The sequence below is a fragment of the Clytia hemisphaerica genome, unplaced genomic scaffold (genome assembly GCF_902728285.1).
Source record: "Clytia hemisphaerica strain Z4C2 unplaced genomic scaffold, Clytia hemisphaerica genome assembly, whole genome shotgun sequence".
NCBI classification, from domain to species: Eukaryota; Metazoa; Cnidaria; class Hydrozoa; order Leptothecata; family Clytiidae; genus Clytia; species Clytia hemisphaerica.
Window position 1 is genome coordinate 1 of NW_027104274.1, and position 56651 is coordinate 56651.

At 35.9% G+C, this 56651-nt stretch overlaps 6 protein-coding genes and 2 long non-coding RNA genes across 8 annotated transcripts; 3 read left to right on the top strand and 5 right to left on the bottom strand.

Moving 5' to 3' along the window:
• The first annotated feature begins 8391 nt into the window (after positions 1 to 8391).
• On the top strand, positions 8392 to 9748 carry LOC136816808 (uncharacterized). Its single transcript, XM_067073135.1, has 2 exons — positions 8392 to 8710; positions 9301 to 9748. Exons 1-2 carry the CDS (start codon positions 8476 to 8478, stop codon positions 9507 to 9509), a joined length of 444 nt encoding a protein of 147 aa, XP_066929236.1. The 5' UTR covers positions 8392 to 8475; the 3' UTR covers positions 9510 to 9748.
• Positions 9749 to 16523: 6775 nt separating this feature from the next.
• Positions 16524 to 17117, top strand: LOC136816809 (uncharacterized). The gene is made up of 2 exons (XR_010847984.1): positions 16524 to 16665; positions 16891 to 17117. It is a non-coding gene; the product is annotated as an uncharacterized lncRNA (long non-coding RNA).
• Positions 17118 to 18799: 1682 nt separating this feature from the next.
• LOC136816721 (probable H/ACA ribonucleoprotein complex subunit 4) lies at positions 18800 to 23477 on the top strand. Its single transcript, XM_067073040.1, has 6 exons — positions 18800 to 18974; positions 20646 to 20729; positions 21304 to 21366; positions 21617 to 21665; positions 22032 to 22169; positions 22702 to 23477. Exons 1-6 carry the CDS (start codon positions 18849 to 18851, stop codon positions 22971 to 22973), a joined length of 732 nt encoding a protein of 243 aa, XP_066929141.1. The 5' UTR covers positions 18800 to 18848; the 3' UTR covers positions 22974 to 23477.
• A 4561-nt stretch (positions 23478 to 28038) lies between these two features.
• On the bottom strand, positions 28039 to 33998 carry LOC136816723 (uncharacterized). The gene is made up of 4 exons (XM_067073042.1): positions 33647 to 33998; positions 32098 to 33017; positions 30435 to 30593; positions 28039 to 29991 (listed from the first exon to the last, which is right to left on the bottom strand). The coding sequence occupies exons 1-4, from the start codon at positions 33913 to 33915 to the stop codon at positions 28628 to 28630; spliced, it is 2712 nt and encodes a 903-aa protein (XP_066929143.1). The 5' UTR covers positions 33916 to 33998; the 3' UTR covers positions 28039 to 28627.
• A 256-nt stretch (positions 33999 to 34254) lies between these two features.
• LOC136816722 (cryptochrome-1-like) lies at positions 34255 to 37487 on the bottom strand. Its single transcript, XM_067073041.1, has 4 exons — positions 36479 to 37487; positions 35982 to 36179; positions 35485 to 35747; positions 34255 to 35168 (listed from the first exon to the last, which is right to left on the bottom strand). Exons 1-4 carry the CDS (start codon positions 37413 to 37415, stop codon positions 34965 to 34967), a joined length of 1602 nt encoding a protein of 533 aa, XP_066929142.1. The 5' UTR covers positions 37416 to 37487; the 3' UTR covers positions 34255 to 34964.
• Positions 37488 to 43543: 6056 nt separating this feature from the next.
• LOC136816724 (uncharacterized) lies at positions 43544 to 45400 on the bottom strand. Its single transcript, XR_010847976.1, has 3 exons — positions 45283 to 45400; positions 44133 to 44258; positions 43544 to 43689 (listed from the first exon to the last, which is right to left on the bottom strand). It is a non-coding gene; the product is annotated as an uncharacterized lncRNA (long non-coding RNA).
• Positions 45401 to 45914: 514 nt separating this feature from the next.
• Positions 45915 to 47407, bottom strand: LOC136816810 (alpha-(1,3)-fucosyltransferase C-like). Its single transcript, XM_067073136.1, has one exon. The coding sequence runs from the start codon at positions 47380 to 47382 to the stop codon at positions 46210 to 46212; it is 1173 nt and encodes a 390-aa protein (XP_066929237.1). The 5' UTR covers positions 47383 to 47407; the 3' UTR covers positions 45915 to 46209.
• A 650-nt stretch (positions 47408 to 48057) lies between these two features.
• LOC136816725 (MICOS complex subunit Mic19-like) lies at positions 48058 to 56065 on the bottom strand. The gene is made up of 9 exons (XM_067073043.1): positions 55953 to 56065; positions 55425 to 55485; positions 54922 to 54995; positions 51911 to 52066; positions 51261 to 51486; positions 49915 to 50174; positions 49505 to 49575; positions 48745 to 48880; positions 48058 to 48262 (listed from the first exon to the last, which is right to left on the bottom strand). Exons 1-9 carry the CDS (start codon positions 56016 to 56018, stop codon positions 48227 to 48229), a joined length of 1086 nt encoding a protein of 361 aa, XP_066929144.1. The 5' UTR covers positions 56019 to 56065; the 3' UTR covers positions 48058 to 48226.
• Positions 56066 to 56651: the final 586 nt, after the last annotated feature.

Below are 56651 nucleotides of genomic sequence, written 5' to 3' on the forward strand. Positions count from 1 at the left end.
TCAAAAAGTTAAAAACATCCGAAGGCTTGAAAGTTTTTTTTGGATGTTCTTATAAAGAAAACGTGTAGATTAAAAGAAGACTATTTCGAAGGGACCGACAGGTAAATGAACAAGAATGAAAGATTTGAGTGCTGGTTGCAAACACACATTTTTTTATCTGAACCGAATTTATCATACACGCTTACCTAATTATTAGAGTGGGCAAAAAGTGGACAGAAGTTAGCGGTAAAAAATATTTCCTTGGAAGAACTCGAAATGAGTCATTGCATCAACTTGAGGACATTGCATTGACTTCAGACGGGCACCTTTCTGCCACTTAGCATTAAAATAGACGCTGATAGACGTCTAAACTAGAGTTAGAAGAGCGATAAAAGAGCGGTCTGAAGTATAAGCACCATTAACCAGGGGGGCCCTAGTTCGAATACACCCCCTTCTCACAGACCCACTGGGAACCCTTCCTACGGCAAAAGTTAACCAAAATATCGTCCCCGGTGGGAATATTAATCCAATTTTTGTCCCCACTGAGAGTAACCGAGTAAACCAATCTTCACTGCAAACTATTATGCTATTTGTCTCATCCCCACTGAATTTTCTGACTTGAAATGGAATTCAAATTCCCGGTCATAAAAAATATGAGATTGAGAATACCAATCCCCATCGAATTTTTATCCGTTATTATTACCACCACTGGCTGTAAAAAAATCCTACCGGGTCTGTGAGAAGTGGGTGTTCGAATCAAGCAAAGCCGACCGTCCTAGATTATTGAGCTCCCACGTAAAATATCGATCTATTAATAATAGTTGGAGTGAGTTTGAACATTACCATTTTACATCATTATGCAATAATTCAGAAAAAAATACCAAGCCAATCACGAGAAATTTCCAGTTTCCCTAAAAATGACAAAAGGGAATTTCCCCAATAAATCCAATTTAAGGAAGGAAGCACAAACAGTCCAAAAAATCCCACTTCGAAAAAACTAATGGACCGATCCCGAGAATGTAGTAAACCCCGAGAATGTAGGTTTCTCATTTTTAAGCATTGTAGCCTTAACGATAGTTCAACTTCATGAAAAGTTGTTTCAGGGCATACTGTTACATATTACTTATTATTTATAGACATGAAATTTTAACTTGAATTAATTTTTTCCAACGAAAATCTGAATCGGATTTGATTGGATACTACCCGAATTGAGACATTTCTTAAATAAATCCTCTATAAATCGAAATCTATTGGAATTAAGTTATGATGATAGGGTATTTTCTTATTCCTAATGAACTAAGGAAATGGGGAAAATAGTCCATTCCAATATTTATTGTTCTAAGTTAGATATTTTGACGAAAATGTTTGACCTACCTTTTGGGGTTAGTTGACCTACAATTTGGGGGCCTTCATAACCCGACATGAAAAGTCTGTCAAATTATATAAAACTTGTTTCTTGTACTTTCATTACATGAAAGTACTACCTGAGAGATGATTAATGTTGACATTTTGAGCTTTTACGACGTGTCCCAGACCCGCTGGGACCCAAGCCCAATCAGAAGATTTGCCTAAGTTTGGAACAATAGAATTTCTATCCCAGTTGGGACTTCAGTAGAAATTTTTGTCTCCACTGTGGAAAAAAGTTCCACTGGGGCTGTGAGAAGGGGTTGTTGTTACATTATTTACATATTTTAACACAAAATTTTTCACCTACAAAATAAAAACAATTTTCATGTCTCTTCTTTTCGTCCTTTCTTTTACTTTTCCTCATTTGTAGCACGATAAAATTAATATCTTTGTTAAACTTTTGTCAGGGTATATTTATAATTCATAAATTTCCCTTAGAGAACAGTAATTTCCGACGAATACTAAAATTCCGCTCTCAACAACCAAATCTTTTCACCTACATTCTGGGGGTTAAAAAGCGAAAAAATTCAATTTTCAGAATAACGAAGTGCTCTTTAGAATATTGTTTTGGCACAAAATATTTCTAAAATTTGCTGTTATAATTAATCCAATTGAAAAAATATTAACATTTTACTATTACTACACTTAAAGCCATAAAACCAAACCTACATTCCGGGGGCTATAACGAAAATGGGAGTCAACTTCAAGGACCAAAACAATTAGCCCATCTATCAAAAGTAATGAAACCAACCCCTGGGAAAGGATTTTGGGAGTTAATGCAAATCTACATCTTTCAGGTCTGATTCAAAATTCATCTACATTCTCGGGGTCAGGTGCTGTAAATGAAGTGGTCAGATGTTATAGCCGACTCGGTGTATACACGTCACTCGGATTTGAATGGTTAGATAGACCCTTGAATGTTTAAAAGAATTTCTAATGACTTTTACAGTAACCAAAGACTCTAGCCTTAACTCTTGTCCGCTATACTGTTGGCGAAGGAGACAACACACCCTTCTCATAACGTTAAGTATCACAATCCAGTAATATCACAATGATAAAATTTTTTTGTTCAAAAAGTTGAAACATTATTTTGTCTTTTGACATGATAAAGAGAATTCCCAAAAGTCATTGCAGGTAAAACAAAATTTCTTTCTCGATGTTTCTAAGCCATTCAAAATATGAGCAAAGAAAGCTGTCGCAGTAGCGGCCTGGCTTAAATTTCTTGGTGGTGCAAACTATGAAATTGGCGCCGCTGGTATTTTTGTCCTTATTTGCGCCCTCCATCATTAAGTGTAAATATTAAACTATCTTAACTTTTTCTCTTTATCAGTACACAAAATTCCAAACATTAAACATGACTACTTTCTCTTGGACTGGAGACAATTGGATTATCTTTGTAACGCGAGATGTTCTAACTTTACTCTCCATTAAAGATCAATGGCTGAAAGAGGCCCCAAAAATTCAGAAGTTGGGAGGAAGGTTTCTTTATATTTTTGGCGCCGCGGGCAAAAAATTTTGATGTAAGAAAGGTCAAACAGCCTAAAAGATCTTCTAAAACGGAGAAAGTTAGTCAGTATATAAGACCACAAAAACCACAGCGAAAATTAACAAGTTTTGATCATTTTGGCAATTTTGGGGGTAAGCATTCTCTTTAACCCTTGGTGGATACACAACACTTCTCTTACTTCCGATTCAATATAGATAGAAGTTTTGAAAAAATTCAAGAGAAAGGATGTAAAAGGGTAAAATAGAGCGCGGCAGGCGAAAAAAATTAACATTGTACTCATAAAAGGCGGTATAAACGTGCCGAAGGGGGCCAAATTGCCCAATTAAACATGAACAAAATTTTGGCACCCCCTTGAAAAGCTCTTTTGGCGCCCCTCTCAGATCTTTCTGGGTGGTGCACTGCACACCCTGCCAGGCCGCCACTGCCTGCTAGGTCTCTCCTGGCGACCAAATCCATCGCATTCATAAAAATCAGAAAAAATTGGATTTAGAAAACGGGTTTTTGTCGCCAGGTTTCCGGGCTATCTTTAAAGATGATTTTCAGTCATTTTTAATAGTTTGGGCAGGTTTGGGGTCTTCCAGAAAAACTTTGAATATGGGGATGGAGGATATAACATTTTTGGAAATTTACCCCCCCCACCGGACATTGTGAATTTTGATCCCCTCCCCAAGTGTGCCCCCAAAACAAGGCAGATTTTTCACTACCCTCGGATAAAATATCCAATATATCCTATATCCCATGTACAAAAATTTTCTGGAAGAGCCCTTTAGAGTAATTTTAAAGAAGTTTAAAGTTAGAGGTAAGGATAATTTTCCGATAACCAACTGGCTCTTGAGGAATTTTTCCCATATTTTGTGCTTGGAAATAAACAGCCATCTCAAGACCGTAAAAACATTTGCGAGTAAAGCAAGCTTACACTTCCTAGAATCAAGGGATGTTTCGTTTCTTTTTTTTCTAAATAAAAAGATATTCCGAGAGTTCAATTTAAAATTCCAATAGATATTGCGTTAGTCACGTAATTTGAAATGCATTTGTCAATTTACTTTTCATGGAAATGCGAAATTATGGTTTAGACCAAAAGAAAATTATAAGACAATTTTGTTTTACCTTCGAAACCAATTTATATATGAGTATGATGCCAAGTTTACATTGCATAACTTAGAGGAAGGGTAATGCGAATTTTCCTCTTTTTTTAGATCATTTAGATTACGACTTCCTACTTTAAAGCCCTAACTACTTTCAGCTGAAATAAATTTCGTTTTACATTATGTATATTACTACACGAACGCGAACTTAGTTTTGTAAAATCATTTCTAAGTGTACAAGATCGAAGGGTTTTAGAACTTTCTTGGAAGTCTTTGGATGTTTTAGATTTTTGACATGTTCTTTCTTAGAAATTTCCAGAATCCTTTGGATTTTCTTTTGACAAGTGTACAATATTTCTCGAAAGGTTAGCCCCTGGTGAATTGAACAGTTTATTTTATGCCCACTCAAATGAACGAAATCAATCCTACATATACGTCCATATGCTCCGGAAGCAGCTCAATCCCAAACGAAACGAGAACTGAAGATTTCCACTTTGTTTATTCGAATGAAGAGAATCCTCTAAATGTGCAAAACCGAGGATATTCAAACATATGTTGCAAGACAACAAGAAATTAATTTTCAGGTCCGGCGGAAGCGGGGAGGCTGGGGAGACTTCAGTCACTTTTAAGCGATTGAGATTTTTTTCAAATTCCTAGCAAATTTTATCTCATTTTGAGCCTCCATTCTTACGGTTGTTCGACCGGGCCTGTCATCTTGCCAGACAATCCAACAAGTTCCTTACGAAACGACTCCTCTTTAACGCTAACAAAAGAAAGAAAGTTGGCAGACCAAACGAAACACTTGCAGACAAAGTCATGAAGTAAACTCAACAGACGAAAGATCAGTTCTACACAAATGCACCACAAAGGAAACGTAAAGGTCACGATCGATCTGCGATGACCGGTCGCCGGCTGTCGTCAAGAAGATGATTGGGTTAAAGACATTTCTATGAATTTTTGAAGAGGAACTGTGGCTATCCCTTTTATAGCATCAACCCCCTGGAGTTAAGGCACCCCAAATAAAGCCGCAAATAAAGCCCCAAAAAGGTGGGGGGCTGACCTCCTATATTAGGTCAGTGCTGGGATTTTGAAGGGAGACTACTGGGGGCTAGCAAGAGCCATACTTTTGATCTGATTTTTATTTAGCAATCTCGATTTCTGAAGCATGGTAAAAGTATAAAAAGTCGCTTTTAAGTTGGTCTAAGTGCGCATAAGTGCATCTAACTACTTTTATTTTCTAGTTGGTACATTCACTTAAAACGCTGAGGCTCAAATATACGCGATAAACGGCTTAATCTTTTACAAGGTACATGTCATCAAAGAATCTTGATATTTCAATATAATCATAAAAAACACTTCATGTAAATACTACTCCATTCCTTTTGAAAGGCAGTGCCGTATGAAGCATTTTCATATTGGGGAGGCCCGAGGGGGGGAATTTTGAAAATTTGAGCTCTAGATTGCTTGAAAATGCACTCAATTGTGACAAATATGACAAATTAAAAAAGAAAAAATTTGCATTTTGCTAAATAACCATTTTTGAAAAAATTATTGGGGGGCATAGCCCCCCCCCTTGCCCCCCCCCAGTTGCTACGGCACTGGAAAGGTGAGGGTGATTTTCTATTGTGTTTAACTGCACCCAACTCCCTCTTTTTGACTCGAATTTGTTGTATTGAGTACATAAATGACTTTTAAGTCTTTAAGTCACGAGTGCACCTAATTGTAAACGTCAAGAATTCAGGTTAAGGATTAATCCAAGTCAAGATATTTTTACACCAGGATTTCTTTAGGATTTTTTTTTGGAGATTTGTAGATTCACAAAAAGGTAGAAATCATCCTTCCCTTGAACAGGGGCTGCTTTTGAATCCTACTCTCAGGTGCCTAATAAACGTGGGGGTTGGAATTTTTTTCAGAATTTTAATAAACGTGGGGGTCTTAATAAGCGTGGGGGTTGGAAATTTGATAATTTTTCGAAATTACCCCTAATTATTGGAAGCAAAAAGATGCACATATTTTGAGTATTTTACAACAATAAGACTAAATGTTTTAATAAAGTAAAAAATGGAAATACAACAAAAGAACAATAATTACTGTAACAAGCCCTCGTAAAATAAGTACAATACTGTATTACATGAATCTAGCAGTCTATCTAAAAAATACTTGATAAGAAATTTCTGAATTTTAATAAACGTGGGGTTTGAAAATTTTCGAAAAATTTATAAGCGTGGGCATAGCGTCAGCCCCCCCTGCTGGTTGGGGGGGGGGCAACGCCCTAAATTTTTCCCAAAAAAGGAGGGGGCTGGAAGTACACTACTTTTTTGGGGGGACCTATGTACTTGGGAGGAGCTAAAATCTCATCACTTAACGTGGGGGCTAAAATAATTCAGCTTAATAGTTGGCTTCAATTACTCAAATTGAAGCTCATGGATCTGAAAAATTTTCGCCTGCGGCCTAATATTTTTATAGAAAGTGTGCAAAATATTTTATCTTAAACTTAGAACTGAACACAATTTACATTGGAAAACCCTTTTTTACTAGATCAATTTTTAGAAATTGTCTAGGGTCAAAAGTCCTGGGGGCTAACAAAAAATTCATAAATCTTTGGGGGGGACTTAAAACTCAGGGTGGACCTAATTTTTGCCTGGGACCTAAACCCAGGCTGACGCTATGGTGGGGGCACGTTTATTAGGCACCTGAGAGTATAAAATAAATTTCAGAGGGCTTTTTTTGCCTTGGGGCTGCACCTGAGCTGATGCTATGCTTTTAGAATAGAGTTGTTTATACTCTCGGGTATGGACCTAATTGGGGTTGGAATAAAAATATCCTGGGTGAAAAATTTTTGAAAAGGAGGCTAATACAGAAGAATTAGGACAAAAGAAGAAAATAAGCGGGTGGGGCGGCTATTAGGTATCCGAGAGTAATCACTGTACTACAGTAAAATGAGTGTTATATGTTATATTGTATAACAGACCATTATTTTTCAAAATTTTCTTTCCCACTATATGTGAACTAGTCGTCTAGCATGATCCTTACGGCATATATGACGGTCGTTTATTCAGATCTGTCAAAAAAATTGGATAAAACTTTTAATTATCAGTCTTATCTCTGCGTAGGCTTTACTAAGCTCATTTGATAGCAATTAATTGGCAAATAATGATGACAAATAATTGATAATTCGATGATAGTAAGTCGGTTTGCGAGGAAGTGATACATCAGTGAAAGTAGAGAGTTTACCACGATTCTAGACTAATACCTTGTCTTAAGGTCTTTGGGATTCGGACACAGTCACTTGCGTCCAATAAGCGTTTATAGAAAAATACCTACATAATAACCTTCTCAATCATTCCTAGACTAGTTTCTTTTCTAAGCAGTGATTGATTCCCAAAAGCCACGTCGACTTTATCCTTAAAGTAGCTAGAGGAGCTAATTCAGACGAAAACCATAACTCTAGAACACTCTGATTTAAATCATTCACATTACCAATCGGCATAATGTTAGTGAGAACCAGTGATAGTCTAATGAAGATAAGATGGTTAACGGAAGAGTTTATCGAGTGACCTTAGAGGAGACTTACAGTACTAAAAGGCCCCCCCCACCCCAGTCACCTTTCAAATCGCGCAAAAAAGTTTTTAGGCAAAAATGCACTTGCACAGAACTCCGAACAATCTGGTTCAAAACAAACCTAAGCAATGGGCAATCAAAAGACACTTTTACTGATTTTAGTATTATCAAAACGGCAAAAAAAATTACAAATCACGTTATCACGAGATAAAGTTCTCTTTCTATCACGCTCTCGTTGATCACGTTGGTTCCTCCGATCATGAAATCACACACTTTAAAATCTTAAATCACAAAACCACGAACAAAAAACGCCAATCACGCCATCACAAAAACCGCTGGAGGCCTCTACTAAGGTCCAAGGGGGTTGAGATAATTTCTAAAAAAAATCATAAACAGGAGGGAGCGTTTATTAGACACATGAGTGAACAAATTTTCAAATTTAGGGCTGAGTTTTACACATTACTTTTAAATTCTAAGGATTTTTAGTCTTTTCATAGATGTTTTTGATTAAAAATAAAAATTATATTTCCGATTAAATAACCAGACAACACAATCCAATAAATAAACTCGTGCGTTTTGCGCTTCGCTTCCTTTTTTAAGTCTTTAAAATTTTTGAAAATCTGTTAAACACATTATAATTGAATTTTCGAAATACCTTTCACTACCCCCTGAATTACTCAAAAATAAAAGAGCTAAACGGGAAGCGTAAAATCACATAGACTGTGAGAGAATTCTAATTATCTCAAATTAATTATTCGGTATTCCTTGCAACGCACGGGTGTTTGCGACGAAAAAGTTTTTTAAAATGACGTAATGCTAAAGGTATAAATAGTGCAAGTATGAAGCTTGAAAATCATCCGAACAATCATTTGGAAGAAGAAAGTAGAAGAAATCGAAGCAAGAAACAACCTGACTGAAGGTATTCATTGGAAGACAATGAAGATCAATCATATCATCCTCATCGCTTTGGCTTTCATTGCAACAACTTCGGCATGTCGTTATCCTAAATGGCCTGAAGAGTTCCGATGGCATTCGGCTGGAGCAATTGATGGCATGACTTGTACTCATATTCATGAGAGTGCAGATCGAACGGGCACTTGGCATGATAATTATTTCTGTGCCGTTTCAGCTCCTGGTATTCAGGGTGTTGGTATGAGATGGTCATCTGCCGGTAAGGATTGTTTAAATTTCCTGAGCTTTCAGAGCTATATCTCGACCGTACGTCGTCATACTCTCCGGTCGGTAGAGATACCTTCTGGAAAATATGACCGGCTGAAAACGCCGTACGGCCCGGCAATCGTCCGGTCAGATTGTAGAAGGACGAGGCAGCGTCCACTATAAAAAGGTCACTTTTTCTACCTTTTTATGGCTATTTTTGGCCAGGAAGGGCAGTGTCCAATTACTGGACGCTTAAAAAGGCATGAATGGCGAGATAGTGTCTGATAGATACCGTCATTTCGTTACCACGCAATGAAGAAGAATGATTAAAACACGGAACTGTTTAGTCTTCTCGTGGATGATTTAAGTGAAAAAAATAAAACAAAAATGTATTTAAAATTATTCTTTTTTATGACATAGAGATGAGGCACGCTTCTATGCTGACAAAGCAAAATAAAGAATAGAATTTCTCAAAGTTTGTGCTCGCGTGGCGCAGAAGAGCAAAAGAATTATTTTGCTTGTTTAAGAATGCTTTGTAGGTCAAAGGAATAAGGAGATACGTCCTTTATAAAAGTCTCACCAAAATGTCTTTCACTTTTTCAGGGCCTATTGCAGGGATGAGATGTACATACATCGTGGAACGTGCTGAACCTCTTCACACAACATGGCTTGACAACTATTTGTGTGTGCCAAATAATTCTCCATTTCACTTCTCCTGGTCATCCGCTGGACCAATCAAAGGGAAGAAATGTATCAGATGGTACGAATCTGCTGACCCACACACATGGCACGACAATTATCTCTGCATGTAAACAACAAGGAAAGGGAATGTGAATGTAACGGTTATTTGTATTTTAATATTTTTACGTCTTTATACGTAGTGTAAGCATAGCCATATGCCATCTTTGTCATGTATTTAAACTACTACTCTTATTTTCATTTTTTTATAATATCTTTAGTCCTCTCTTATTTTCCAAATAAATTTTATTTTCACTTTGTATGATGTCTAATCATCATCTGAATAGAGAAAATAAATTTCTTCGGGTGAAAAGTTACTGGTTTGAGCCTTCATTTACTACTTTTCCTGTTTAGTTCAATACAAAAAGGTTTTTACCCTTTTTAGTCTACTCAGGACCCACATTTCCAAAAATAACGATTTTTTGTAGCTGAAACAGACGGAAAAGTTGAATTTTGTGCAAGTTTCTACTTTGATGACTACGTAACGGCTCTAATAAAGTATCTTTTGAACTGATCAAACTCTCAAAAAAGAATTTCCCAGAGTTTTCGAGGTTCTACATACAACTACATTAAACACGAGATATATCGAGAGATATACATAGATGAAAAATTTAAATGCCTTGGATAGATAAAAGGGTACCTTTCTCCCTGGTCTCTTGACATTCCTTTTCAAAATTGAGAAAAACCATAAACAAAAATCGATAAAAATCGAATCGAAAATCAATAAATCAAAAAACAAAAAATAACCAGGCAGCTATCAGCTGATTCATAAACTAGTAACGAAACTGCACTCCACGCCTATCTAAAAAAAAACTCTTGCATAATCAAACAGACAGAAATGATTTGGACAGTCTAACAAAAACCGAAAAAAAACCTGGGTTTATAGATATAACTGGTAACCTCAAAATTATAAGGAATACTAATAGAGCAATAAAACTAAATAAACACAAAGAGATTGTGGTTTATATAAAACTGATTATAAGACTAGACGACAGACATGATTATCGAATTTATCAAAGGAGGAGAGCTAAATCTAACTCAGCATTTCTAGAACAAACAATTTTTCCATTTCTCCTGGGTGTGTTTTCAAGCTAAATCACTTGAAACAGCTTGAAAATGGATTAGAAATTTCAGAAGTTTTAAAATACCCTAAAATATCATTACAAACAAAAAATTAGTATAAATGGATTTTAACTATGTAAGCCAGACTGGAAAAAGATATAAAGGGGCCGTATAAAAAAGACTTTTGCAGCACCTTTTAGTGGCAATTATCTTTCTATCTCGACCAGATTTAGTGAAGAAAATGTTTTTTTCAAGATTTTTTTATCAAGACCTTGACAACCACTTTTAATTCCCATAACCCACCCTATACAGTCCAAAAACTTCAAGATCTCCTCCCAGCACACTCAAGCATACTCTCTGGAGACCATTTGACATATTAAAATTCAATTATGTTTAGAGAGCGATAAATTCTTGTTGCCACTATCATACTGTCACTAGCAAAAAGTGGAAAACGAATAACTCAGGCGGTAGGAGATGCGAGTGTTTTGTAATTAGGGAATTGTTGAATCATTAGACAAAAGAAAGCCCTGTATACCCTTGAAACCCTTGATTTGACTATTGCTTTTACCCCGACACGAGTAAACGGCTTGCTACGAGAAAATCAAAGAGGGGAAAATCTCGTCATTCTGTCTGAATTGCACTGATACAAAAGCTTCAAAGATTTCCGCCACACCAGCTGGAGCCGGCTCAATCTGAATCTAATCCAACTTTAATGGGCAATGCTATAAAAGAAAGGGCTGTTTTATCAGACAGTAAACGTTCTTATAAGACAGGTCAAGGTTTTCAGCAGAAGTTCTAGCTTATTTTCGATACCGAACATCATCAAAAGAATACGTACCATGACGCGCCGAGCCGAAGTGGTCATAAGTCAAATACTAAACGTACCCAAAAATTATATGCTTTAATCCGCCTTACAGTTTGAACGTAAAAACAAGAAATTTCCGAGTATCATCGACAAAGATTTCCCATAGACCACTACACAAACAATAGGAATAATAAAATGAGCTATAGCTGTATGTTGAATGTTGCAACAATAACTTTTTCCCACAATAAAAGCATCCTGTCTGAGAAAGCCCCTGTTGATGTCAAAACCTGTAACTTTCACAAGAACTCTTGTCAACTTGACGGTAAATGTTTAGAAGAGCAAGTGATCTAACAGTGTACACAGTAACATCCCAGGAAGAAGGAGTCAATTACATTAGCCTAACAGAAAACAGAAAATTCATTGAAAAACAAGCTGGTATCAGCATAACTATACTTCCGTCACAAAGACAAAACATAGTGAGGTCTGTTAACACATAAAAACGTAAGAATACTTCAGATGGTGATAAAAGCATGAAATTTGGCACAGATGATCCTTAGAGGGTCTAAAACTTTATTTTAAAAAGTAACACCACATTTTGCCACCTGGCTATCTACAGATGAATGACGTCATCAGGTGGCTGGGCAAAAAAATTTTTTTTGAAAATATTCAAAATCTAATTGTTCCAGCGGAAAGAGTATGAAATGCTGATGAAAATTGAGGTATAAAACATGCCTTGAAAATCTTCCTATCAAAAGTTATAGAGGCTGAAAATTTTGTGATGACGTCATCACAAGCCTTTCCAGGCAAAACTTTTAAAAACCTTGTAATTTTGGAACAAATTGACCAAATTTGATGTTTTATGCATGAATTCATATCAAAGTTCATTGCTTTTTCTGATTCTCTCAACCTTCATAACTTTTGATAGGAAGATTTTCAAGCCATGTTTTATACCTCGATTTTCATCAGCATTTTATGCTCTTTCTGCTGGAACTTTCTGCATCAGATTTCGAATATTTTCAAAAAAATAATTTTTTGCTTAGCCACCTGATGATGTCATCTGGCAGGTGGCCGATGGCAAAATTTGATGTTACTATTTAAAATTAAGTTTTAGACCCTCTAAGGATCATCTGTGCCAAATTTCATGCTTTTATCACTATCTGAAGTATTTTTGTGCAAACAGACCTCACTAAACAAACTTTCAAAACATGTGTGGAGCCTCCAAAACAAAAAAATACCTTTTACCATCCGTTGAATGATAATTAATTGGGTCCACCTATACAACAGAGGTGGCAAAGTTTGCAATATGTCTAAAGGAAAAACTACTAAAAATTTACCACAGTGAAATAAATAGAAGCTCAAGAAAATTCGAAAAATTCGAGCAAAATATCAAGAAATAAAGAACTAAAATTGGGGCAATTGTAAGTTAGTTCTTTATTTCTTGATATTCCTTTACTGAAAGTTTTAGTAAAAACCTATTGTAGGATACGATATAATTTTGAATCCAAAAATTAGTGGCAACAAGAGTTACATAGAGCGCGGTCACACCAAAATATAAGTTTAGCTAATGCTAAAAAGGAATCACCATTTTTGCTTATTTTAAGCGGCGCGTCGGAAAACTTCAATCAGCATTTCTAATAAGTCTAAAAATTTGTGTGGATAAAAATTCATTCATTCGAAATAAAATCTTTCCATTTAATTGTTTTTCTCTTGTGTGTGAATGTAAATGGCGTGTGCAAAAAAAGATGTGCACATCTTTTCAAAATTTTCAATATTTGAAAAGTAAACACAAATCGCCATTTTCAATAGACCTATTTATTTAAACATTAAGGAATTCTTCTTAAACTACGATAAGACTTGCTATCGAGCAAGTCTTATTTTTCGCTTATTAAAACAGGTGATTCCTCGAATTTAGGATTTTTTCTTCCATTTTTTCGAGTGGTCACATTAAAAAATAGATAAAAATATTTGTTGTTATGACAACAGCTATATAAGCGGAGGTAAATCATTTGGTGTGACCGCGCTCATAATGACTCCAAAAACATTACACAAACATAGCGACCAATGAAGATAGAATTATGCCCTAAGAAATTGATTCAAAATGGTATCATGTCCTACAAAAGGTCTATTTGACCTGACTTTGACCTTCTTTTAAGCTTCTACATCCATTTTGGTGGTAATGAGTTATCCAGATTTTTAAACAAGAGTTTGATGCAAGTAGTCTATCCTGTATTAGAATATTCTTCATTTAACCTGGGAAAGCTACTAGCTGTATGATTAAATCAAAACCTTTCAAAACTCAAGAATACTCCTTAGGAGGTGGCACTACCATTTTGGTTGATTTGGTTGATTTACTAGCTCTATTTTCTGCCAATTTCTATGGTTAAGCTCAAGATAAAGCAGAGGTACCAACTCTCATGCATTAGCTTGAGACTCAGGCGATGGGAATTTGATGTTCTGTTTACCGTCGCGTTTCAAAAAATATTTGATGCGGCAAAATTTCATTATTCATTATTCATTATTCCTACCTGGTGCTTCCAATCTCCAACGAAGTTGAATTCCACCGTGAAATCGAGCTGCTTTCACTTTCGGAATCAAAATGACATGCGTGAAAATTCAAACGCGTTCGAGACGCGTCTAAAACGCGAATTTCTAAAACGCCCTTGATGCCGCCCACTGCTTAAAAAAATGCCTGCCCCATTCGCGGACGTGATTGGAACCATGTTTTTTACTTGAGGCGCACATTTTGTTAGCGAAGATGTTATTTTTGATTCACTTTGAGTGTTTTGGATAGCTTGGCACAGGAAAAGAAGAAAATAATGAGTTTTTAAAAAATAATGAACCTTTTTGAGCGGCGGCTCAAGAGCATGCGGGCGGTCGACGGTAAACAGAACATCAAATTCCCATCGCCTCATAGATAGGCCTTTAGGAGAGCATGACAGTCTTTTGAATATAAACAATTTGGTTTCTCACTCTGTCTCACTATGTTATTTTGATTTTTGAAAAAACTTCCCTGAATTCCTATTTTGGAAAACCGGTAAATCAGGCTAAGATTGGATTTCACTTTTAAAATTTCTATCTCAAGCAAAATGAACATCTCAAGTTGGCAGTGCAGTTCTGAATAAAGTAGGAACCCAGGGCGAGAGGTACTTAAGCAAAATGGGTGTCAATGTATATGTGAATTCCTGTAATTTTTAGACAGGAGAACCCATCTTTGTATACTTGACGGGTCAGAGCTGTGAGTCCATTTTCAGACTCAAAAATAAAAAGGTTTATTTTAACTCTGAACTCGCTATCTGGAGAAAAAAGTTACGAAAGCGATCTCTTCTACTGATTGCTTCTGGGTGCTCCTTCACAGCTGTTTATCAAATTTCCACCCAATGAGATTGTCACATTGTTCACGCGGCCCTTCTTTTTGCCACCCGTGGCCTCTCAGTGCCTTGCACAACAGGCGGCTGTAAAATCCCACCCTTCATTTATTAGTTTCAATCTGTGATCCTAAGGCTTAGGTTTTTTCTCATTTTCAATTTACTGAAGAAACAGGAATTTGATGCAAGAGTTACAGTAGATTGTCAACAAAAAGTGCCGTAAAAAAGCATTCAATAAAAGAAGAACTTTAAATCTTAAATATTTTCATCTTGAAGAATTGTTGCAAAAAAATGAAACATGAAAGAGTTTCATTATTTATTGGTTCAATCAAAATAGTGGAAAAACTTGAAAAACTTTTTAAGTTTGGTTTTTTGCACAAACCCCTGTAACTATGGGCAAGCACTCCGTTGCTAAATGTCTGCTCAAAATCGAAAGTGAAACCACTGAAAATGAAAGTAAAATCGGCCCGCACTCCAAATCCCGTAATATTGATATAGATAGACTGTCGTTTGTCGAAGAAGTGTTTTGATTGGAAGATTCTAATCAACGTTGTTTTTGATGGGAATTTAAAACTTTCAAATTTATCAGCCCTGGCGACCATCATAGTGGGAACCCCCCCTAACTTTAGGGGGGGGTTGGAGGTTTTCAGAAAAATTTAAGCAGGTGGGGGTTAGCCTGCTCACAAATCTTAGGTGGGGGTTACCCTATACAGGTGGGGGTGACTTTTTTCAGGTGGGGGTTGGAGAGTTTATTTACTAGTTTTCTTATTTTGACTCAAAAACTTTCTTTCAACCCTGCTCATCATAAACATATACATTGACAGGAAAAATCTATTTCTTCCCAAGTCTAATAATCATAACAAAAGATGTATGAAGTATAAAAAGCATAGAAATTGTTTTCAAGTGATTAACCTTGCTTACCCTCAAAATTGTTAAAACAGTCAAAAACCTTTTTCAGGTGGGGGTTGGAAACTTTTCAGAATTTAGGTGGGGGTGGTCCAAGAAGGTGGGGGCTGGGTCGGTAGCATTTTTCAGGTGGGGGTTACCCTATGCAGGTGGGGGTGACTTTATTCAGGTGGGGGTTGGAGGGGTGCTGCCCACTATGACCATGCTATTCATTTTGCCATCAGAATATATATTAAAAAAAGAAATCATAGCATGGATCTCCAGGCTACGTTACGTAATTTTGCTGGATCCTTTCGCAGTAAGATCTCTAGCCTGGGAATCCAAGCGTTAAACTTTTTTCACAGTCTAGTTTATGATATTTTTGCTGCTGGTTTAACGCTTGGTGCAGGTAACTTGCCTGCAGGGAGATTTTTCCCTGCAATGCAGGTTCGGCCTGATTGGCCAGCTTTTGGCGTATTACTTAGAAGTACTTTCGCGCGCATTTTGATAATTTCGATGCGCGCGCATAATTTATGGAAAAAGCACGAAAAAGCTGACTTTGCAGAAAAAAGAGGACCCTCCTGGCGCTCCGGAAATCTCCGGTGTTTTCCGGTGCAGCTAAAAAACGCCATTTTTCACACCGGAAAATTCCGGTGCTCTTCCGGTGCTTCCGGTGCAAGGGATTTTCGCACGCTCTAAAAAGCCGTTTAGACAGGGTCACGAAAAAAAAATATGATTAGCCAGTACCAACCGAACTTTTTATTTGATCACTGCGCAATAAAAGTTATGATCGTCAGATACAGGGCTATCCAGCGATAGTCGGGAATAATACGATATGGCAGACTTTGCTCAATTATAAAAAATTATCACGTGCATCACACATGGGAACATCGTCGATAAATAAAGAACAAAGAAGTACGCATCTGATCTTTATATGATCTTATATTTAAATTAGTAATAAAAAAGTAAATAATAAGTTCAAGTTCAAATAATGTTTTTACTTTCTTTTTATTCAGGAAAAATGGATCAACCGAAGCAGAGACGATTCGTGAATATCACAATCATTACGGTGCTTTCACTAAACTCAAGATGTGTTTGAGAGCCTTAGACAGCGTAAGTTACATTGTTGTATGTATGAAACAATTATCTCATCTAGATCTATGTTGAAATTTAGATCAATTTTTGTGCTTCCCATCAATTAGTGTGCGTTACTTGTACCGTAGATTCGGCAGTTTATCCACAGACTTGAGCGACGGTCACTTTGTCTAGTTTCAAGCTTAAAAAAATCTACCGTACCACGGATCACAGTCATAACTTTAATTTTCATTCTTTATTTAGAGTGCCGCCACCAATGTTACCGATTGTTACCATTATGAGCTGTTCAGGGAGAGCGTGTTGCTCGAGAGTCGTGAAGAAGAAAATAAGAACGCACCTTTTTTATTTTAAAATTAACAATTTATAAAATAATATACGTTACGAAACACATACAACATTAAAAAAAGTGGCCAAAAATAAAAATGAGGCCATTGATCATTACAATCAAATTAATAGAATATAGACTGTAACTTCATTGGTCTTTATTTTCTTTCTGGGCGTTGTTTTCATTCTCTCGCGCACATACACCACTGTTTCAGTGCCGCCCAGTGGAGCTTTTTCCTTCAGTGTGGATGAAAATTTTTGTCTAATCGTAGTGTCCCGATTGGGATAGAAAATATATATATTCCAGCTCTAAGTTTACAGAGAGAATGGTTGCAGTGCAATCTTTCCACCACACCGAGGGTAAAGTCATTCGGTTCTTTTAAAGTGGTGTAAAATTTCGGGTTATTTTTTATTCTTATTGAATTTGATTCATCTTCTTAATATTGATTCTAAACAAAAAGAATGATGTTAATTGATTGTAAAAACATTGCAAAATCTTAAATTTTCTAATTTTCCACCTCATGCAAATGCACATAGTTCCAAAAACCCAGTGTATTTGCACCGGGTTTTTGCGCTACTTTCGATTTCGACCCTTTGCAAATGCAACGAAGCGGACCCCGTGCAAATGCAAGGATTTCCGTGACTGTCATTTAATTTATCCAATTTATCACATTTATCACCAAGAATCTGATTTCTCTTCTAAAAAAATCTGCTAAAACATGTTTATTTTGGTTTTACAATTTGGATAATTCGCGCGTCCCGTAGTTACTTTTTACATGATTAGCGCAGGGAACGCTATCGCATTTATATCGCGGAAATCATGCACCGGAAGCACCGGAACGTTCCGGTGCAGCTCGATTCGGAAAAATCTTGCACCGGAAGCACCGGAAGTGCACCGGAACGTTCCGGTGTTCCGGTGCACGAAAAAAACGGCACTTTTTGCACCGGAGGTTTCCGGAGCGCCGGGAGGGTCCTGAAAAAAGGAAAACAAATGAAAATGAAAACATAGATTCATTTAGAAACAAAATGGCTGTTGACTGGAAGTCTAAATACATGTGGCTGATGTTTTGATGTGGTTTTTAGTAGTTTTGAAAGTCTTTAGAGCTTTGTGAAAGAGTTTTTATGGTAAGTTGATTATTTGTGTTTGCCTGGGTTTCCAAAGTTCAGAAAGTCTGTCAACAAGGGTTCACACATAGACTGTTTATAACATTCTGTGTCAGACTAATCTACCTGCACCAGGCTCTATAATTTTAGAACTTTGTGAGGTGAGGTATTTTTTGTTTTTTCTAAAATTATGAGCTTGGATTCCCAGGCTATAAGATCTCCTCAATCACAGCAGGACAGGCTCGTCATTAATTCTTTATTCAAAATTTTGGCTGAAAATTTGAGCATACAGTGAAAAAAAAATTGATTATTTCAAACTTTAAACCCCCACGCTGGTAGTAGTAGGTGTGATCGAGTGTTGACTATAACTTGAACCTTTATTAGTAAACTATCTAATTAAAGGGAGAATCTGCTGAGAATGGTGTAGCGAAATAAGATAAACTATTCTACAAGAATATTATAAAAAAATAAAGCGTCACCTCATTGTGGACTAGCTGTCCGACTTTAAAAGACAAGTGAGTGCGAGTTTGTTGAGGAGCTCCGTTTGTTGAGGATTGAAAGCTGCTATAAAAAAATTCTGCAGCTTGTCTACCATTTTGGCTAACCTAGCATTCAACTTTAGTTATCTTTGTGATTGTAGAAGATTGCATCTAGTTTGTCTAAAGATGTTTGAATATTTTTCGGGAGTTATTCAAATCTAGGTTAGCGCTTATTGGAGCACATGGTTTTGTTTACCTTTTTTCCGCCATTTTTATTTTCAAAATTTTTACAAGATGAAGTCAGAAGTTTTTCAGCAATTTCAAGAGGTGAATTTTCAAGGATCAATCACATCTGAAATCAATCTTGAGAAGTTCAGAAGAGAAGATAAAGAACTAGTGTTGATTGCAGCACCTGCTGAGGTATATACCTTTTCCAAACGAATGAATTATACGCCCAGGAGGAAGAAGGAGAAACAAAAAACAACTACTAAAACAGGAGGAGAAAAGCCTGATTCATGGTAGCCTGGGAATCCATGCTATGATTTCTTCTTTGATAAACTGATGGCGAAATGTATAGCATGGTACGGGCTGAGAGTTTGAATTTCTCAGATCCTAATAACGGTTGAAAACATACCCAATCAAATTTTGTTATTCTTTTACTGGTCACACTTTCTTAGAGAGCAACTTTCGAAATTTGGTTTTTATTTTAGTAAGTGAGGACAGCGCTAAATTCGAATTTCCCACTGTAAAAAATGTGAGTCCAATATAGACCTTTTTTTAAAGAGGCAACCCTGTTGAATAATTATGTAGTCCAGCATAAAAACAATGATACAGCCATGCATAATTACTGTTTCATGCATATTATAATAATTATGCATGGCTATATCATTGTTTTTTTTGCTGGACTACATAATTATTCAACAGGGTGGCCTCATTAAAAAAAGGTCTATTGGACTCACAGCTCGAACCCGTCTTGTGTATATACATCAAATTATAAAAAAACACACGACAGGTCTCCTGTCTAGATTCATGGGGAAGAAAAGTAGACTCTTTGGTTTGATATTTACAAATTAGTGACAAAGTTAGGCGACCGGTCATTTTGATGAAAACAAAAAAAATAAAAAGGACGTGCTATCAGTGAAAACTTACATCTGTTACATAATCTGTGTGCTTTTCGCGCGCTTACAGTTTCACGATAATCGGAATGAGCCGTCGGGCGGATGAGGCGGAATAGATTATATCAACTTTGTTTTCTATTGTTATTTTATATTTTACGGGGAGATCGAGATTAGCTCGATCCTTCTCTCACTGAACACTGTAGATATCAGATGTCTTAGATTTATATCATGTAAAGAATCATAAACTACTACAACAATCGCTTCACTTTAATCCAATCCAACAATTTGTACAAAACAAATTTGTTGTCAAAGTGATTTAACAGTATACAAGTAAAAATACAGTCCAGATATCAACAGTCCCATGTTTCGACCAACCGTCCAAAGTTAGAGCAGTTGACGGTAGATGAAAAGATTTGACTCATACCAACCTTGAAAGCTAATTTGAAGAACAACACTGTACAAGTAAAAGTAATCTAAGGGTGAGAAGACGGCAACCTAGATCTGCGCACCACTAGATAGGCTTTTTCTCAGAAATTTTGTTGGAGCTTGAGACTGACCCACATGTGCATCCGGAATAATTTTTAATTTGGTGTGTAATTAAAGCATAGAAAATGGAAATGCTAGCTCAGTAATTGATCAACAAATTTTGGTCCATTGATTAGCTGGTTTTTGCACGTTATTAGCAAAGGATCACTTTATTTTGTTTCAGTCTTTCAAATTCAAATTTTATTTTTGTCTTGTGATCTTCAACTTGATTTTGGTTTCTTTCATTCTAGGTCAATTTAAATCATGGTACTTTCGAAAAGTACCTTTATTCTTGGTAATTTTTCATAAATTCCCTCTTAGAGCCTTTTTTTCCCTGTTGCAAAAGCTTTTTGATCCAAATTAAATCCAAACCAAAAATTCTTCTTTCAGACCAGGTTTATTATTTAATTTATATTGTTTTACCCTCTTTACTTTTCTTGTTTTATAGTTTGATGTGGGAAATCTCAAAGGACAAGTGATCGTTCCAAATGGAGTGATTAGTATTGGTGATGTAAATGATAATAATGACGAGGTAAATATTCATTTATTTTTTCAATTGTACAGGGTTTCCTGAAAAGGCCTATATGTCAAAACATGAGGACAAGTAGGAAAGTAGAACATAATTTTGTTTATAATGTCAAAAATTAATATTTACCTGGTTCAATTATACTAATGCAAATGTTAATAACTCTTTACTTCGCTTGTTCAAACAAGAATATTGTTTTTTTTTCATGTAATAAATATTTCAGGGAATATATTTTAGTTAGATAATCATTTTTTCGTTTAACTGTATAATACTCAAGTCAAATGGATTTGACGAAAAATAAGCACATTATATTAGCAAATCAGTGAGCTTTGGACATTGGGCATTGTTTTGGGTTTACTTGGGAAGGTTCATTTTTTTTTTCATTTTAAATGACACCATTTTTTTCAGAAAAATAAGCAAATCACAAGCATAATTCGAGCTCGAAGCCAAAATATAGCTTAACGTGTTTTCCAGAAAGATTGTTTGCTATCGTATTTTACCAGTAAATTGTTTCACTTTTCCACTCAATAAAACGAATAAGTCTTACTTTACAACTTACACTATGTTTCTTTTATTACAGACAGCTGACGATGGGAATGGGATGCTTTGGAACATTGAAGCTACGGAAAGTAAAGCTCAAAAGGTGGCCATACAGTGTGTCCCGGAAAACTGTATTTTTATGTATATAAAGTAATATCCTCAAAACTCATCATCTAAACTGCGCTTCGATTAATTGAAAAAAGATTATACACTTCTCTGTTCAATCAATAGATTTTCAATTCCCAAGACGATTGATTTATTTGTTGTTTCTGTGTTACTGGAAAAACAGAGCCGGGAATACATTCTTTGTTTTATGACTTTTGTCAAAAAATTTTTATCAATTTTTTCTTTAGAATATGAACGTGATGCTACCGAAAATTGAAAGCAAGAAATATGAACTAGGTTAGAATGGTTTAGTGTAATCCAAAATTTCGAATTTAAATTACGAATGACTACATTTGGTTTGAATTAACGAGGGAGGGTTTTTTGAAGTTTTAATGATGGACCCCTTAAAGAAATTATTTTACATCTTTAACAGTTCAAGGACACTTTCTATCCAATAAGGAGCTCATGCGAAGGTTTTTGTATGTCGAAAATCCTAAATCATGTGTGACGATTCTGCTTTACTCTTTTTTACTATAATCCCTTTTTTACCTCTTTATAACACAAAAAGATTGTAGCCCTAAAATAAAGGTTCTGGGAGAAAAATTTATTACTCAATTAAACAAAATGAAATGAATTCGATCGTATCTTCTCATACATCTCCAGGCCCAAATATTTCATGTCAATTGGAAGTTTACAAGTCGTTCAATGTTCCAGCAATTAAATATCCGAAAGTTAGTAAGAAGATCAAGAAACTACACAGACCCGATGATTTGCCTGTTAGATGGGAACCCTTTGGCGCTAGTAAGTTTATGCCTTTTTTTCAATTACAGGAGATTTTCTATAACTCGAATGTCTTCTGGAACAAGTTATCTGGCTATGGAACAGTTATTATTATATTTTCATAACTCGAAAAAATTTGCTCCGCTGTATTTTCAGATTTCTCACTTTTATTTGAGCTCTAGTATCTTAATGTCTTAAACGGTTGGATTTGTTTGAGATTTTGCTTACTTTTCCCTTGGGTAAATGAATCCTTAATCCTTTTTATTTTGTTAATTTTTGTCTGGTCTGGAACGAGTTCAAGCGAGAAAACAAGAATAAGATTCTTTAGTGCGCATGCGATGTACCCGGAGAAATTCAATATTCAAAACAAGATCAGTGCGTATATCCCGAAGAGTAGGAGTTTTACGCTCGAAACGAAGGAAGATATGACGTAGCCTAGATTCTTCTGAAATTTCTATAATTTAAGATTTTGCGGCATTAATTACTTTACTTGGATTAAGGAGAAAAATTCGAAACACAAAACCCATATTTCTATTTCTAATTGTATTTACAGATGCACCATTGACCGACAAAGAATCGAACACTTTCGCCTATAAGAAAAATAAATCGAACGGAGCAGCGAAACGGATAATTGAAATTGCCCGGTCAGAAGAGTTAGTTGAAAAACCACCCAAGAAAAAGAAGAAACGAAAGTCTAAAATACAAGATGAAGATGATAATGAAATAGAGACAAATGACAGAAAACATTCTAAAGGGGATGGAGACGAAGAGGAGAGTAGCTCTCCAGTTAAAAGGAAGAAGAAAAAGAAGAAAAATAAAGACTGAAGGATAATTGAAAATTGAAATTATTGCTTACAAACCTCACATAGACTTAAAAGTAATAATTTAAAACTCGTGGAATTGAATCACAACACTTAAGTTTTAAAGCAGATTTTCAAATAGAATCAACCAGTTGACTATATGGAATGCTTTAGTTTGGAAACATTGCTATGGAAAGTAAAGACTATATACAACCATAAATACGTGATTTGGAAAAACTGAGGACCTGTGGATTGTTTTATGATTGTACAGTAGCGTAGACAGGGCTGTCGCAAAATTTGTGTTGAAGAGCAGATATTTATGTCACATTGATTATCTATTCATGTTATAAAAAGATAATTACTTTGTCATGACATATCAGCTCTCCCCTAAACAAATTACCCTGTCTACGCTACTGTTGTATAAAGAGACAATGTGCTTTGTCCTGTATAACATTCAGAGAAAAGGCTCGTTATTTTGAATAGTATACTACCATTTTACAGGAATAGTACAGATTCCATGTTGATATAATTTGTCCGTATTTATCATCATTACCCTTTTGTTAATCAACATTGTTTTAGGGGTTGTTCCGAGATGAAGATACACGGGAAGGGGCACTTTCACCTTTGTACACTCCTCCCTTTCTTTTGATCTCACCTGGTTGTTCAACCAAAACATTGAAAATCGCACTGATTTTGCTTTAAAACAAAAGCGAAAGCGACCGAGTTCTAACGTTTATGCGCGTGATAAGATTTGAATTTTTTTCTTCAGCCAGTCTCCGTGCCTTAATATCAATCCCAAACCTGGATGAAAAAGATTAAATCAGTACGCTTTGGCAGAGTCTCTTACAGAGCAACAGCTTTTAGAGTGAATGCGTGTCAAACGCTGAGTATCAAAATCTGCTCGGAGATTTACATGTTTTTTCGAAGTACCCCCAATAATAAACAACAAATCATTTAAGAGATGAAAATCAAGTTTAGCACATGACTTTGGCAAGGCATCATAATACATAGGCAACATAATAATTGCACCGCATGCTTCATTAAAGGCATTAATGTTAGTAATAAGCGAATAAATGTAGGAAGTGTAGTTCTAGATTACTTTTCTCTCTCACTAATTTAATCTTGCCTTGGTGTAACTTGTTGTACTCTGGAGTTGTGTGTGAGACTTATTGGTCAAGGCATGTTGAAATCTACACATTTTTTGTGATCGACTCATCGGGTCAGGGCTAGGGTTACTTTAGCATTCTGAAAAATTTGCTTTGGCTACCCATGATATGATATTATACTATATAGGTCTCTCTTTTTATTTTCTAGATTATTTAAAAAGCCTTACGAGATAGTAAAAAAACTGGCAAATGTAATCTTACTAAAGCGTATACAGGGTGCACAGAAAATATCGCTGAGTGATTTTTTCACTTTCCCAGTTCATGTTAAGTTTCAGGGCTAGGTTGCTAAGGCCAAGTTGCTTAATTGTTTGCCCAATCTTATACGATTCTTCCAAGAGTTCTGTCAAGATCGTAAAAAGTGAGCTAAGGAACTACAATCATGGTCGAAATATATTGACATTTTTGGTTGTTTTAACGTTTTTCAGAATTTAAAGTTCGGGCGAGAATGGCGATTTCAGCATTTCCACTTTAGTCCACTGGATATTTCAATTTTGGAGGGCTTTAGTTGCTTCCAGGCTATATTCTCAGCCTTGTTGGAACTTTTTTGAGCTTTTGGATCCTGATTCTTAAGTCTAATGTTAAAACTCTACTTCCCAGCCCTAATTTATGGCACTTAATAATCACTTGCGGTTTTAAGATTTTGAGGGAATTTCCCTTTTATTCCCAAATATTATGGTCAGCATTGTAGATAGGAGTTTGAGTGACGTCATTTTCCATGTGCTACTATACTGCTAACATACTAGGAAATTTTTTTGGCATATTTCGCTACCATATCAGCCAAATTAAGTTCCCGCCCAAATTTCTCACTATAAGGTACCTTATCGGGGAAAAAAGTTTTATTTAGTCGGGGTTTTTTTTCGTCGGGGAAAAATTTCGTCACCTAGAGGCATTTTCATCACTTTCCCCCGACCAAAATTTCAAATTCGTCACTTTTCCCCGACGAAATTTACAATTAAGTCACTTTTACCCAACTAAATTATCCAAATGAAATGGTTTCTTTCACAAGCTCGAAAAAAGATCTTGTAATTCGACGTTTAAAGCACTAATTTCGGTTAAGGGGGTTAATAAAGGTGTAAAAGATTTAGATTTTAATTTTGGTTGGGGTTTTAAAAATTGTGTAAAAGTTACTTTCCCCCGACATTTTTTTTCCCCGATAAGGTATATGTATAAGTTTTTCGCTTGAATTTAAAGCTGAGGCCGGCTCAAATTTTCATGTTGTAAAGATTTTAGATTAATTTTTTACCCAGAGCCACTTTTTGATTTTACTGGTGGACGTGATACAATCGTGAGCACTATCAGAATCATAAAAAAGCGAGCTAAGAGACTGGGTTCGACTTTGTTTTAGACGTAAATGGTCCTTTTGAATAATTTAGAATAAATGATAAATACACTTATTAGACAAGACATGTCACCAAGACAAAGAATATACTTTTTATTGTTGGTGGCTGGTTTCTGTTGTGCAAATTCGTCAGTCGAGAATCGGGAGGTCTATACACAAGCTTTTTTAAACATCAAGTACAAACCATTGAATAGTATGGAATATTTGACGAAAAAGATGGCTGGAAAATTTGCTGAACAATCTACAAAACAGAATGTAAGAGGAATTTTGTATTATTCAGATGATTGGTGCAATGAGCCTCAAGACATAAAGCTAAATCCGAACATACCGTTAAATAGAAGTTGGATAGCTTTGATACCTCTGGGAAATACACAACAAAGCTCTTCATGTTTGTTAACAGAGAAGATATTGACCGCTAAGAAGTTGAATGCAAATGGTGTTGTAGTGACGCACAATGAAGTTAATGGAGAGGTACCAGTTCTTCAAGACGACACCCATGACGTCATTACGGTCATGATAAACTTTCAAAGTGGGGAAGAACTTCGAAACTTGATTTTGGACAAAGAAATAGGTAAGATATTGACAAAAATCATATACTTTACGCCAATCTCGTAGTACCTAGAGCCACTTGTGCTTTTTTTATTTCACTGATGGACACGATACAATCGTGAAACCTTTATTGTGCGTCATCAGAATCACCAAATCAACAAGCGAGCTAAGGAACTGGATATGACTTTGACTTATCACTAAAGAATTCCAGGGTAAAAAATTGTTCGGCGAAAATCTTCATGTCCTTCGCCAACAATATCGTCACTTTTCAGACATTTTTTTCCAAAATAACTTTTACGCTTTTACTGATACATAAAGGTACTTTTCACTGGCACCTAACCATTGCCCCTATTTTTTCATCTGGTGCTTTTCAATTCCCATCAAGTTCGGCTATTCCATGTCCCCAAAAGTATTCGACACAATTAACTGGTTCTGAGGGATCGGAAGGATAATTCCTAATTGCTCTGTTTGTAGGTTTTTTTGGCGACTCTAATTCAGTAAATACCATCAAACCGTAACTTCAAAATTGCAAATATCTTTTGCGTACACACCCCAACTAAGAAAAAAAGGCAATCTATTTTTTTTATGGAGTCAAAAAAAAACCGCGGCCGAGAAAAATCGGGTAAACTCATATGATGCCAGTGGCACTCAATGGTTAAAATTGATAATCTTGTTATTGTTTTCAGTCGATGAAATGCAATGCACTGTGTCTGTGGGGACAAGATTTGTTGATCGACAATGGTCTAATAGAAAGAATTCAATTTTAGCAGTTATAATTATACCAGGTATCATCGGAGTTGCTTTGATACTGATAACTATATGGTGGCTTTTGACAAAAAGGCGCAACGGCCTGTAGTGTGGCAGATTGACAAAAAAAGGAAATACACTCCCAAAATTTGAAATTATCTAAATTTTCGGAAAATTCCATTATTTTAGGAAATTTCAGTGACTTGCATTTCAACGAATGTTCTTTGATTCAAGGGACAACCTTGACAGCAGTCGGACCCACGATCGAGGGACCAGTGTTTATTTTGTACAAAGGAGCTCACTATATAATTATAAATAGTAAAGAAAGCACTGTATTGAAATTAAGAGGCGTACACAAAAAAATGAATTTTTTCATTTAGAAATTTCACAGAAAAATGTATCTTCAGAAGACAAAACTAAATATTAAGTAATAATATTTTATATAGAAAATTATAAATTTCATACAATCTCGGTCAAGATATATTGGGAATTTTGGTTAATTCCTCGTTTTCAACAATTTAAAGTTCGGGCAAAAAAGTCGCTTTTGGGCAAATTGATATATCTATTCCAATATTTCGATTCAGGAGGGGTTTATAGGCTTCAAGGCTATATTCTGAGCCCTATTGGATCATTCTTGAACTTTTAGTTCCTCAGATCCTAAGGTCTCGTCCTACCTAATTTAGAGCGCTTCCAAATCGTTTGTGGTTATAAGATTTCGTGGGAACTTCCCTTTTTTCTCAAATATCATGACTTTGATTGTAGCTAGGAACGTTATATTGATATCATAATTCTAAATTGAACAATTTCTATCAATGTAAAATTAGTAATAAAAGATTGATTTACAACGGTATGTAATATATGAAAAAACTGGAAAATCTGATCTGGTACTCTCGGGTATCGGGTATTAGATCTAATAAAGCCCCCTCTCAGCGCTAATTAATTTTTGGAAAATTTTCCACCCAAGACATTTTTATTTCAACTGATCTTGGATGTGCTTATTCTTTTTAACAATTTTAAAATTTTAAAAATAATTCTTTTTTTGGCGTTCTTGAAATTAATTTACTGAAATATACAGGATTACCTTAGGTTATGGAAATTAGACCTCGAGTTGATCAAATGTGCTAATCTAATTTAAATGGGGAAATAAAAGAATTACTGCAGTTTATAAAAGTTTCTTACGAATATGGATTATTTTGAGGAAATTCGACTAATTACTTAACAGAATAATAACTGACCTAAATCAATCAATCAATCAATCAATCAATCAATCAATCAATCAATCAATCAATCAATCAATCAATCAATCAATCAATCAATCAATCAATCAATCAATCAATCAATCAATCAATCAATCAATCAACTAAAGACGTTACCAGTAGAGATGGTCAGCTCAATCATTTAGGGAAATGTCCAAGAAAAGAATATCTGCTATCCTTAAAAATTATTTTATGCTGAAGACGTGAACATACTACGGAAAAAAAATCTTAAAAAATTCCATTTATTAAAAAATATATAATAGACCCTATTTACAACAACTATCGACTAATTAGATTGATCCCAGACCTAAGGCCTCTTTGTTTAGGTACGTCTTTTTCTTGCAAATTTTTGTATAAGGAAGGCGTTTGGTACCCTGGATTTAACTTTTGGTCATAAATTTCCTTTCAAAACAATGAAAACATAAAATTTAACAGTCGGGTATATTTGAGCCTAAATTTGAGTCTTTTGTCGTATAATTGAAAGCTAGGTAATTGTAGGTCAAACATTCAAAAGTGCTGTTAAAGTGCGGATTAGATTTCCATTGAAAAAAAGGACATAAGCTAAGTTAAGCCGGGACCAAAGTATATGAAAGATGATCATGAAATTAAAAAATATCTAACTCTATTTCAAAGGTGATGGTAGGAAATCTTTATAAGACGAACCAATGTCTAAAGTCTTGAACACCGATTGATCTTTAGTGGAACGCCATGTGAACGACTTTGAACGCGTCACATGTGTAGGAGTGACACGCGATCGAGGAATAAAGTCTTTAGATCTGTTCATGTTATAACTGGATGGCGGTGAAATCAATGATGAAAAACGCGAATTTGTGCTTCGTTGTTGATGAGGGTATCCCTTGGTGGGCCAACTATGGCTACGATCATATATAAGCGAGCGGTTAGATTGAGCGGACGCGCGACTCATTGGTGACTGTAAGGAACAACCAGAACGATTCAAGAATGGAGAAGCACGATAGACGTACGGCGAACGCACGTTCTTTTTATTGGCAGACAATGCTCCAGGTGTATTTCCATTCCTCAAATGCAGCTCACGTAAATTCATAACTGGCGAAATTGAAAACGATTTCAAGTCGTTTTTCGGCGTTACAGGTACCGTGGCTGCGTCCCCAGAGGACGTCAATTTAGCACGAAATAGATTAGGATCACTGACCCAATCCATACTTGACACACCACTATCCGTACGCCCTTCTTCAAAAACATCATCCGTAGAGATCTTTGCGAAATCAAGTGGTCTTAACATAGAAGATGATGATCCACTTCCGCTTGCAACCGCTGTGCTGTTCAACTGATATTTCCTCCGTTGTTTTGTTGTGGTCGATTGGAAGGGTGAACTATTTTCTTTATCGAATATTTCCTCTTCTAGATAAGAAGACACTTTAAGAGATCGTTTCATAGCGGATAAGGCTCTCCTACACACAAATTCATCCCCAAAAGACACATTTTCACCTCTCGGCCAACTCCATTTAAACTGTTCATCATTCTCAATGGGCGAAGGTGAAACATCATCATTGCTATCCCCGGTGGAGGGTGATCCTATTAAGATCGGTCTCGGTAAATTAGTTGACCCGGTTAAAGTTTGCAAGATCCGGGATCGAGCTCGTCCGGTGTTTCGTTCCGTATTGAATTTAGTTTCTTCAACTGAATTCTCTTTCGACTTCCCACTTGATGAAGGAACTTCTCGGTGCTTCAGGATCCCTTTAAGAGGTGTTGCAACCAGTTGGGATCGATTTGGGGTGGTGGGCGTTAAAATAATCTTGGGCGTCGGGGCGGGATCTTCATCTTGCTCCATTTTTGCACTGTTTGTAGCTTTCTCTGGTTTGGGTGTCTCGACTGTTTCCCTTTCTAGATCACCTAATTTCAAAGGCGGTGAATTATCGTCTTCGGTTTTGACGTCGGTTTGGTCATTGGTCAAGACCACATCTTGTTCTTCATCATCTGGTTCAAGTTCAGTAATATCTAACGGTCCTTTAGAATAAGAGAATAAAAAAAAGTCTTCACTACTCTGACTTCGCAAACGATACCGGGGGTTTATCTTGCATCAACTATTGAGTACCAAAATCTTTGATAGTTCATCTGTTTGAATTTACTAATAATTTTTCATCATTTTTTCGCGGATCTGGTTTGCAATGTGCCAGACCTTTTATATTAATTAGTACGATTCAAGTCAACAAGAAAGGTATGTTGAACCATGCAAACTTTAAATGTCGGATCTTGCTATCTAATCTAATATCAAAGCTAACCAAGAAAGTCTGAGTAAAGATTTTAAATAGTTGACAGACCGGACGATTTCTTGTTTCTCGAGCACTTCACACCTCGCCCTCTATTCGCTTCGTCTTAAAGCTACCGATAACAAAGTGTACATAAGTCTTTGACTAAGAACTTTAGAATCAAACGAAATGTAGACAAACCTTTATCCTCTTGTACGTCATCAAGTTTAGACAATAATGATGTCGATTCGACAATGGAAGAGAATTCCAATCCACTAAATGCATGTAAGTTTCGCGCGGTTGATTCCTTGATACTTTGTTGTTGTAAAGGGTTAGTGATATTCTCCATAGATTCGAGCCCTAGTGAATAATAGTGATTTGGAAATGGTTGACTTTTCTGATTCAGAGCTAATAATCAGGCGCCACGTCGATTTTTAATGACGCAAGTACCCCCTGGAACGACTATTTCGGCTTATAAACCCTTGGTTTTTACCCTCCCGCAAAACCAAAGAAAACATGGAATCTACTGCATAGACAGCACACTCCACTCCCTAAAAATTAACCTCAGAACTGTCTGGATTTTGAAAACGGACCTCCTTGATGTCACGCCTCCTTAACATGGGGTGCAGAGATTTTTCATACTTCGTTAAGCTACTACTTTAGGCGTACTAACTTTCGCGAGCATAAACTTTCGAGAATGAGGTATATTATATTTTTAGTAGAACATTTGAGTTTTCGGTGCATAAAACCAGTGTTTTGATCGTTTAAATGTACTCAAACCACAATTGAAAGACTTTCGCATAATTTTACACTACATTTTATCCTTGTTATCACCATAGTATAAGAAAGCCGCGGCTGGAATGATAACATTTGAATTTCTGTTGTTCTATCTCTGTCGTATTTGATGACTATTTGTTGATCAAGAAATAAGTAATGTAGCATCTTTAATGGTAAATTTTATTAGTTTGTCGTTAATACTTACTTCTCAGTGCGTTTTAGACATTAATGATATGCCCTTGATAATACACTTGTATTATAAAATCATTGTAAAAGAAAAATCAACACTAAGAAATTTAAACAAGCACAAAATGGCTGGGCTGAAAGAACTCAAAAATTAATGAGGTGCCTCGGAATGCCTTCACAATATTTCAGTGAAATCTTTTTAGAAATCAATGAAAAAGTACATCAAAATAATGCTGTGAAAATTTCAAGCCAGCACCTTCAAAATTTATCATTTAAACTGACAGGAAAGTTTTCATCTTGAATGTAGTTCTTATAATTTCAATTTTGGCGAAAAACTATTGTTTCCACAAAATACCCCTAAATATGTCCAAAATTAGTTCAAGTGTTCTATTGGGTACAGATTCAAAGATATCTAGCAACAAAAAAACTTTTTGTGAAGGAAAATAAGAGAAAAATTTCAAAAACTATCTACCAATAATAAACTGAGCATCTTGATGTACTTATAAAGCTCGGCGACAGAGATGGAACAGCAATCAACTGAAAAGACAATGCGGTACATATTCCAGCCGCGGCTTTCTTATACTATGTTATCACAAAGAAGAACATTTGAGTAAATTTTCTTTTCAGATTATTTTTCGCGAGCATAAACTTTCGCAAATTGCCATTTCAAGAATTTTCAAAGACATTTACTTTCACGAAAAAGGCTAAAGTTCACGAAAATCGCAAAAGTTTCTGCTCGCGAAAGTTTGTACGCCTAAAGTAACTTCCGCCACTATGGAAGCAAACACTTGATATGCGTAAGGGATTGTCTCCGATTCGAACGTTTGCGGAAGTTACGTAAATTAACAAAACATGGAAAAACTTTTTCTGTGTAAACCTGTAAAAAAAATTCTTCACATACCTTGTGTAGCTGTTTTCCCGATCGGAGAAATATCGGGTGACGCAAATCGAGCTGCACGACTGGATTCAAAAACGGATTCTTCCAAGGCATCCGGATCAACGGTGACGTCCGGTAAAAAGGAAAAACTCTCCACCGCATCTTCTTCAAGACTGCTCGTTCTCTTCTTCGTAGGATCTTTCTCGCAAGAGCTTATTGGTGAAACATCTACAGAGGAGAAAGAGATATCTTGGCGTTTCCCAATGGGTGTTCCCACGTTCGACGCTTGTTTGATAGGGCTACATTCCGTGGAACTGCACCCACCGGGGCCACCGACGGCACCAAAAAAGTTCGACTCGTTCATTTCTACATTACTACTGTTCAAATTGTTTGCTATTGCTCCGATTTCTTTGTTGTTAAGACACAACGATGGAGTCCGACTGTCTCCTGAGCTAGAGGTCGGACTTGAAGTTACGTAACCAGGGGTATTAATGTCCAATGATTTCAAGCCGTGTCTGACGGGTGTTCCGTTTGTTCCGCTGTTTGTTTCTTGGTCAAATAGCTTACGGCGTAATGAAGAGCTTGACGCAATAGAAGCGTTTGTACTTCCCACGTGTATCGTTTCGTTGACGTACGTATAATACTGCGCGCCTATTAAAGCCATTAAATCGAAATCAAAGGGTAAAGTTAACGTTGTCTGGCATCCAGCATCACGTCGGCTGCCTTTGACGACGCCGTCAGCAACGTCATCTGACGTAGAGCTCAGCTCAGAGTCGTCGTTCTCGTTATTGTTGATGTAACGTGTGGCCGGAGGGTGAGGCGAGAACGTGACACGTTTTAAGAATTCGGCTCGATTATCGAGCCAGGGTGAAGGGAGGAGAACATTTTTGAAATATTCGTCCACTTGCTGTTGGTCTCTCTCTTCATCTTCTTTACGTTCGTAGCTAAATAATAAAATGATGAAAATGAAGGCTGCTAGAGAGTCAAATTTAGAAACATAATAATAATTTGTTTATAATTTGACTTTTGAAAATCATCAGAAATATGTTACCCTCTTCAAAGAAAAATACTTCAAGGTCTACAAATTTTTTTTTATACTTAAACTTAGATGAGTAAATCAAATTTGGTCCGCAAGATCAAAAGATAATAGATCGATTTTTGACGGTTTTCAGCATTTCAAAAAAAAATATCTTTGCATTCATTTTAGCATTTTTTAGAGATTTCACATCAAGTAGTAAAATCACTTGTTTCTGGCAAGCCCAGTACTTTAATGGCATAAATTTTCGAGGCGCTAATAATGCGTATTTTGACAACCAACTTGCATGATTTGATAGAAAAAGGCACAAAACCGTGATAATATTGTCACCCAATAGTACAATTCGCGAAATTAAGACCTGTAAAATCTTAAAATTTATCCCATTTAAGTAGTATACCTAGAACTTCAGATACAGTGGAGTCTCTTTAACTCGGATTTCTTTAGCTCGAATGTTTCCTTAACTCGGCTTTATGGTCCCTTAATTCAGTCATATTTGTGTTCCCCGTGCGTGTAGAACAGAAAAAAAAGTAGACATACGCCACACTGTATTCTTGATTGGGAAACATGTCCAGATCTGCTGGTTGGAGTTTCGCCATCTGATCAATGGACCATCTGAAACTTCTAGCCGGTGATTCCTGATGTTCCGAACTTCGCCGGGAATCTGTAAATACGGAAGCATCAAGAACCGGGAAATTATCTTTCTCGTACAAATTACTATCGAATGGATTTCGGGTGATTTCCAATTTATTCTCGTCTGAATCTTCATTCATTGATTCCAAACCAGAACAAGAGGTTGATACATCCATTATGATTTTGTATGGATGGTTTTATTACCAGGAGGGTGTGTTATTTAATTGTATTTTTGATTGTTCATGTATGACTGTTTATTTGTTCTGTAAAATAAAGATAGAAAATAAATATACCAAAACGTTGGTGAGCAAGATTGCCTCGCTCTCGTCGTCACACAGAATCAAGTTCATGGTTTCGGAGGGTTGTTTCATGATAAGCACTATTGCAATGTCTTCTACGGACCCAACAGCTTATTGGTTGAAAGTGACGTATTAACTGATTTAACGTCACTTACAACCAATCAGCTGTTGGGTCCGTGATATAATGTCAGAAGACATTATTTTTATTCTATTTTTGGGTAGTTAACTTTTTTATATCTCCCTACTACGGATTAGTATTATAAATAACAAATATAAACAATAAGTATGTCCAAATTAAAAATATACTAAAAGTCTATAAATTTATCGTAAATTTCTAAAAGTAAATGATATCAAAGTTAGTAAATCTGCTTTAGATCAAATAATAACTATATAAAAAAAAAGTGCACTCTTTATATTTATACTGCATCACTATAATACGTACAGTCAAAACGAGGGTCATGAAGTCCCCTTGGCAGGCATCAGAGCTTAATGAACAAAACCTGATATCCGAAATATTAAGTTTGAATTAAGTAAATACAATAGAAATAAAAAGAAACGAAAGAAAATATATAAAGTTTACGTGTAAAGTTTAAAGTATTCTTGAATGGAAATGCTATGTAAACAATCCTGTGAGCCAAATCAACAAGTGATTTGATTCATGACATTCATTCATTTTTAGGAACGATGGCCAGCACTTTTAAAGGAAGTTGAAATTTATCACCACACAAAATAAAACAAATGCATGAATAACAATGCTAGAATTAAATATCAACGATATGAGTTGGATGAATTTCGATTTCAATTTCAATTTCAACACATCATCTAGCTTTCCGTTACACAGTTTTTCTGCAAGGCTAACAAGTTTCTCGTTTGAAAGGACAATATCCTGCTTCAAGACAACCCTTCTTTTTTTAAACACGTAATCATCATTTTTTCTTTTTGGCGAATACATTTTCAATGGTGTTTTTCTTTTTCTTTTTAGGTGGAGTGGCACCTGAAGATTCACTTTTCCTTTTAGCTGTCGATGATTGGGCTCCACTTTCACTTTTACCTTTGCTGAAAATCACTTTCATTCGCCCCATATTGATTTTGGAGATTTTAGCATGATCCACGATTGGCCGAGGGTAGTCCTAGAAATTTTAGAATGAAAGAGCAAAAATGAATTCATGCAAAATTCTTAGTTTTTGTACGAAAAAAGACAATAAAATACAAACTGAGACATCAAAAAAGGTACTCCGGGCCCACTCATGTCTTTTATAAAAATAATCAATCAATCAATCAATCAATCAATCAATCAATCAATCAATCAATCAATCAATCAATCAATCAATCAATCAATCAATCAATCAATCAATCAATCAATCAATCAATCAATCAATCAATCAATCAATCAATCAATCAATCAATCAATCAATCAATCAATCAATCAATCAATCGAACCAATACCTTTCCTATGATGCAGCCAGCTCGTTTCTGAATATCAAGTGGCGCGTCCCAAGGCTCGTAGATATACTTCTCAGGAAATTTGGCCAGTTTGGGAAGATACTTCTTAATGTATAGACCTCGGGGGTCTGTCTTCTTTCCAAAGGCGACGGGACTATACACTCTAAAGTATTGGTGGAAGAAGGCAGAGGCGGATAACCACATCCAGTTAGCAGCATTCAAAGACCAGTCAGCGTCCAATAGATACTCCTCAAACACTTTCATGCCTAAAAGAAAGATTATTTCAAATTTGTTCAATATCTTTTAAATTGTAAGTATAAATTTTTTGGACCATTGTTTCAGCCACGACTGAAAATAGAGGAGTTGACAAATCGCATCTCTATCAAAAGGTTTCAGGATAGTTTTCATCTATAATTGAATAAACGAATAATAAAAGTTTGTCATTTTTTGTTTTAGACATACTGAAATCAATAAAAGTAACAGAATAAAACCACCAATACCTTCTTCCCATGAAATATACAAATCGCCTCTTGTTAAGAAACAAGCCACTGAATGTCTCGCTAAATGATGTATCCAACCTTCTTGTCGTAGTTGAATCATAATGGCATCGATGTATGGATAACCAGTTCGCCCTTCACGCCATGCTGCAAGATATTCTGTGTTTGTGTCCCAATCAATTTGTCGACAAATAGGATTCCCTAAAGAAAAGTCTTTCAATTAGAACTTTTTATATAAGAGCACAAGTCTCGATTTTGGCTAAAACTTAAGAGGGAATTGTGAACAATATCAAGTTCTTCCTAAAGTTACCTCTAAAAATAATATATCTATTGAGACGGAAAATTGAAAGGAAAACACTTTTCAATGTAACTAAATAAATAAATAAAGCTAGCAGAGGATAAATCAGTAAGGTGGGACTGATATTGTTTCTTTCTTCATATGGCCTAAAGAAAAACATTCTTGGGTATAACCAAAAAATTGACATTTTAGCAAACAATACCTTTCATTTGATCAAAGTTTTGGACAGCAGATCCACAAGTGTAAAAAAATTCTCTCCATAACAATTGACCATACAACGAAACAGGTGGCTTAGAGTGTTTTGGTTTCAATTTATACACCATTTGAAGTCGCTCGTACATCAATCTTGGAGAAACACATCCAAATTTCAGGTAAGGGCTTAAGACAGTTGTACTTGGTTCCAAACTGTTCGGTGATGTTTTAGGTTTCTCAAAATCAGCAACCCAATTCTTCTTTTCTTCACAAATATAGGAATTCAAGCGTTTCAAACCTTCTGTTTCTCCACCTTTGTATAAACAAGAGTTCAAATCTGATTCACAAACACCCAACTCCTCTAGTGTTGGGATGTCAAAATCTCCATTTTTCAACACGTCTTCAGGCATCTGGTAATCACTTGGTATATTTTTTGGTGCATCCAAAGACTTTGGTGGTGGCCCCAGAGATGCAATCAACAATTCGTGTTTCTGGTAAGTTAAAGGTGGCTGCCCTTTATTCTTACCAATAATTTTATTGACATCATAAAGGGTGTGGGACACATGGGAAGATACCTCTACTTTATATTCAGCAGCCAATTCATCAACTTTCTTGTCTCGTATCTTAGAATATGGTTCTGTATCAATTTCATAAGTTAATTTTTGTACATTCCAATTTTTAATCAGCTCTGGGAATTTCACCTCTGGTTTTCCTCGTACCACAAGTAGCCTAGAACCTAACCTCCTCAGTTGTTGATCTAAGTCTGTCAATGTTTGCTGTAAAAATCTCCACCGATTAACACCAACGCATGCATTTTTGACAAACCAAGGATCCAAAATAAAGATTGGGTACAAACGAAGTTTGGATTCTAATGCATTGATCAAAGCAGGGTTGTCATGCAGCCGTAACCCTTTACGAAACCAGTGAATTACACCACCATTTGCCATTATAAAATCATATGTATTTGTTTTTACGAAATTCGTTTCTATTTCATAGACAACTTTAGCTGAATAACCACAACTTATGTGGTTAAATAAAATGACTTAAGGTATCTTATTAACATATTCCAAGTTGCGAATGCTTGTGTTGCGTTCCTAGTCTGTAATCAAAACCTTCACACTATCATTCTGCAGAATGTTAGTGAGACATAGTGATAGCCTTATCCAGATGAATGACGTGTGAATGTATACCGAGTTTATCGTTCTCTGCAATTTGGGCTTTATACAAAGCTCATTATGACGTCAATCGATACATAGATTATCTGAGATTATCAGAATGATAAAAGTATATCAGATACAACAAGAATTCTTTTTTCAAACATAGTAAAGGAGGCACATGCTGACAAAGTAGAATTAGCAATGAAATTTCGCAAAATTTGTGGTTTAATTGTTCTTCCTTTAGTTTAAAAATGCTTTGCAAGCATATGGAAGTAAATACATTTAAAATTTGACATGTGACCTTAGTTGCAACTTGAAATATCAGGCTTTTACACTTAGTACAAAAAAAAGGCAAAACTTAGTCTTCAAGCATATTATACTTTACAGACAGGTAGTTGTTGAACAAAGAGTCAGGATGAAACCAAAACAAACCAAATGCATCTGGTCTCGGATACACAAACATATATCAGAATCTTATTAATTGACAGCCAAAAACTGATAAACACAGGGTTATCATTTATATATTGGATAAATTAAAGTTTTCAGGGGGTACTAGGGTTTGCAGATGAGGGCTATGTGTGGATGGGACCTACAAAAACCGACCCTCAGAGTCCAAATTTTCAGTGAATCTTTTGAAAAAAATGTTTCCCTAAAAGTCGTGAATTTCCTAAAAGTCATGAATTTTCCGACACTTTAGAGGGGCAACTCTCTTTTAAGAGACTTTGGAAGGTGAAAAACCGACCCTTTTCGTCTGCATTAACCCAGCATCCATTTTTGTCTACCCCTCAAGTTTGCAGAGGATGTGACTTCTTCACAATACAATAGCGGAAGACACATCTGGAATTATTTCGTCATTCCAGTTTCTAGTCTGTTTTTCCTGAATTTTTGGGACTTTGTGAGTTATTCTCTATGTTTTTGAACAGTTTGAATGATTTTCAGAAAGATTGCCACAGGTGGGATTAGAACCCACAAAATTCAAAGTTCCAAAGATCAGAAAGGCTGTAGGCTATTTATATTGTACACAAACTACAGACAGTGTAGACCTAACTCTTCGAATACAAAAATTACGGGAAACACATATTTGGACTTTGTACCCTATGCTGCACGCCAGCATTTAAGCTGAAGTCCCGGAAAAGTGGGATAAAAATCAGTTTTTTGCAGTTTGCAAAAAAATGCCACATAGAAGATCTTTCAAATTCAGTATGTGAATAGAGCAGTAAAAAATACAACTTTTCTATTTTTCCTTTTTTTTGCAAAATTCTAGAAATGAAAATAAAAGGATAATGATAATTGAATACTATCCACTGATGATCCGAGGCACCATCGCCAAGCTAGAATCGCTTCGCATACTCTTCGCTTGAGAAAATGATTGACAGATTGAAGTTTTTCACCCGCGCAGGAGTTCGCGGAGCGTTTTCGACTCAATCCTCTGACGGCGCTAAAAATAGTAGACTGAGCTGTGATAGATCATTTCAATGGAAGTTGTTGGAATGTTTACAAGGCTCTTGACAGAAAATGGTTTGTTTTATTGTCAATTCAATGATGACAGTGCGGTTATTAATTTTGTTAGATCTGACAAATTGATGTTTGTAAGTGCACTTTATAGTTTTGATTCCCACAGATTCCCATTGAAGAATCATATTCTGGTTTTCATGTTATAAGATGCTGGTTTAGAGCTTTAGGTCTACACTGACAGACATGACTATAATATAAATATTAAGAAAAAGTAATAAAAGAGTGCTTGTTTTGAGCTTCAAACCTGACCCTAAAACCCAATACCTAGCTAATCTGATACTCAACCACACCCAAACCTAACCCAACTAGGTTGCCTGTGGGGTCCTGACGTCCCATTCCTGCATGCCAGATCAAAAATTATATTTGTGTTTTTTGCTATTTTGAATGTCAGAGGGATACGAACACGCCCGCATAGGTTTATTTTAGCTTACGATAATGAAATCCACTGAAATCCTATCTAGACGATTCCCGTCGTTGCAAACGCCAGTTTAGCTTGCACATCAAAAGCCCTTAGGATGACAAATGTGGTATATTGTTGATGCTCTCTAACTTTTCTTTAAGGGGGATGTGAATTAGTTTGTTATCAACCATGGGAGTATATCGAGTAGTGTGAAGATGTCTCGTAAATACCTTTTTATGCTTCAAATGGAATAAAGATTGCGTTCGACAATCGAATTTCAATCGGTCGATTGCGTTCGATTTGGTTTGACTGGTTCGATCGTCGATTCCGTTCGATTGAGATCGTCTGGTTTTTGAAACTTTAGCAATCAACTGGCCACGGCCTAATCCTTGACTGACATGCAAGAGGCTCTTCACAGCTTCATTCAACCTCTTAAGTCTTATATTCTAACCGTTTCCCTCCCTGTCTTTTCCATCTTGTTTCCACTCGTTTTTAAGTTGTTTCCATGTCGTTTCCCCTCGTTTCCCTTAGTTTCCATGCCGTTTCCCCTCGTTTCCTGGGCGTTTAACACATTGGATATAGATATATATATATCTTATTTGATCCCATAACGAACATTCCCATCCCCCCACAATTTTTTGGTATAAATCACCACCCCCCCCCCACCTACTACAAAGGCCTCCAAATCCAAATTGAGCTATCCAAAGCAAAAGGATCCAGAAGAAAGGTAAAAAATTCCTTTAACATCCCAGACACCATATATATGATGGCCATCCCAGGGCCAGTCCCACACAAAACATGTCCTGCATGTCTTTGCTAAGTTTTGTTTACTTCAAAGTCAAAGCAAAGTCAAGTTTCGTGAAAAAAGCTAGGGATAATTTTCAAACAACTTACCAAAATAAATATATGTAAAAGAGATTCATTCGAAAATAATTCAGTAGTACTTTTCAGCCATTTTTTGTGATGATAGTTTTGCTTTCGAATTCAAATTTGCCGCCCTGTGGTTTAAAAAATCGGGTGGTTTAAAAAATCGGGAGTATCGGAAAAAAGTAACGGGCGGCGGGCGGTTATCAATATTTTTTTCTGTTTTGACACATGCGCGATAACATTTTTCTACTTGGTCCTTAGAGGTTGATATATTCTTTGAAAACTCACCCTATGATACTCAGGGTAGCTCCCCGGCCGGTTGGTGACTAGTCAGAATCGCAGACCTCTACAAAACCCCAGGTAGTATAGTATATATAATCTATAAGGAGCACGAATCGATTAGTGGATGCAAGCAGCCTAGGTTAGGTGGTGACTGCAATTTTTTGGATGCCCGGAAAACCCGTAATACAAAACTCGAGTTACAAAAACCCAAGTTACGACGAATGTGACGTCATAGGTCGACTTCTTGACTCGAAAAAGTTATTTACTGGTTCTAATATAACTCGAACTATTTTTAAAAATTTTGATTTCGTTTTTACCAAGTTCACGTGTATAGCTTTAAAGAAGTGTATCATTATTAATGAGAGGATTCCTAAAATAAGTGCGTTGGGTCAAAAATTTAATATGACCCACCATATCTCAAAATATCGGCTGAAAATGATGTTGACGTTATAAAATACGTAGAATTCGAAAAAAACATGAACGACACAAAGAATTAACCAAACTTATTACCCGAGATATAAGTATTAATTAAGTGAAAGCTTTTTAGTTAACAAAGGATCCAAAATCCCAAACTGGGGAAATTTTTTTATGAATTTTCTTTGGAGTGAGTGGAGGAGTGAGAGTGAGTGAGTGTGTTTGTAGACGGTATAAAATGGTATTTACAACTATATTGGTACAATGGACATACTCACCATGGAGGGTGTCATTTTAGATGTGCTTGGTTAGCAAAGCCAGTAACACATCTCCTTCTCACATACTTTCCCACCGGGAAAATTGGCAAAAGTGTCGTCTCCAGCGGAGAAATACTTTTGTCCCCACTGAAAATAACCAGATAAGCGAATCCTCACTGCAAAACATCGTGCTATTTTTTTCCATCCCCAATGAATTTCCTGGCTAGAAAAAAACGGAAACTAGGTCCCCAGCCATAAAAACAAGGGAATATCAACCCCATCGAGTTTTGGTTCGTTATTTTTACCCCAACTGGCTGATAAAATCCCACCGGGTCTGTGAGAATAAGGGGGTGTAGTAACCCGAGCCAAAATATATAAGCAAGAATGTATAAGCTACATAAACATAAAATATATTTCTTTAATTCATTACCCCCTTTATTAAGAAAATATTTATACGGACTATAATTTGTCACACATACAAAGATGATAAGTAAAAATGAGAAAACCTAAAATTTCATGCGAAAATTATGAAAATGTTACGATAACAAATATTTGAGATTCATCATTTTTCAATCCTACAACACGATTTTTTTAGCTTTTTCTATTATAAGAATAATTTGAGAACACGAGGCTTGATTTAGAACTTAATAGAACTCAACCTCGTCCCCGTGTACCCCAGGCTTTATTTATAATACCTATGAACGCCGGAGAATATTATCTAGCGCTATCAGTAGGCATCAAAAAGCTGATAATACACAGGGAACGAGGTTGGAATATGATTGGTATTATGTAGCGATTGACCTTTAACAGACCTTGGACCAAGCTATATCCGCCATCTTTGATTGGAGTTTTTTTTGAAAGCGGTAACCACACAAAAGTCATTGTAGACAATGACAAGTAGATATAGCGCTTTCGTCCACTTTCAAAAAAACTGCAATCAAAATATTTTGCTTTGCCGTGATTGAGAAACTGGCTCCACGGGCTATAGTTTATGTAGCGCATTGACGCACTTCCTCCAACATCGTAATAAACTCTAACTTCGAAATAATAAAAATCATAACATCTAAAGTTTCCATTATATTCATTCTGATCATGAAATCAGTGTACCATCCAAAGGCTTCGTATGGGATTATACTCAAAGTTTTTTAACATGAAAGTCATTGACATTGTTTTTCAATTTACGGTTTCGGTCATTATTGATAATTCCACTTACGACTGGTCTGAATCCATTGAAGCGTCTTTTTCTTTCGTGCATTATCATTGGAAGGAGGCTACGGCGGTGATATTTCAAGGAAGCTGGACCCCAGTTGTATTCAGGTGCTCGTGCAAATCCACCATGCTCCTTTTTGACTACTCCAAGTAGCATTGGTAGACTCGCCCTCTTGGAAAACATTCTGGTCATTGGTAGATTTGAGGCTCGTTTAAATCCAAGTTGCATTGGTAGGCGATTGTTGAGGAAATTGGCTCTTTTGGAGAACATATGACCGAGAGGAAGGCTTGAAGCACGTTTTACATAAAACGGAACATCAGCGTTGGTTTTTTCTCTTGAAAAAATACCCATTGGCAAATGATTCGATTCTCTCTTTCCTTCTCCAAAGTATGGAACAGCACTTCGAGAAAACATTCTGTTCATAGGTAGGTTTGAACCTCGCTTGACGAAAAACGGAACGTCGGCACGAGAAAACATGCGGTTGGATTTCCGTTTGGAAAACGTTCTTCCCATGGGTAAATCCCTCTTTCGACCATCGACAAATCTGGACATTGGAAGATCGGACTCAGCTGCTCTCTTTCTACCAAAGATGTTCCACGAAAAATCTTTTCCTTCGTTGTTGAATGAGTAATAATAAGGAATAGGAGCATCGCCGGGTGAATCCCTTTTTCCACCAAATGCTCTTGACATTGGAAGCGACTTTTCGGCTTCTCGACCTGACCTAAATACTTGATATCTTGGATGGCTGGGGATAGAGGCATCTCGCTCCCTCGTGGTGGCGTCCTTTACAGTGGTAGTGCCATCCGTTTCCCGTCCCATCCTCCAAACACTCCATGCTGACTCAGCATCCTTTACCCTCTTGGTGGTGTCCACAGTATCTGCTTCCCGTCCCATTCTCCAGGCACTCCACGTAGACTCGGCAGCATCCTCATCCTCCTTACCAAACCGTGATGCAAAAAGATCATCAACAGCAGTATCTTCTCGCTTTAGGGGCAGCATCTTTCGTTGTTTTGTTTGTTCATCGCCATGGGGACGCAAGTGAAGAATAAATTTACGTCCTGGTGACTTGTCCCCAGGGATATGAGTTTGATGGGATACCCGCTTGGCTAAGTTGTCATCCTTTGGCGTGAAAAAAAGTTGTACGTTAATCGAAATTATTTAATGACTTAGCCCGTTATTAAGGAGTATAAATCTTTAAAGAGGTCAAAAATTTGCGTCAGCTTAACCTTCCATATTAGAAGATCTGCTGACTATCATAGCCCTAAAGTAAAACCAGTAAAAAGTTCCGGTAAAGAGTATGTCGACATAACGGAAATTCATCTGTGAACTATCTCAAAAACCCTACGAGGTTACTTGCATCCACTAACGGATTCACAAACTCGAACCCAGCCCCTTAGTTCCCTTGTGAATGATACTAATAGCGCTTAACTTTATAAAGCTCATTATTTTTCAGCTACCCGGAGTCTTCCCATAGAAAAGTGGCAAAGGAGTCTAAGTGCAGAAATGGAAATCTTATATACAAAATGATGGTAAGTTTGGAAATGATGCGGAAAATTATGTACCTGAGTCTCAGCTTCTGCAATGACAGCAACTACAACAAATCCCAAACAAAACAAAATTCTCATGAAATCCAACATATCGATGATGTCTTGAATCTTATTCTTCAGGATTTAGTTATTAGTGATGTCCTGTAATAAGAAAACATTGAAATTCGCTTTATAAAATTTTTCTTTGAAGTTATTTTTCCCGAGAACCAACCCCGTCCACCAGCTGGCCTACCCACTTTAATTCATTGAAATTCGTTTTAGAATTCATCTTCATCGACGTCTTTTCACCAAAGTCCACGAAAATGCAGATTTTACGAGTTGTAAGAAGTTGTTCAATCAGAATAAAGGATATGAAATCAATAGACAAAATGATATTGGTTTGAAATTGGTATTATTATTCTCCCCTGGGTTCCAAGTAGCGCACCTGCCAACTAACCCCGTCATCCACCAGCTGGCCTACCCACTCTATTTAATTTGAATTCAAAATTTGTATATAAATCGCCGAAATGTTTTGTTATAGGTTATGCATATCGAGCTCGAAAACCCCGTCAGTAGATTTTGTGTAGTGGTTTTCCAAAGCGGATTGCAAAAACTATTCCGAAATTTGTGCAGCCTACTTTCAAAAAAGATTATCATCACCACACTACTTCTAGGTCACAAGAGCAAAAGAAATGAGTCTAGGAAAATTTCCAGGTCAAATAAATCGAAAACATTTTTTATTTAGAGCTTATATTTTCAATAGGTAGGTTTTCTCCAAATAGATTTCGATTTCTATTCCAAGTACTCAAAGTGGTCCTTATGTACAACCCTCTACAAACCACAGCACCCTTGTTACACAATCTCTTTAGAGATAAGATAAAATATATAGACAGAAGGCTAAAATAAATGTCTGAATGTGATAAGATTTTGACCTTGGATACCTACACCAATGACCAACTAAATGTTTGGCAAAACACCTTTATTTTATTTATTCAAAAATAAATCGATTCTCTTCAGAGTGAAGAAATAATAACTACAGGATATCTTTCGATCGGAAAAAGACCCCCTGGTTTAATTAAATATCAATTTCCATTGCACAAAGAGGCGCTAGGTTAGTGACTCTTTATTTCCCACACCTCTTCACAAAGCGGGTGGTTTTGAACATCTTTATGACTTCACCACTTACCCCCTGGATATGTAGAATCCTGTCTTGAAAAGGTTTGTTTTGATATCCGGGACCAGGGGGGACATCCTATAACCCTACCGTTTTATGTTCCTGAATGATCTTTTCTTGACGGAGACGTGAATAAATCAGATTTAAATCTAAGAATATCCTCTGTGGAGAAGAATTTAAGACTAGACTGATGTGTTAGTCTAAATCTTGTGTTTTGTGAGCTCCCTCGCAGGTGCTTTTTACGACAAAGAAATACTACAAAGGTACCGCTTAATATGAGAAAAATATCGAAATTATAAAAATATATAGATTTAATAGAATCCCCGTTGACGAAGGGGCTGGCTCAAAACTTAAGAAAGAATGAAAAAATTACTTAACAAACGAAAAGCTTTTAAGAGGAAATAATACTTTTAATATTCGAAAAAAAAATTATTATTTAATTTCATGTATTATTTTCTTTACAAATAATTATATCACTTGTAGCAAGCTTTTAATTAAATTCTATTCTCGATGATGATAATAAATTCATATTTGTATGAAAAATCTCATTTTCTTCGGCGGGAGATGCTATTTAGTAATTATCATAACTATTATTTGTTTCAAAAGATATTTCTTCAAAAATTTATATTAATCATTATTTTTCAAAATATGAGTTTTTTGTGTGTTTTTTTTTCACACCTAACGTTATGATTCATTCGAAATAACGTCCGATCATCTTCCACTTTAAGACCCAAAACCGAAAGTGTCCAAACGAGGCTATTTAGAGACCAGTTCGATTGATGACTGGTTTCCTCTTACAGAGGATGCTCGGTTCGGTATTGAGCGGTTAAGGAGTCGTCTCGTTAGAACCGTCTTAAAAAGTGAAAGTAAAATAAATTATTATACATGCCGTTTATTATCAACACATAAGTTTTCCCAGTATTCAAAATGTTTTAAATACTATTGGCGCCTGGTCAAATCATTTAGCCTGTGGTCATATTCACAATTAAGTTTACGATTATAAAATCTAGATAATTTATAAGTCTTCGAATATATACCACGATTCAGAAGATCCACCAGTTTTTGACCAACAATTTCAAATCGATGACGGTCTTTTGGTTTGTAATCAATGACGTAATCTTTTCTCCATTGGTGATATTTCAAGTAAGATCCATCACTGAAGATCTTTTTCAAATAAGCTGCCAAATCACGCAAGTTGTAATTTCTCGCATTAATGTACGATCGGGGAACAACTAACTTTTTATCATAATTTGAACCCCCGTAGACCACAGGAATGGTCCAGCGTTGGAGTGCGTCCCAATATTTTTCGGTCACATAATCGTTACACAAACTGTTCTCGAATGCCAGTGAAAACACAAATTGCCGTAACTTTTGTTCACATTTTTCAGAAAATCTTGGACATACTTCATACTGCCGAAATTTCCGGGCACATTTCCCATATATTGTAACTGGCATATATTGTAGGAGTCCAGAAACCACAGAATCACGTGCTATATTACAATGGCTTGCTATCCATACAGCAGAACGGTTCTTTCCGGTTAATGAGAGTTCCGCATTCGGATTCGGATCCGACCGAGTCTTCTTACGGTAATACCCATAGGATAACATTATGTCAGACTTTCGTAATGGAGTCATCGTAAGATTGAAAATTCCATCAAATTTCTTCTTTAACACGTTAATCGTGTTGAACGGGCTCTCCCTGTTATAGTAAGCCCATAATTGTGTCTTTGGCACTTCTTTTCTGGCGCCTCGTAAGATCTTTGGTCCAGGCATATCATGAACATAAAAAATAATGACATCCCAGCCAAGTAAATATTTAGTGATTTGCTTTCGGTATACGACACTCTTAGTTTCATCATTACAAAAAGAGTAGAGTGGAGCCAAGCTTTGAAGAACGAATTCTGTACCTGTTACGTTTACGTAGAGGGCGCACGAGTAAAATAAAAATCGAAATTTGTTGGCATTTTGTTTCTTGTATGGTCGAGGAGGATTCGGGAATGTTGGCGTTGAATTGATGGTAAGCCAGGACTGGTTGTAATAAAACACAACCAAACTGATAAAAAGAGTGGTTAAAGTGATGAAGACTGCCTTCAGTTTCATCATGTTTATCATTTTATACTACTGAAAAAAAAATAAACATCTGTAAATTTAATAAGCAAAAAGTTGTTGTGTTATTTTAGGTGGAATTTTGTCAGTTAGATACTGAAAAAAATTCAAGGTACACGTTTTTTTTTATAAGAATGGTGTTTTTCATTTCATCACGGATATTCTTAACTATTTGGCGAAAATATTATTATCATCCTGAAATATTCTTACGGTATATCTTAGGTTAAGATCAAAATTTAACATAGATTTAGAAGCATAGAATGGCATTTTTATGAGAGTATTGAACGTTATTGGGGTATTATTGGAAATTTACAGATAAAAATGCTTTAAAAATGGCATTCTTAGGTTCAGTTGCTAGATTCCATGATGGTGACATTTTCTTAATTTTTGGCCATTTTCATCATAAACATTCTTATAAAGTATATTCTTATAAAAAAAGCGTGTATCTTGTTATTCCTACTCATACTCCAACGAAAAGCCAGGGCACAGAATTGGTAAACGATTACAAAAGAATTTGAAGCTGCCATAAAAACGATTTTTTTACAAAACATTCATTTTCAATATAGAAGTCCACTAATCAAAGGTATATACTTTTCAAACGCATCGCGATATGAATATGGGCTCAATAGAGGTAGTTCTGAATGAAAATTATGTATGATGGTTTCAAACAAACATATTGAATTATTTTTTTAATATTTTATGTTTTCTATTTAATGCCTGCACAGTTCTATCTATACAATGTTCAATATTCTATGATACAAAAAAATATTTCGGTAAGAAAAAAAATAACAAAATAATAACACAAAGAAACAGTCTTACGAAATTGTCATCTATGTTTTGTCAAACAGTTCTATGCCTCTTTATTCAAGCCTTTTTCCATCATTTTCTGAAAAATAAAAATAAAATGAAACTTTTTAAAGGAAAACAATAAATTAAAAAGAGCGTGCTAACAGTGGAAGTTCATAGACCTTTTGCTAATCAGGAAGTCATGAAACTTTTGACCGGCTACACAAATCGATACATAATACCGTCATGTCCTGTAACTGTAATTTATGCTATTAAAATCACCTGCTCCAATCATTGAAAAATGATGTGATTGGAATAGACCATAATACAACCCAAGATTATGTAATACCTTGAAAAAAAGTAGCTAAGTGGATAATTTTCACGTGGACTTTTTTGTTGCAAATCAAGAATTTCAAAATTTTTGCGTGCACAAAATTTCAATCAATCAATCAATCAATCAATCAATCAATCAATCAATCAATCAATCAATCAATCAATCAATCAATCAATCAATCAATCAATCAATCAATCAATCAATCAATCAATCAATCAATCAATCAATCAATCAATAAACACACTTACCACTCTAGCTGTTTGTACACAATTAGCGAATTCTTGAACTTCTTTAGTACATCGTAAAGGTTGTTTCTTGTGTTGGCGATAACAATCCAATACATTTGATTGACTGTCCGAGCAAATCGTCTTCGCTTGTAATGGTCTGAGAAAATGAAATAATGATAATAATGATTGTTTATACTGGATCCAATATATACACCCCGCTTCTCACAGATCCGGGGGAATTGTTTCAGCCGGTGGGGATAAGAATAACGGACTGAAACTCGATGGGGATTGGTATTCCAATATTTTTTATGCCTGGCGATTTCAATTCTTTTGTTTTCAGGTCAGAAAATTCAGTGGTGATGGAAAAAATAGCATAATGTTTGGCAGTGAGGATGGTTTATTTGATTATTTTCAGTGGGGACAAAAATTGGAGGATAATTTTCGACCGGGGTCGATTTTTTGGACAATTTTTCCTATGGGAATGGTTCCCAGTGGGTCTGTGAGAAGGGGTGATACATAGACATAAGATTTAAAATTAGGAGACGATGACAGTTTCTGAAAGGCTAAAAATTTTAAGTCAAATCAATTAATAATCAATAAAGTCGGTAAAAAGTTTCCTAAACTTATTAGAATTTTTTAGTTCATACCACGATATTTTCTATGGGTGGATGTCAAACAAAGTCGAGCCGAGATTAATGTGAATAATTTTCGTTATTTTTCCATAGGGAAAGCTAAGGCCGTTAGAAAAACAACAACATTGAATTGCTTGTACTGAACATACTTTATTTTGCGGTCGACTTCACTAGATATTCGTTCAAATTCGTCATTCAATTCTTGTTCACGTTGAAGAAGCTATAACAAAACAAGATAGATTTATTGGCCATTGTAATGTCTTTTTTCTGAAGTAATCTTCAGGTGTCTTTAAAATTTGTTTCTTTAAAACGTACCGTAAACTTCATCATTCCCGGTAAAAACTTTCCTACTGCCACTTTACAACTAGAAAAAGACGAACAAAAGTAGCTTCAACTTGGCGGTCATCCTCAAGGCCATATATGCATTTGTACGCAGCAAAAAAAGTTTTATGCCCGTAAAAAACAGCGGAAAGATTCCTGAAATCTGCTAGGAATGTTTCCCCTGGATTTGGAATGAGAACACCCCCCCCCCTGGTAACGACAAAAGAAAAAATGAAACCTTTCCGTGAAGTTCACGTTGCCTCTCTTCCAAGCTCATTTTCTCACGCGAGACCAAATCATTTTCTTCTTCCAGTTTGGCCTTTTCGCCAGTTAATCTAGCCTCTTCGTCAGTCAGTCTAGCAACGGTATCAGAGAGTCTAGCTTCCTCATCCGTTAGCCTGGCTTTATCATCCGATAGCTTAGTTTGTTCGTTAGTTAAACGGTTTCTCTCTTCTTCGATCAATTGTTGTTGTTCTCTTAATCCTTCGCGTATTTGATCTGGAAAATAAGTTGAATTTAAGTAAACAGTAGAAACTTTTGAAACCTTCATTTCTTCTTTTCTAAGGGAATTTGGGAAAAGCATTTTATGTATTACACGCTTTTTTCTAAGAACAGTTTTTTGAGAACACCAGGCTCAAGTTTTGCCAAAATCTTAAAAAATAACAAATTGAGATCATTCCCAGCCTCATATTTCAGAAGGAACTAAAAAAAACGTGTGTACTCTTTTTACTTTTATTACTTTTTTTGTGATAGTTTCCATCAGTGGCGTTGTGGGAAAATTTTTCTGGAGGGGCCAAAGTCAATTTTTTTTAAATGGCGCCCCCCTTCAATTTTCCAAACTGGTGCCCCCACCCACCAGTTTCTAAACTTTTACTAATTCATTTGCCTACGCATTATGACGAAGGGAATATTTAGTGGAGAAGAGTAGATATATCTTTGATGAATGGAAAAGCAGGCCCCACCATGGTTGGGGCCGACTAGAAAAATTTTAAAAATCTACTGCCAAGACACCCTAAATCACTAAATAAAAATAGACAAATTTGACACTTGCTAGAGGGAAAAGAAACTTAATGAAACAATGTAAAATGCGAGCGAAGCGAGCGAAAAAATTGATGTTCAATGATTTCAATATTGTTGTCAGCAAATTGGTCTTGGGGCGCAGTTAGATTTTCATTTAATAATGCTATATTGTACACAAAAAAACTTATAAATAAGCTAGATTGCAAAGAAGTTACCAGTCAAACTGTATTGCGAGCGAAGCGAGCGAAAAAAATTGAAAGTATTTTAAGATTATCTCAGTAAAGTTGGTCCTGGGCGCAATTTAAGGCGCATAAAGTATGATTTTTAAGATTGGGGCGTTTAAAAAAATCTCTTTTGGCGCCCCTTGCTCTTCGGCGCCCCTTCAAAAAAGCTCCGCTGGGGGGGGCCATGGCCCCCCCGGCCCCCCCTGCCACAACGCCACTGGTTTCCATCGCATGATAAAAACTTTTCGAATTGATATTAGACATTGCAACCGAGAAAAGCCTTTTCCCTTTAAACGTAGACAAATAAAGAGTTGGGTTTGGAGAAGTTCTAAACACTTACCTAAAGTAAGTTTTTCACCATCCAGTGATTCTTTCTCTTGAGTGAATGACTGATATTTACTCAACAATGTCTCCTTTTCACTGGACAAATTATCTTGGAAAGCAGATAATTCTTCTTTTTGACTGTCAATGTATTGCTTTTCATCCATCAGACCTTTCTCTTTCTCGGTCAGTTCTGATTGCATCTTTTCGAATGCTTCATTGTCTTCGAGTGTTATATCTCGCACCTGAAACAGAGAGGTGAAGATTTAGACCAAGTTCACACGATATGGTCCCGTTTTGCTCCGAAATAAGATGAAGTCATTCTATTGGTTGCATTCAAGTTTTACGTGACTTCTAACCAATGAAAAGGCTTCATTTAATTTCGGAGCGAAACGGAACCGCGAACATGGTCTAATAAAATGACCTTCCTCTGATATTCAAACATTTCAAAGGGTCTACTGATACTGTACTACTGATGTAGAAAAAGCCCTTTATGGTCTTGGTTGGGTAGGATTTTATATGGTAGGCCAGGGGAGTGACAGGATTAGGTCAGTCCGATTAATTTGTCATTTAGTTTTGACATGGAGCCCCATTTTTTTCGAAATCCACTGGTATCCACTGTCGGCCATCAAGGTAATGGCGTAATGACGCCATCCCTTGAAAATTTACCTTAGAAGTTTCAATTTCGAATTGTTCTTTCCAATATGCCGCTAACATTTGCAATTGTTTTTCATATTCCGTTTCTCGTTGTTCCTCTCGTCTTTTTTGGTCAGCTGCCATTTGCTCTTGTTCTGCTTGAAGCTTCGTAATGGCAATGTTTTGACCCTGAGAATGTCAGAAATGAAATGATTATTAAAATGTCCAAGAAACCATCTTTCTTTTTTATGGAGATTCGGATTAATTTTCGCGAGATTTAATTTTGCGTTTTTGGCGAATTTAAATCTTTTTTCGCGGAAAAAAATTTAGCAAAATTGCGTGAGATTACGGACTCGCGAATTTTTTTAAATCAGATTTTTGGCCTGTAAATTTGATGTTGGTGACAAAAAAATTGGTGTTTTCATGGCCATTTTCGACTGAATTTTAGCTGAAATTAAACTCACGTGAAACTTTTCAAAACGCTGACTCGTGAAAATCAACCCAAAAGATTTCGTGGTATATTTGGCTCAAAAAATGATTATAGTTTATATAACGAATGTATTGCTATAGCAGAAACTTTATAAAACAATTGAAATTTTTGTAAACCAAAGAAATGGCATATGGATCCTATCCTACAGTATTGAAAATCATTGCAAGATGGTGGTCTGTTTCTTACTGGTCTCTCACTAATAAAAGTGAAACATGATAAATACTGAGAGAAATAGCACAACACATCTAAAAATAGTAACAAATCTGCACAAATTTATTCTTTTGTACGACTTGCGATCCCATCCTCCTTTGCGTTAATTGCTCTTGCACGTTAATCAATTACTTATGATATCAAAAGAAAGGTAATAACTTTCACGGTCTAATCATTTCGAAATGAACTGTGGGATTGTGGGATAACTCTAGCTCTACAAATTGAAATAAACCAGCTGCGCTGGAAGCTCCGGCTTTAGAGATTAAAAGATGTGAAAGATGAGCTTGTTGAGTTAGTTGTGTTCGAACGTTGCCCACAAACTACTAATCAGAACAGATCAGAAAGCAAAGCAATAAATCAATTGCAGAGCGAGTATGAGAAATAATCTTAACGAATAAATAAACCAGCTGGAAGTTTAGCTCTTCTAAGTTATTACACATACACTTTCTTGCTTAAATAACCAAGCCGATCCCCCGCCCACTCATCCTCAACTAAAAAGTTCAAAATTGGAGCTAAAGGAGATAAACATTTAGAAGTCAATATTTCCAAGTTCTTATAAATTTATTTTTTTCTAAACTTGCCAATAGCGAAGCCATGATGCACTGTTGATTTGATTGTCTGGATAAAATTTCGTTAATGGGATAAACTTTGCGAGGATTTAATTTCGCGATTGGGCCTACCCGCGAAATTCAAAAATTTTGCGGGGACTTAATTTCGCGGGTGGCATTATTGGGTGGCAATATTTTCACGATTTTGTGACTTAACTGTCAAATCGTGCATTTTGGTTGTTGAAATACACATTATTAGCACTTCTTTGATGCCAGTAAACATTCAAAAAGTATTTGTTTGACAAATTTTGAGTTTTGTTTAGAAATATTTCGCGGATGAGGCCTTTCCAAATTTCCATTGTGACTTAATTTCACGGATGACACCCAAATCCGCGAAATCAGCGAAATTTAATCCCTGCGAAAGTTTATCCCATTAAGCCATGGGTTTTTAGCTAACATTATTTTTTCTGCTGGGATAATACTTAGAGAAGAGTAGGATAAACCAAATAAAATGGTACAATAGTGTGTATGTAATAAATAGTGTTATATTTGGAAAAAACCTGTTTCGGGTTTGAAAAATGTTCAAAAGGAACGGTCGCCCCAGCCAATGAAATTACGACAAAGTCCAAAAAATATCATCTTCAGTTTTATAACACTGTGAAAATTTCTCCGATCTTGTTCAAATTTACACAGGAATTGTGTTTTAGTATCCTTTACTGAATTCTCATAGTGATATGTTTGTAAAAAATCTGTGTCGGGTTTGAAAAATCAAAAGGAGTGGTCGCCAGCCGCGACGAAATTAGAGCTCTACGACAAAGTCCAAAAACGATCATTTTCAGCCATAATACTGTGAAAATTTCTCCAATCTTGTTCAAATTTACACAGGAATTGTGTTTTAGTATCCTTTATTGAATTCTCATAGTGATATGTTTGTAAAAAATCTGTGTCGGGTTTGGTCAAAACAAAAGGAACAGTCGCCCGGTCGCCAGCCGCGATGAAATTACAACAAAGTCCAAAAATGATAATTTTCAGCCATAACACTGTCTGACTGTGAAAATTTCTCCAATCTTGTTAAAATTTACACAGGAACTGTGTTTCAGTATCCTTTATTGAATTCTCATAGTGATATGTTTGTAAAAAATCTGTGTCGGGTTTGAAAAATCAAAAGGAACGGTCGCCAGCCGATGATGAATACGACAATAACAAAGTCCAAAACAGGATCATTTTCAGCCATACATAACACCACAAGAAATACTGTGTATCAATGGCTGTGTGTTTGAAAGTTTCATTGTCAAGTTTGAAAATCCAAAAGGGACAACCACCAATTATATCATCATGAAAAATGACCAAAAGTCCAAAATAGATCATTTTTACAGCATAAAATCATGAGAAACACACGTATTTGAATTCAGTATACAGTACAACGTACAACGCACCATCAAAATTCTCATAAATCATGTCCAAAACATCATGAATAAGGATGAAAATGATCAATTTTTCACTGAGATTTTCCAGTATTTGCTACACTACACAGTCAGCTAGTCCACTTTCGATAGCCATCTTTTTCTAAATACTTTTCGGCCAATCAAATCACAGTATTATCGGAATCAGTGATCCGTTTTTGTTAAATCGGAATAGATCATCGGATTAGATAAACAGACAAAAAATGTCTTAACCATTGTCGGAAGAGAGAATTAAAGGCTCCTAGGCCGGAGCAATAATTATGATATGTGAGACGCCGAAAGAAATGGGGAAATAACTTTGCCACGTGCAGCCACGTGTAATAATTATACTACCTTTTGAAAAGCTTTGTCAAGCATTCTCTTCACATCTTGTTCTTGTATGACAATTTCTCCTGGTTCTAAAGTTACTATAACAAAAGTAAAAGCAGATGATCAAAATAAAATCAAAATAAGAAGTATAAACAGTGGAGTATGAAGGTGTAAGGGTACAATACAAACAGTTTTTCTTAATTTGTAGTGAACGCAGTATGCCTGAAAATATTTCCATTGAAAAGCAATGGAAGTGTCTACAGACTTGTTGTTTACAGTTTTCCCAAGAATAATCTTTAATCAAATAAAATTGACAGTCTTTGTAACTCAAGGAGAATCTTTTAGCAAGGGTGTAGGCGGTAAAAGCTCAGTCCTAACAGGGATAGATAATGATATGATTGGCAAAGGATCAATCCAATTCTTGAATACTGAGTTAATTCGATGTTATGTCAATCAAATAAAAATCCCATTCGAAAAACCATTAAGTAACATTGATTGGGCAAATGAAATAGAAAACTATTTCCTACCTTCATTGTCAGGTCTTGGAGGTTTTTGTTTGCTTAGCCTTAACATCACATTTTCAGATATCTAAGATAGAAAGTATTTAAAAGAAGGAAGGCTCGTAATAAAAAGGTAAGGGTTCTCTTAAGAAGTAGGCTGCACACATCCCCTGTTTTGATAGGGGGTGCTTATTGTGTATAAATTGTTTCAATTTTCTTAAAAAGTGTAAAAATCCAATGATTATATTTACCTCTAGCCATTTAAATTTTTCATTCAAATTTAAAGATCACTCAAATAAAACTTACTAATCAAGATAATCAAGTTCCAAAACTATAAAACACCAAGATGGGGGTAACTCTTGGACAAGAATTTATACACAATACACATCTCCAATATGGAGGGGATGCGCGCAGCCTACCTAAGAATGTGTTCAGGCTTGTGAGACTCTAGCAGTATCAACCCTGACCCTAATTGAATAGAGTAATCAGATTTATTTCCATAGAGCTCTTGATGCACTGTAGGATTTTGCTTAGAATTCAATGTAAATAGTTCACCTGTATTGTTCCTTCATCAGATCTTTGCATTGAGATTCTCCGACTTGTTGACTCTCCATTCCCCATTTTGAATAAAATATATTTATTTTTCTACAATAAGAATGGTACTTTTATGGACCTATTTAACTTATTTTCCCAAGATGCAAGAATATTTATGGTTCTATAAAAAACCAGAATACTTTTGTGGACCTAAATGGCTAAAACATCAAATTATAAAAAAGAATTTTCGTGATCAAATAATCAAATGCCACCTCCTTTTCCTCATTTATATTAATGAAATGCCTGCACTTTTTCAATCAATGTTGAGATTATTTGCAGATGACACATATCTATACAGAGTAATAAAATCAATTTTAGATGTCTTATATACAAGAAGACTTGAATCAATGCAAATTTGGGAGCACAACTGGGACATGGAATTTCACCCTCAAAAATGTAAACAGCTCACAATAACAATCAAAACCAAACTAGTTGTCACCTCGTACACAATCCACAGAAAGACACTTGAAAGTGTTGAGACAGCAAAATACCTGGACCTTATACTCCATAAAAAACTCAAATGGGGTAAAACACATCTCAATCATATATGTTCAAAAGCCACCAAAGAAGGTCCTTCCTACAAAGAATGCTGAGGGAATGCTGAGTTTGTAAAATCTCAAGTCTCGTCATGCTACATAAAATTCTAAACAAGAAAATTGC

What these genes read in the sequence shown, in the direction of transcription:
- LOC136816723 (XM_067073042.1), bottom strand. Translation starts at nt 33,915, where the DNA reads ATGGATGTATCAACCTCTTGTTCTGGTTTGGAATCAATGAATGAAGAT. An exon ending in AATCAAGAATACAGTGTGGC is followed by an intron (nt 33,018 to 33,646) that starts GTATGTCTACTT and finishes TTTATTATTTAG; the next exon opens with CTACGAACGTAAAGAAGATG. An exon ending in TGACGTACAAGAGGATAAAG is followed by an intron (nt 29,992 to 30,434) that starts GTTTGTCTACAT and finishes CTTATTCTAAAG; the next exon opens with GACCGTTAGATATTACTGAA.
- LOC136816810 (XM_067073136.1), bottom strand. Translation starts at nt 47,382, where the DNA reads ATGATAAACATGATGAAACTGAAGGCAGTCTTCATCACTTTAACCACT.
- LOC136816725 (XM_067073043.1), bottom strand. Translation starts at nt 56,018, where the DNA reads ATGGGGAATGGAGAGTCAACAAGTCGGAGAATCTCAATGCAAAGATCT. An exon ending in TTGACAAAGCTTTTCAAAAG is followed by an intron (nt 52,067 to 54,921) that starts GTAGTATAATTA and finishes TGACATTCTCAG; the next exon opens with GGTCAAAACATTGCCATTAC. An exon ending in GTGTACAAACAGCTAGAGTG is followed by an intron (nt 48,263 to 48,744) that starts GTAAGTGTGTTT and finishes TTTATTTTTCAG; the next exon opens with AAAATGATGGAAAAAGGCTT.
- LOC136816721 (XM_067073040.1), top strand. Translation starts at nt 18,849, where the DNA reads ATGAAGTCAGAAGTTTTTCAGCAATTTCAAGAGGTGAATTTTCAAGGA. An exon ending in AAGCAAGAAATATGAACTAG is followed by an intron (nt 21,666 to 22,031) that starts GTTAGAATGGTT and finishes ATACATCTCCAG; the next exon opens with GCCCAAATATTTCATGTCAA. An exon ending in ATGGGAACCCTTTGGCGCTA is followed by an intron (nt 22,170 to 22,701) that starts GTAAGTTTATGC and finishes TTGTATTTACAG; the next exon opens with ATGCACCATTGACCGACAAA.
- LOC136816808 (XM_067073135.1), top strand. Translation starts at nt 8,476, where the DNA reads ATGAAGATCAATCATATCATCCTCATCGCTTTGGCTTTCATTGCAACA. An exon ending in TATGAGATGGTCATCTGCCG is followed by an intron (nt 8,711 to 9,300) that starts GTAAGGATTGTT and finishes TCACTTTTTCAG; the next exon opens with GGCCTATTGCAGGGATGAGA.
- LOC136816722 (XM_067073041.1), bottom strand. Translation starts at nt 37,415, where the DNA reads ATGGCAAATGGTGGTGTAATTCACTGGTTTCGTAAAGGGTTACGGCTG. An exon ending in GTATATTTCATGGGAAGAAG is followed by an intron (nt 35,748 to 35,981) that starts GTATTGGTGGTT and finishes TCTTTCTTTTAG; the next exon opens with GCATGAAAGTGTTTGAGGAG. An exon ending in CTGGCTGCATCATAGGAAAG is followed by an intron (nt 35,169 to 35,484) that starts GTATTGGTTCGA and finishes TAAAATTTCTAG; the next exon opens with GACTACCCTCGGCCAATCGT.